General features: G+C 31.3%; 4 protein-coding genes and 1 long non-coding RNA gene across 10 annotated transcripts; 4 read left to right on the forward strand and 1 right to left on the reverse strand.

Annotated features, from left to right (window-relative positions):
• Positions 1 to 31974: 31974 nt before the first annotated feature.
• On the forward strand, positions 31975 to 35546 carry LOC108823294 (trehalose-phosphate phosphatase A). Of its 5 annotated transcripts, none has more exons than XM_056997532.1 (12): positions 31975 to 32132; positions 33088 to 33464; positions 33562 to 33705; positions 33799 to 33870; positions 33943 to 34068; positions 34149 to 34205; positions 34310 to 34411; positions 34491 to 34568; positions 34669 to 34738; positions 34826 to 34896; positions 34975 to 35070; positions 35158 to 35546. In XM_056997532.1, exons 2-12 carry the CDS (start codon positions 33165 to 33167, stop codon positions 35206 to 35208), a joined length of 1167 nt encoding a protein of 388 aa, XP_056853512.1. In that variant the 5' UTR covers positions 31975 to 32132; positions 33088 to 33164; the 3' UTR covers positions 35209 to 35546. The 5 variants fall into 5 exon arrangements, with proteins under 5 accessions (XP_056853512.1, XP_056853519.1, XP_056853514.1 ...); XM_056997539.1 differs by lacking the exon at positions 31975 to 32132 and adding an exon at positions 32216 to 32389; XM_056997534.1 differs by lacking the exon at positions 31975 to 32132 and adding an exon at positions 32602 to 32970.
• A 5400-nt stretch (positions 35547 to 40946) lies between these two features.
• Positions 40947 to 43970, forward strand: LOC108839028 (monocopper oxidase-like protein SKS2). The gene is made up of 9 exons (XM_056993402.1): positions 40947 to 41215; positions 41449 to 41558; positions 41648 to 41918; positions 42004 to 42139; positions 42234 to 42600; positions 42693 to 43061; positions 43156 to 43234; positions 43321 to 43520; positions 43619 to 43970. Exons 1-9 carry the CDS (start codon positions 41060 to 41062, stop codon positions 43719 to 43721), a joined length of 1791 nt encoding a protein of 596 aa, XP_056849382.1. The 5' UTR covers positions 40947 to 41059; the 3' UTR covers positions 43722 to 43970.
• Positions 43971 to 46690: 2720 nt separating this feature from the next.
• LOC108833270 (probable pectinesterase/pectinesterase inhibitor 59) lies at positions 46691 to 50440 on the reverse strand. Its single transcript, XM_057000880.1, has 2 exons — positions 49495 to 50440; positions 46691 to 47388 (listed from the first exon to the last, which is right to left on the reverse strand). The coding sequence occupies exons 1-2, from the start codon at positions 50438 to 50440 to the stop codon at positions 46691 to 46693; spliced, it is 1644 nt and encodes a 547-aa protein (XP_056856860.1).
• Positions 50441 to 52269: 1829 nt separating this feature from the next.
• LOC130499372 (uncharacterized) lies at positions 52270 to 54296 on the forward strand. Of its 2 annotated transcripts, XR_008938241.1 has the most exons (3): positions 52270 to 52493; positions 52763 to 53959; positions 54037 to 54296. It is a non-coding gene; the product is annotated as an uncharacterized LOC130499372 (long non-coding RNA). The 2 variants fall into 2 exon arrangements; XR_008938240.1 differs by having other exon boundaries at positions 52270 to 53959.
• A 16173-nt stretch (positions 54297 to 70469) lies between these two features.
• Positions 70470 to 71220, forward strand: LOC108841433 (pectinesterase inhibitor 4-like). The gene has a single exon (XM_018614191.2). It carries the CDS (start codon positions 70508 to 70510, stop codon positions 71120 to 71122), a length of 615 nt encoding a protein of 204 aa, XP_018469693.2. The 5' UTR covers positions 70470 to 70507; the 3' UTR covers positions 71123 to 71220.
• The last annotated feature ends 869 nt before the right edge of the window (positions 71221 to 72089 follow it).

A 72089-nucleotide genomic window follows, 5' to 3' on the forward strand; every position in this document is an offset into this window, starting at 1 on the left:
CCTGTTTGATAAAATCCAACATCATATCCAAACATTTTCATTTCATAGTTTTACTTTTTATATAAATGTAAATTATTATTTACAACGATTATTAGTAAAATCAAACTAGAATAACATTTAAAAATTGTTTTGTTTTTAGTTTTGTATTTTCAAATAATAGATCATAAGATTTTGAGTTTAGATGATTAGTGTCGAAATTAAATAAAACAAATTTTTATTTATAAAGGCTCTCAAGTTATGAATTTGGTATAAAAACAATCAATTAAAATTATAATTTTGATAAATAATTGATCACAAATAGTTTGGGTGGAAAAAAAATAGGGCAATTGTCCAAAATAGCACATTTTGAAGTTTTTATCACAAAAATGACACCAAGGAGAGAAAGTCACAAAATAGCATTCATTAAAGGATAAAATGTCTATAATACCCTCACTGAATAACACAATTAATAAAAAAAATCAAACTTTCTTCTCCATCCTTTCGTCTCCTCTGATCTCTCACTCACGATCTCTCACTACGGTCGGCGATCGACGAAATCTCCGGCGACCTTAGTCACCACCGTCCCTCTCTTTACATGCGGGAGTCCAATCGCGAGTTTAGCCAGAACCGCCTCTCTCTCTCACGCGACGCGATTCTTCTTCTCCATCTCTTAGACTTGGCGATTCTTCTTCTCCATCTCTTAGAGTCGACGCGACGGCGGTGATTCTCTCTCTCTCAAGGTGCTTGTGCTTGTGATGCATTTTTACATATTCATCTGTTGCTTTGTTTGCTTTGAAATTAGGGTTTTTGATTTTGATTTCTACTTTACATCTTCTTTTGCTTTGAAGAGAATCACTGTTAACACCTAGAAGCTTGCGTTTGTTTTAGACCAGAACAAATTTCCAGAAGAGATACAGAGCTGTTGTTGGACCTCAAATCTTCTCCGAAGGAAAGAATCTCCAGAGCTCTTTCTTGGATTGAACACACTCGGGTATGTTGCAGATTCAAGCATTTGATTTTGGGTCTGAGGTATTGATAGAGTTGCATTGATAATGGATAGGATTATGAAAGTGTGTGTGTGTTTGTTTTTCTCACTTCAGGAAGGGTTTGTATGAAGCCTTTCTCACTTTAGGAAGGGCTTGCATCTATTGAATGTGTGTTTGCATCTACATCTGTCGTTTTGTTTGCATATTCAAGTCTTTCTCATTTCAGGAAAGCCTTCCTGAAAATTTGATTTTGACAAAAAAACAAAAATAAAAGTTTGTCTCTTGCTACTTGTGCTTGTGATGCATTTTTAAATATTCATCTGTTGTATTGTTTGCATCTATTGAATGTGTTAACGTTGCTTATGAAATTGTTAGTCTCTTGTTGCTTGTGAAACTGTCTTGTTTTGCATTTATTGCCCGTGTTTAGGAAATGTTGCTGCTTATGAAATGTACGTCTCTGGTTGCTTGTCCTTTGTGAAACTGTGTCCTGTTTAGAAAGTATTCAGAAAGCATTTGTGTAGTTTCACGAAGGCCTTCAAGAAAACTCGGATGGTAACAAATTTTGATTTTTTTTTGCTTGGTGTCTTGTTTTGCTTAGGCATGTAGATATCTTTGACAGACTCTTGAATTTACTCATGAGTCTCTTGTTGCTTATGCTTGTGAAATTCTCTAGTGTTTAAAAAATTCAGGAAGCATTTGTCTAGTTTTAGGAAACCCTTCCAGAAACGTCTGAAAATATATTTTCCCCTGTCATAACTGTCTCTTGTTGCTTATCCTTTGTGAAAACTTGTCTTGTTGCTTGTGCTTGTGAAACTGTCTTGTGAAACTGTCTAGTGTTTATAAAAAATTCAGGAAGGATTTGTCTAGTTTCAGGAAAACATTCCAGAAAAGTCGGAAAATAATATTTTCCCTTGTTTTACACAGCATAGAACAACAAAAAAGATGGGAGATTCAGTACCTCTCAAACTGGCACTGCCTAAGCTGAAGTACCCTATTGGTCAACAGCCAAAGAAGAAATCATCAATAAACCAATATTCAAGCTCAACGTATATCTCAACTGTTCAGAGTATTCTTACAGTAGATGAGATGAGAAGAGTGCGAGAGTCGTCTATTGGACCTGTAATGAGGCTGATCGAGCGTGGAGTGAAATTATCAGCAAAGATTGTCTACTTTGTTCGCGCAAGAAGCATCGTTACTATCAAAGATAACGAAGCCTGGTTCCATTTCGGTGCGCAGCCAATGAGGTTCTCAATAAGAGAATTCCATATGGTTTCCGGTTTGAAATGTAGTGGTGAAGTAGAAGGACCACGAGAAGGAACCGAGAGATTCAAGTGGGATTTGCTAGAGGGGCCTACTCATAGGTTGACAGACATGGTGAACCAGTTGCAAAAGACAAAAGAAGATGCTTCTGATGAGAGAGTCTGTCTCGCCGTGCTACTTCTGGTGGAAAGCATATTGCTAGTGAAGCACAATAATACGAAATTTCCTTTGGAATATGTGCACAAAGCGCAAGATGTGACATATCCTTGGGGAAAAGAAGCTTACAACACTCCTGAAATCAGTTCAACATGCTGTGGCGAATCATTTGGAGAATCCTTCTAAGTTCGAGTTGCAAGGATGTCCTCTAGTATTCCATCTTTGGATACTAGAGTCGATATCTTTGCTACGAAGTACCTTCAGTAAGTGTGCATCGACTCTTGATGTTCCTGGACCGGTTTATCTCTGCGAGAAGTACACTGCGTTAGACAATCCATCGCTTGACCAGGTTTTACGTTTGGAAGCTCACCAAAAGGTAAGCTTTACCAGTTTCCTTGTTTTGTATATGTTTCCCTTCTTCTTTTAAAAAACGTGTTCTCATCCTACTGCTTTTTTCTTTTTCTTTTTGGCTGCTTTCAGCTGAAGGTCGCGTGCATCCTACCTCCCATTCCTCAAGATCCAGAGAATGATGCCTCCATGGAGGACAAACATTGTGACGAGTTGGAAACATTGAAAGATGTATCCAAGAAAGGGTATTGCTTCCAAGCAGCTGATTGGGTAAATGGGTATGTAGACACAGTTGACACATTGGATGCTCTTATTCAAATGATTGGAAATGTGGAGACTGCCGAAGCTTCTGCTCCGATTGAGGAAGAGACAGTGAATACCAAACTGAATAGGATCGTCGAGGTTATGGAAAAGTATGTTAAGAGCATGAAGGAACGGATGTCCTTACTGAAGGAAGAGAACATGGAGCTTAAAGCCCGTGTGTTAGAGTTGGAAGGAAACCAAAACGTTGCTTCTCGCACCCATACTCCAGTTGTTCCCACTAATGTTACACAACAGGTAAACTCTCAAAAAAATCTTGTTTTACATTTGGGCTTTTAAAGTAATTTTTGGAAAATCTTGTAAATATTCTTGAATGCCTTCCTAATTTGTGGGATACCTTTATCTCAAATGTCTCAACAACATGATGATACTCAAGATTTCCCTCCTAATTTGACACGGGAGGTATATGCTCAAGATACTGTTTTTAGATTTTGAGTTTTGCAAGTTATTTTTTCTGAAGCTTTTGTACTCATTTGGGATGACCTTCCTGATTTTTGCAGAGTGATAGAGAGCAATCAAATGAGCCACCTTCCCCTCAGACTCGTGATTTCTATTTTAATTTGACACAAGAGGTATATGATTAATGATATTGTTTTACTTTTTGAGTTCGGAAATAAAGATTTTTTTCTGAAATTATAGTTGATGGTATGTTGGTAGAGAAACTATTGGTACTTAAACCATTATGAACATGTTTTTCCCAGGGTGGTACAGAGCATGCGACTGTGATCATTTCGCCATATAATATCAAGGTAAACACAAAGTGATTTTTTTGGAAGCTCTTGTACGAGTTCATGTTCCCATCCATGACATTTATCTCTTTGCAGATGGGAACATGGGCAATGAATGAGACACATGCCTCTCTAATCGCTCAACAGAATACTGATTCTCCAGTTCTTACTCCAAATCCGACGCAGCAGGTACATGCTTAAAAAAACTTGGACTTTTTGATTAATATTTGGAAGCCTTTGTATGTGTTCGGGATCCCATTCCTGCCATTTTCTCTTTGCAGATGGGAACAGAGCAATCGAATGAGACAGCTGTCCCTCAGACTCAAGATTTCTCGCCTAGTCTGGCACAACAGGTATAAAAGCTCAGACATTGTATTACATTTTGACTTTTGAAGTAATATTTGGAAGCTTTTGAACGTACTTGGGATGACCTTCCTGAATTTTTGTGTAGATTGAGATAGAGCCATCAAATGAGACAATTGTCCCTCAGACTCAAGATTTCTCGGCTAATCTGGCACAAAAAGTATAAAGGCTCAGACATTGTATTACAGTTTGATTTTTGAAGTAATATTTGGAAGCTTTTGAACATAATTGGGATGGCCTTCCTGATTGTATATGTATATGTGATCTTCTATAAATATAAAGCCCCTTTTCTGTTTGTTGCAGAATGAATCAAAGCCGTCTCCTAATAAAGAAGAAGAAAACCTTGACGGTGTCGATGATACTCGAAATCAGAACCAGCAGGTACATTCTCAAAAATAACTTGGACTTTTCGATTAATTTTTGGAAGCTCTTGTAGGAGTTCATGTTCCCATCATGACATTTATCTCTTTGCAGATGGGAACAGGGGCAATGAATGAGACACATACCTCTCCAATCGCTCAACAGAATACTGATTCTCCAGTTCTTGCTCAAAATCCGACGCAGCAGGTACATGCTTAAAAAAACTTGGACTTTTTGATTAATATTTGGAAGCCTTTGTATGTGTTCGTGATCCCATTCCTACCATTTTATCTTTGCAGATGGGAACAGAGCAATCGAATGAGACAGCTGTCCCTCAGACTCAAGATTTCTCGCCTAGTCTGGCACAACAGGTATAAAAGCTCAGACATTGTATTACATTTTGACTTTTGAAGTAATATTTGGAAGCTTTTGAACGTACTTGGGATGACCTTCCTGAATTTTTGTGTAGATTGAGATAGAGCCATCGAATGAGACAACTGTCCCTCAGACTCAAGATTTCTCGGCTAATCTGGCACAAAAGGTATAAAGGCTCAGACATTGTATTACAATTTGATTTTTGAAGTAATATTTGGAAGCTTTTGGTCATACTTGGGATGACCTTCCTGATTGTATATGTATATGTGATCTTCTATAAATATAAAGCCCTTTTCTGTTTGTTGCAAAATGAATCAGAGCCGTCTCCTAATAAAGAAGAAGAAAACCTTGACGGTGTCGATGATACTCCAAATCAGAACCAGCAGGTACATTCTCAAAAATAACTTGGACTTTTCGATTAATTTTTGGAAGCTCTTGTACGAGTTCATGTTCCCATCCATGACATTTATCTCTTTGCAAATGGGAACAGGGGCAATGAATGAGACACATGCCTCTCCAATCGCTCAACAGAATACTGATTCTCCAGTTCTTACTCCAAATCCGACGCAGCAGGTACATGCTTAAAAAAACTTGGACTTTTTGATTAATATTTGGAAGCCTTTGTATGTGTTCGTGATCCCATTCCTGCCATTTTCTCTTTGCAGATGGGAACAGAGCAATCAAATGAGACATCTGTCCCTCAGACTCAAGATTTCTCGCCTAGTCTGGCACAACAGGTATAAAAGCTCAGACATTTTATTACATTTTGACTTTTGAAGTAATATTTGGAAGCTTTTGAACGTACTTGGGATGACCTTCCTGAATTTTTTGTAGATTGAGATAGAGCCATCGAATGAGACAACTGTCCCTCAGACTCAAGATTTCTCGGCTAATCTGGCACAAAAGGTATAAAGGCTCAGACATTGTATTACAATTTGATTTTTGAAGTAATATTTGGAAGCTTTTGAACATACTTGGGATGGCCTTCCTGATTGTATATGTATATGTGATCTTCTATAAATATAAAGCCCTTTTCTGTTTGTTGCAGAATGAATCAGAGCCGTCTCCTAATAAAGAAGAAGAAAACCTTGACGGTGTCGATGATACTCCAAATCAGAACCAGCAGGTACATTCTCAAAAATAACTTGGACTTTTCGATTAATTTTTGGAAGCTCTGTATGTGTTCATGATCCCATTCCTGACATTATCTCTTTGCAGATGGGAACAGAGGCACCAAATGAGGCACCTGCCTCTCCAATAGTTCCACAGAGTATTCAGACTCCAATTTTTACTCCAATTCAGACGCAGCAGGTACATGATCACAAGAATCTTGGAGATTTCAATTAATTTTAGGAAAAGCTTTTGTACGTGTTCATGATCACCTTCCTGACTTTTTGTTTTGTTTTGCAGATGGTAACAGAGGGGACGTATGAGGATACAGTGCCTTTGACTGAGATCATTTCAGCAAACAATAAAAGGGTAAGCATAGAAACTCTTTCATAACTACAACTTAAATTTTAAATCCTAGAAACTCCTTCATAACTACCTCCTGCATAGCACACCTCACTCTCCAATCTCTTCACTAATTTCATTAGTTCTTGAAGAAAATAAGAATGCTCTGGTAAGAAAAGATATTTAAAATGTTTTTGTAATATTTTTCTATCTTACAATTTCCTTTTGTTTTATAGACTCAGACAGAAACTGCGACCCAATTTTTTCGGCAAGTGATAGAAAATCATCGGATGAGACGCCGTCAGAGAAGAATCAAGCAGAAGAAAATCTCCAGGATACTACAGAACCTACAACTGAGATAATTTCCACAGATGTTTCCAAGGCACCGCCTCTTACTCAGCAAACACAATCGGAAAAAAAAGAAAAGGGGATTAGAGAGGATGTACCTGATTTCCTGTCTGCACAGTAAAACGAATCACTGGAGTGGCTTTCAAAAGAACAGTCAAAGCAAATGTATCAGAAGCTTGTTTGTTACAGCTAGTGTTAACCTGCAATAGTCAAAGCGTTCTGGAAAAGACTTAATAAGTGATTAGGAAAGGTATCCTGAATAATTTAGTTGAAAAAGTCATACAAACCTTAATACACAGCCGAGGCGTTCCATCAAATGATCTGATTTTCCCAAAGAAAATGTTGAGCTGACGAGCATTAACTATGGAGATGGGAGGAAAACTTTCAGCAACACTTCTCATGTCCAAAGAAATACCATACGACAAACTGATTTCTGCCTCTTTAACACAAAAGTCTTCCGAGACAATCTTGATCAAATCTTCGTAGTGAAGATCTTCCCCTATAGAAATGAAAGAAGCATTCCTGTTCGAATCAACTTGAAACTCCCACTTGACAGATTTTTTTGAAATCCATTGTCCACAGACGCAAAGAACTTCCTTAGTTCTACAAAACAACTTCAATCAAAATAGAACAACAAATAACTTGATTAGAAAGCCTATCCTGAACAATCAAAAGAAATCAAACAACACACAACACAAACCAAAAAACAAAAATAGAAACGATATACCTGTTCTCCTCTTTTCACAGTAGAACAAAGCACTGAATTGGTATTCAAAGGAACAAGCGAATCGAATGTATCAGAAGCTTCAGTATTAACCTGCAATAGGCAAGGCGTTCTGGAAGGCTTAATACGTTATTAGGAAAGGTATCCTGAATAAGTTAGATGAAAAACAACATCATATGCCTTTCAATGTAGCTAAATGCAAACAACACGGAACGTTATTACAGTCAATTTTAATGTTCTCTGTAAACGTAATACATCACTCGTTGATGATCAATAAATCCAAACTGGCATCGAAATCGAGAATCTGAGAATAGTTTGGATGCAATATCGATGGGATACGTACCACGCCGGAGGCACTGTAGGTGGACATGGTGAATTTCTGATCGGTGTTCTAATTTCTAGTCAACAGATCTAAACACCACGAACAGACGATGAACACCAGAATATGCAACGACGACTACGACGGAGAGAGACGACGACGACGACGACGGCAGAGAGGAGACGAGGACGACGGCAGAGAGGAGACGACAACGACACAGATATTTGAAATCGGGAATCTCAATTTTTTTTTATTTAATCAATCGAAGAGAATTAAGGGAGAGGACATAAGGGTAAATTACACACTTAATGAAACCTATTTTGTGATTTTTGATCCTGAGTACTTTTTTGGGGATAAAAACTTGGACTAGTGCTATTTGGGTCATTTTCTCAAAAAAATACTAACAAACTCTGTGACCAATACATATTTAACACATGTCTCTATATTATATATTAATAAAAATTATTTATTTTCTTTTTGCCCATTCGATACCCTATATTTCCTAAATCCACATTATATTTATGTTTTATTCAACTTGTCACTATTAAGGTTTCAACAGTTTAATGCTTTTATTCAACATGCCATTGTAAATGGTCCAAGAAAAAACGAAAATATCTACATTTGAAAATGTTTCAGAAGTTTCTTTGTTTTGGTTGTTAATAACATTACAGATTTTATGCAACCTTCTCCACATTTTCTACAATGTAGGAGTCAATGACTCCACTTTTTTGATATTTACTTAATGTATTTTTTTTGTTTAATACACTTTCTCTATTAAAAGAAATGAAAAATGGTTTAGCAAAAAAAAAAAAAAAAATTAATAAGGTAACTACAACTATCCAAAAAGATTCCGTATCTTTAATTTTTTTTTGACATCAAGTATCTTTAATTTTTGTTTGGTTTCAAAACTTTTTTATATAAAATCTCCAATGGTTATCTTTATTTTCTTTTTCCAGAATTTGATTTTCATTAAGAAAACTAAAGCAACATATTCTCTAATTATTTGCTTCATCTTTTATAAAATGTATTAAAATTTAGCATATCTCTATTTTATCATTAATTATCAATAACACCTTTCTTTTTTCTAGTTTACTAATTTTACGCAATAACTTTTTAACAATAATTCAATAAAATTGCTAACTAATATAAATTAAAAATATTAGTACACATAAATAACAAAAAAACATCACTAAATTTTTAAAGAAGCATGAGACATATTTTTCAACAAGTAATAAATTAAATTGTTTCGAATTGATAAATAAGATTATTTATCTTTAATTCTTCTGAATGGAGCCAACAATTCTTGAAAGTGAATATTATCATGCTCTTCGAGATTAACCTTGATCTCACTCAAATTATCCTAATGAGTGAATTATTCTCTCAAATAAAAATATCAGTTGTAATATTTAGAGATTGAATCCACAGAGATCTTGGGCACACAATAAATCCTAAAATCAGTGATTAAGCTAGGTCGAATATTATAAATAAATAAAAAGTAGTGGTGAACAAGTAATTGTTTAGATGAATTAATTGGAGGGGTTTAGACAATAATAATAAAGAATTTAAGCTTAGGGATTCTATTTAGGATTTCAGGATTATAGAGGTATGGATACTAAGATGCATGCATGATATATAAGAACTCAACAAAAGCAATAGTTGATCAACTTCCGTATTTTTAGACTATCTATTGTTTAGATCTTCAAAGCTTCCGCTTGTTGATAAGAAGAAAGTGTCGATCGATTACTTTATAGGAGTATCGATCAATACACCTTGCGTCACGTCGATCGATTATTCTATATGACTATCGATCGTGCTTCTAGAGAAGTTTTAAGATCGGGTTGAACTATGTTCACTAGTCTTCCTAGACCAACTTCCGTATGTATCTAGCAATCTAGCTCAGAGAATCAATTCAGGGAGAAAACCAGGCTTCCGCTTGCGCCTCTTATCCTAAGATCAAGGTTCTAGTTAGCTACTCTAGAAACAAGCATTAAACACAATTTTCCTAATGAATATCTCTAGCAACTTAGCAATTCCATATTTTGGGCTAATCCCTCATGTTTTATTTGAACCCTAAATCTAACAAGTGATTTACTCAGACATAACATAGTAAAGCATATCAATAGAATAAGAAAACTTCATAAATAGATATATAGAAAGCAATGGAGTTCCAAGACAAATCTCTTAAGGAGTTATGCTCTTCTTTCCAACTCTAAACTTTAAAACCTTTTACTGTGGATGATATAAAATAAGAAAGCGTGTGTTGCCGAATACAATGGCAGTGCACATAAATATTAGGTTAAAACTCGTCAGGGATATTCTTGTAATTTGGTATGATCTTGGGTTTCAAGTCGGTTGTGACCAAAGTGGGTTTCTGCGTACTCGCTGTCGAACGATACCACAGGGTGTGTATCGGTCGATTGTACTGTCTCTCTGTCGACCACTTGTGCTGGTCGACGGTCAGCTCGGGTGAAATTTCTAAACTACTCTGAAATGCTTCAAAATCTCCACTCTACTCCAAATGACTCCTGGATCTGTAAACATACTAAATAAACTCCAAACACACATAATAATTTGGGTAAATTCTATAGTATATTAAACCTCTAGAGGTGGAACTTCTCTACCAATTTTAATTGGAGCATCAAGATCACGCTCAACCTCAGTTATCATGTTATTAAATTATACATGTAGTCATTACTTCATGAATCACATTTTTTTCCCAAAAACAAACTAGCTCTTTCAGAATTGCTTAATGTGGAGAAAAGGGCATTTTTCAACCCGAACAATTACGATCGTGTCAAATACTACCTGAACAATTGATCAGTGCCAAATACGACCTCAACTCAATTATAATTCAAAAATACTACCCAAACTTTTTAAAACGTGCCAAAATCTACATTAACCGTAATATAAGTTAGTCAACCGTTAAAAAAACAAAACGACGACTTTTTGGTTTAATCCTTTACTAAAAAAAACATATTCATTCTAGGATTTTGTATTTGTGCATTGATACACTTTAAAATAGATACTAACCACTGAACTAGAGTAAATGTTTGTTGTTATATTACGAATTCGAAAGTATATATACTACTATATTTCTTCATCTTCTCCAAATAAAATTTTGGTGATAATTTTTTCTCATTTCTATAAATATATTAAAATGTTTTATAATTATCATATCTTTAATACACTTATATTATACTAAAATATAAATAATAAAATATTTGAAATGATACAAAATTAAATATACTTAAAATTTTGAAACTATTTATAAAGTTTTCTTATATAAATTATTGTAATTTCAAAAATTATTGTAATTTTCTATTTAAAATTACAATAATTTATATAAGAAATTTTTATAAATAGTTTCAAAATTTTAATTATATTTAATTTGTGCAATTTAAAATATTTTATTATATTTATATTTTAGTATAATATAAGTATATTAAATATAACGTAGTTAAAAGAATATGTTACATAATGTATTCATAAAAATGAGAAACAATTATCACCAAAGTTTTATTCAGAGAATATGAAAAAGTATATATCAAAAATTTACTTTAGTTCAGTGCTTAGAGTGTCTCCCCTCTTTTAAAGTGTATCAATGCACGGATTCGAATCTCATAATGAACATATTTTTATGAAAAAAAGATTAAACCAAAACAAAGTTGTTTTGTTTTTTTAACGGTTGACTAACTTATTTTACGATCAATTTAGATTTTGGCACGTTTTATGAAGTTAGGCAGTATTTTTGAATTATAATTGAGTTGGGGTCGTATTTAGCACTGATCAGTTGTTCAGGTAGATTTTGGCACATTTTCAGAAGTCTAGGTAGTATTTTTGAATTATAATTGAGTTGGGGTCGTATTTAGCACTGATCAATAGTTCAGGTAGTATTTGGCACGACTAAAATTGTTCGGGTTGAAAAAGACCCTTTTCCCGCTTAATGTGACTGGAGAACTCCAAAGATAAGTTCTACATCTTTCTGACATGCTTTATTTTGCATAGCAAAATATTTTATTTTTGAGTGGCTTGTGAATAATTTCCACTATGGTAAATCATTTTATTTTATTTTAAACTAAGTTAGCATAGTTTCATGAACCAGTTTCATAGAAATATCCAAATATTAATTTCATTAGAAATAAACCGGATTTTTCAAGGTCTATTCAGCACTGCAAAATATTATTTAAATATTTATATCACTTTCTCATTAAAAAGATTTCTCATAAAATTTTCCTTTTTTCTATATATATTCATACTCTATTAATAATATTAAACCCAAACAGATTTAAGAGATTGCATCTTTTTATAATAACTTTATATATTTCTATAATTTTAAAATAATTTTAAACTATTTTGAAAATTTTATATTTTCATTTTTAAGTATATTAATTATAGAAATATTTTAAATGTCAAATTATATTTATTATTAATTTTGGCTCTAACAATTTTATATATAATTGTTAATATAGTCTTTTCATGTGATGTACTAATATAGCGAACTCAATTAATTCCTACCGTTGCATCAATACTATTAATTCAGGAACTCTTTTGTGAAATTACCCTTACTTTTCCATGGTATATTACTTTTTGTGTCATTAGATTTGCTTTAAAAACCAGATTTCATTAAAGGTAATTTAGGTAATGAAAAAGTGACCAACATATTAACTTCATCGACTAATAAAAATACATATTATCTATTATTTTTATTTCTAATAATCTAAACAGTTAAGCTATTAACGTTATTTTATCTCTTTCTCCTCTTTCTTTTCTCTGAATTTTTTTTTCTATCGTTGCTTTACTCCAATCACAGCCAGATATTTTTTTCCCAGAATAATCGATCAAGCATCATGTGGTGTTTCTGGTTGTCATTTGGATGAGGATGTTGGCTCTCCCTTCCTGTCGTGTTGAGGTAGATCTGAGATGGTTGAAACGGGAGAGTTCAAGATGGATGTCGACATTGTTGGACAGAGGTGGCTGGAAAATTGTGGCGCAGATGGTTAGAAGTGACCAAGGAATCCGGTTAACTAGGGTTTTTCTTTTGTTTCGGTTTTGTTTGGTTTAGCTTTGTTTTAAATTAATTGTGTAATCAATCATTAGCCAATTCCTGGTTTGGGTTAAAATAAATATATTAATTAAAAAAGGTATTACGTTTGTTTTGATTAACTTTATCATGACAATGCATTAAAGTTATTTTTGCATAGCTAAAACATTTCTTTTTAAGACTTGTTTTTTCTAATCGTTCATTAGTTAAATAATACATTTTTTTAACAGGGATGTTCCGCAACCCGTAGACCCGTAGACACTTCCGTAACTTTCCGCAACCCATAGGCCCGTAGTCACTTCCGTAGCTTTCCGCAATCCTTAAGCCCGTAGTCACCTCTGGCCCGAAACCAGCCGTTACTAATACCCATTACCCAAGAGCCCAGCACCAACGCCGCGCTTAAATTTAAACTTGGGGAGGGCATAAAGCATTTCGTGGCCACAAGGGGTATTCGAACATGGGTCCTTATCGGCGTTGGAACTGCCTCAAGACCACTAGCCCACCACCTTGTGGTTGTTAAATAATACATTATACCATTTTATTATTTTAACATTAATTTGAAAAAGATTTTTAATATCTACCAGTGTAATATTAGTTATCACCTATATATGTTTTTAATGTATAAAAATATTGGTACAGTTAAAAATATAATAGTCTTGGTTTTGTTATGGATTTTGTTTTAAAAAATAATAATTACAAACTCAATACTAACCAGCAAAGTGAGATAGTAGTTTAATAAATCGAATCATAACAATAAAATCTACATCAACCAGTTTTCAATATATTGTTGATAACCACTAAAACTTGGTAACAAACTTGCCTATAAATTTTTGTAGCCTCTGAATCATATTTAGTGTTGTTCCTTCCGAGGCCGACCGGATCAGCCGATAGGGTTTATCAAAAAAAAAAATTTTATTGTAAAGTATAGTTTGGACACGCAAATATGCCTTCTATATGTATATATAAAACCGTATACCATTTGTCTCACATAATTTCTATATAGCTTTATTTATATTTAATACATTTGTTCACATGCCTCCACTTAATATTTAATGTTTTAAAAACATTCTGTATATTATTCTTCCACAACAATTTTCAGTTCAGATTTAAATGTTTGAAAATATGAAACTAGGAATTTATAATATATTATTTATTTTTATATTAATAATTATTAGATACCATATTTATTAAAAACAAAAATAATCAATACTATTTGAAAAAACCAGAAAAGTATTAAAACTCAAATGTTAATAAAATAAAAATAAAAATATATCAAACCAGCGGGTCAAAATCACTTTCAAAAGATTTAGTCCCATTGTATAAAAACGGTGGTTTATAGTATGAAAATATTTATTGACAAAATTAAAAACTGTGATTTACCGAGAATACTTTAAAATGTTTTATCCACATCAATTTTTAGTTCAGATTTAAATGTTGGAAAAATTAGAAACTAGAAATTTATAATATATAATTTATTTTTATGTTTATAACTATTAGATAACATATTTATTAAAAACAAAAATAATCAATACTATGAGAAGGAAGATAGAGGAAAGCGGGAGAAACACAAACTGACCGAGCTATCAAAAACCAAAAAAGTATTAAGACTCAAAATGTTCAAAAGTAAAAATAAAAATATATTAAACCAATGGGTTAAAATCGCTTTCAAAATATTTTCTCCCTTTGTAGAAAATCGGTGGTTTATAGTATGAAAATATTTTATTCACAAAATTCAAAAATGTGACTTTACGAGAATACTTCAAAATTATCAGAAAAACATGAACGAAGCAAAAGAATAATTTGGAATTTTATTAGGTTTCTAAAATTATTATCTAAAACAAAATGAAAACAAAATTATTCAATCGTCCTAACCAAACTTAATTTTATAAATAATCGAACGGTTTCTATACTTAAAACTGAAAGAAACTGAAAACTTCAAAACGAACTGAAACTGAAAACCAACAAATAAAACAAATTGGAATCAATCCGAACGATACATGTTTAAATATAATAGTGAACATACGGACAAACTAATAAATTTGTTAACAAAAATAATTCCGCGCTTTAAAAGCGCGGATCAAAATCTAGTGTACTCTATTAAAATAGAGTCCTAAAAATTATATACCATTGAAATTATCATTTAAATTTTGGACTGTTTCAAATTTGTTAGTATGTTGCTTAATTTATGGACCATCTCCAATTAGTTACAATCTATTTACTAGATGATAATCCGCGCCATGCGCGGAGTGAGTTTTTTAAAATATGTTGTATTGAAATATTACAATTAGAATGCATCTTGTTATCAAGATTTTTTTTTACATTTTGATTTGGGGTGGACATTCGGATACCATTTAGTTCAGTTTGGTTTGGCTCGGTCCAGTTATGTTTCGATTTTTTGTGAGTTTGATCCGGTTCGGATCTGCGGGTTTGGTTTGGATTTGGACTCAGATAACTCATTTTATTTTTAAAAAATAAAATTTGTATATACTTTAAATTTCTCAAAATATAAAAATAAAAAATTATTTATAACATATAAATGTGTATAATGCAAGCTAAAATACTTAAACTTAACATAAAATTTGGTTAGCTTCAATATTCGGATAAGAAATCAATAGATATTTGAAGTATTGGTATTTTGAATATCATTTAACTATTTTAATCATGTATTTTTAACTATTTGTAAATATTTTCAAGTATTTTGGACAACTTAATAACATTTTATATATTTTTTATATTCTTTTAGATATTAAATTCTAAAAATAATTAATATATTTAAGTATATAAATCTGGTTTCGATATATTCGATATCCAAAATATTTCGTTTCGGATCAGGTTCCGTTCTAAAAATATCATCTTAATAACATCTTACAATTTTTGGTAGTTTATAGACGTTTTAAAAAATTCAAAATATAACATATATGAAAAATCTATTTTTTAAATATGTTTAAGTGATTTTTTATAATATTAATTAAAATAAAATGTAGAGGATACAAATTTTTTTATCAAATTTTTTTGATTTGTAATCATTAATTATCATATATACGTTAATCATATTAGGTAATTTTGTAGCTTTTATTTAAGGAAATAAACTTATGTAGCTTTTATTTAAGGAAAGAATTTAAGACTACTAATTAATATGATAATTAGTTTAATAAAAAGTATAATATATATGTATATGGACCAACATATTTTTCTAAGGATTTCTGAGAATCATCCTAGTGATGACAAGTGGCTACAAAACATGTTGTAATGTTCCAGGATTAATATATAGGGGATATTACAATCTATATTATTAAAACAGAAACATTACAACTTCTTTTAGGTGGATTTTAAAGTTGGTCCTCTTATTATTTTACCTATCTTAACCAATTTTAATATATTTCCTTAAATGATGTTCACTAATAACTATAAACATTCTCTTCCGCATCCTACCTATAATTATAATATAGATGCGTACACAGTACACTTCGTATGTTTCCAAATTAAAAACGAAAACTAACATTCACTTTTTTTTTGGTAGGTCGAAAACTAACATTCACTAATGACCATACATTTCGTATGTCTCACCAAATGTCATCTATAAACATTAACTTTTTAATTGCCCAATTATATATTTTATATTTGATATTTTATAGTTTATATAAACAATGTTCTGGGTTTATATAAAATCATCGTTTACTTTTCATTTACTTTTCATTCATAAATAAACCGATATAAGTATACTATGCATAGATATCGGGTCAATATCCAAAATATAAACTATTTTAAAGTTGTCTAAAATATTTAAAAATATTTAAAATAGTCAAAAGTAAACGTCTAAAGTAGGTAAACAATAATCAAAACACCAAAAATACTTAAAATATATACTTATTTTCTATCCAAATATTCAAGCTAAACCTGTTTTAATTTAAAATTTAGGTATTTTGGCTTACACTACTTAAATTTATATATTTCGAAAAATTTAAAGTATATATAAATTTTGAAAATTTTAAAATAATTTAAACGGGTTATCCGAGGCCGAACCGAACCCAAAAATATCTAAATCGAACCAGAACCAATATTTATAAATACTTGAATAGAGCTGAAATTTTTAAACTCGAAAATCTCAAACTCGAATAGATTTTAATCGAATCCGAGTGGATATCCAAGTACCCATCCCTAACTTAGTAATGTAAAACGATCAAATATTAAAAATACATAATTTAGTATAAATAAATAAAAAGTAAAATAGAAAATTAATATCCGTGCGGTCGCACGGGTCATGATCTAGTCTACTATTACAATAAAACTGGAATACTTAAAGTAAACCAACAATTAATCTATTATCTTAATTTATGTATTTCTATTTCTAATGATTTCATTAATGTTAGTTTAGATTTTAACGTATAACCTATTACTGTAGTTTATCTTATGTGTTTCTCCGATCTCTGATTTTGTGAATCTTATGAGTACTGAATTGAATTGGAACGTATTATGATGGTTGACTTCTACGAATAGGTTGTGAGAGTAATGAAAGTGCGGTGGGTTAAACCATAACTTTTTAAGTGTATGGATGTTCTGGGAGCTGCTGGTAAGGTATGGAAAATATATGCCTTTCTGTTTCTCAATCTGTTAACAAGTTTCTATTTAAAAGATGCAGTGAGAACTTTTTTATGTTTTGTGCATCTGTAGGCAATAAGAGTTGAGTCTTATGAGAGAGTTCATTTGATTGCAGTAACCAAACGAATCTGCATCGCCAATGTGTGTTGTTTTGGGAGTCAATTAACGACCTTTTAGTGTCGGTGACAACCACAAACTACCAGTGAAGCGTCTCTGAGATTGGGGGTTTAATATTCAAGTTTGAAATTAGTAGTGAGACCACAGTTTTCTAAAGCTTTAGTTAGGTTATATCTTTTGTGCTGAAAGCCTGTTAGACTCATGTCATGTTAACTGTTCATGGTGTTTGGACAATTGAACTGATAGAACTCGGGTATATTTCTATCAAGAACAGAGGGTTACAAAGGAAAGTACAAGAGAAAGCTATCTTGCTCTCCAAGAGAAGCAAGCCCAAGCCACTAGGGCATCAACCAACTAACTCTCAATTACAATCTTCTCTTCTATTTATACTCTCCACTTGAATGTAACTGCTTTCTCTTCTTCTTTTTGTGCAGGTGACAGGTCATCAGCTTCTCACGTGACATTTCCTTTGCTTCTGATCATATCACGAACATGCTCATAGATTCACTTATTCAGTTTAGTTTAGTGCAAACATCTTCTGATGTGTTGTTTATATAACTGCTGACATTGTTTGACTCTGATCTGTTTCAGGACACATGACTGAGGTATGTATTGTGCCAACTATCAAAAAATGAAATTAATCTGTGGCACTTAAAGAGAGTATTTTTACTATTTTCTGTTAGTGTTGAGTTAAGTTAAAAGTGTGTAGAAGAAGAGGTTTCACTATGAAGATGGTCAGGAAGAACCTTTTGAACTATGCTTCGTGGTTTGATTACGTTAGGCTACCGGAGACTGTTGGGAACAAAGATACAGTTCCAAAACATAAGAGAGTGATATTGCTAACGTTCCACTTGCCGAGCAGAAACGATATTGACAAAGATACATCTACATGTGGTCAAAAATATTTTACTGAGGAAGTGAAACAGAGCTTGGGTAATCAGAAGTATCTTACTGAGGCAGCCAAGACAAAAAAAAAGGAACCTCCTCTTAAGCATATATACATCACGTTCCGGGCACTTCTGTTACAATGCTTAATACACTTTGTTCACTTCTCTTCCATTAAGACAAGTAGCCACAATTGTAAGGATGCAGTGATGATTGGTTTTTGGATTACCCAAGCTTTAATCTATTTCATTTTAGATTATTTAGCATATATAAAACCTTGAAATAATGTGAATGTGAATTGTAATTTTTTCTACCTTTGCTTAATATTTTTTACTGAATCAAAATAAAATAAATAATAAGTTCATACTGCTCATTGACATGTCTTTATCTTTGAAAGATACACAATTTAACTAATACTAAATAGTGAATCCTTATTTAAAAGTGCAAAAATTAAAAAATTTCATTTTCTAATTTTTAATCATAGATAATATATATTTGTCGATGTAAAATTTTAATATATATCAACCATTTTAGTTTTTCTAGAAATGTATCATATAGTTTTATAATTTTAGTTCATTGTCATGGTGGATTATAGTTGTTTTTTTTTGTAGTTCCACGGAAAATATTACAAACCTTTTCATAGAATAATATTTTTAATTTTTAAAACTAAAAAAATTATTTAGAATATTTTAATAATAATTCTAAAATTAATTTTTAAATCATAATAATTAAAAATATATAATACTTTAGAGAAGTACCATTTTTATTTATCATTAAAAATCTTATTAAGTCAATTTCACTAATTACATAATATGAAATAATAATCAATAAAATATTAATATTAATCAATTTTATTTTTATTTATAACAAATCTGTTGAGAAAATATCTAACAAAATTACAATAAAATTTTTAAATATTTTCTTATTAAATAATACATCAGTTAATTTTGTAATTAAGTAATATAATATTAATATATATTTATATAATTTAAGTTTTATTATAAACCAAAAAAATAAAAATATTTTTTATTTTTATAAATTTATAAGTATAACCTACTCCCTTTGTTTTTATTTGTAAGTAGTTTTAGTTAAAAGTGTGAATATTAAGAAAACTTTTACTTTTGAAAAACTAGCATTTAATACATAAATTCAACCAATAATAAATAGGTATGAATTATTTGATTGGTCACACAAAATGTCATAAATGTAAAAGGTGTTTTGGATTATGTAAACATCTTACATTGTGAAACAAACATCTTTTGCTAAAACTACTTACATATCAAAACAGAGGGAGTATATTATATTAAATAGAATTATTATATAAATTAAATATGATTAAATTATATTAAATTGGTAAATTAATCTATTTATTTTAAAGTGCTTTCATTTTATAAATTATTATCTCCGACTAAAACGGTTCAAATTTGTTAAACATGTCATATTTTTATACACATAAAGTTGTTAACATTTTATTTCAACAGCTTTTCAAAAATCATATATTGAAGAATTTTTTTATTTGATTATTTTAAATTATGAGAAGTCGAAAATGTAATAATAGTTAATTAAAAGGTAAAATGTATAAAACTAAAAATAATTGGATGTAAATAATTGGATGTAACTAAACTAAAATAACAGTTAAAATATCTTATATTTTTATTGGATTTAATTAATACTAGATCATGACCCGCTCGACCGAGCGGGAGTAAATTTTTTTTTATCTTTGTTTTTACTAAATGCTATACATGATCGCAATGTGTATTAATATAAATTTTTGATAAATAACAATGTGTACTAATGTGTTTAAATAAGCAATGTGTTTAATTACTAAATTTGATTTTTAAAATTTATGATAACGTAAAGTAATTTTTTCTATACTATTTTAAATATATAGTGCTATATATTTTGTATTTCCAACATTTATCATATAAAACTTACATGGGGATATTATTTATATGAAAATATGTATAACATAATATATTTATATATTATATAAACATATGCACACCCGCACGGGTTTTATTTTTTAAATGTATTCTATATTATTTAGTTTTATGTAGTATCGAGTTTGTATATTCAATTTTGTGTTTAAAGAACAATATCAAAACTGTCTTTCGTATGTAAAAATAACATTTTACAATCGCGAGTTGTGTCTTTTTATTGTAACACAAAATTTTATATAAAATTTATGTTTTTTTGTACATTACGAATTTTTTTTTTTAAATAATTATTACGTAATTTCAAAATGAATTTGATCTCTAAGGTCTAATATATTTTGCGTGTAATGGTTCAAAGCATTTTTGATATATATTATATTTCAGTTTGGTTTGTTTTTAGTATTACTGTATAAATATAATACTATACAATATTACTATATTCTATACAATATATGAAACTATGTGTTATTTGTTTTAGAAAGTAGATTAGTCTCAACATAGTTATAAGAATAGTCATATCTTTATGTATGTGTCTATGACTTATCTACCTAATGTTATTCGTACTAATAAAATTAATATGACCAATGAAAATATACTGATCAATTTAAAATGAATTGTATAGGGTAATTATAGAACGATTAATATTTTTGGTATTTTAGTATATATCTTATTTAAATCGACATGTAATAAATGTAAAAATCATATATGGAATATGGACAAAAAGAAGAACTGTATTTAATGAAATACATCAATACAAAGTTAGAGTATGGTACGTATTATATATAAAGAATGAGACATTTAATTTAAATATATGAGGTCCATCTTTAAAAATCCACCTAGAAGAAGTTGTAATGTTCCTGTTTTAATAAGATAGATATGTAGGTATATAAATCTATTTCAGATATAGTTAGATACCTGAAATACTTCGATTCGGATCGTGTTCGGTTCTTTAAATATCAAAATTTTGAATTTAACAGATATTTAATCAATTTTTGATTCGGATTTAATATTACTTTTTTAGATCGGGTTAAGTTCGGTTCTTCAGATCCAGAATTTTTGTTCATCCCTAATTTTTATCATAAAAAGATAAAAATTTGAACTATGAATATAATGAAAACTTATTAACAAATATATATAATTGAAATTATAGAATAATTCTGTCCTGACGGATCAAAATCTAGTCCTTTAGTTTTCTTTTTTTTTTCTTTTTTTTTTTGCTAAATTATTCCTTTAGTTAAAAAGATATCAATATCTGTTTATTGTATTTTATCGCTTAACCGTTTACGGTAACTATGTATCTTTTAGTATAAAGTTGCATATTTTCCCTCTTCATGTCTTTCGAATTCTATATAGACTGTGTGTTTTCACACTTTTTTGCACCATCAAATAATCATTAATTCTTCAAAGCTCTAAATTATTACAAAAGTAAAAAGTGTCTTTTTCTTAGTCTTGGTGAGCAAATTTATAACAAAACGGATGGTTCATTTTCATACATCGTATAAAAATAACTTATTTTGTCTCATTTAGTGATTAGATCATTCCTTTAGAAAGGTATGACAATGTCTCTTTAGACAACATTTCTTATGGATTATTGCTCTGATTTTCTTGGTACTACATAAGGGTTTAGATTGTTGTATTTATAATGGAAGGGGATGTAGGCCTTGCTAGTGGTTACATTGTTGAAGCATAGTAGGTGGAAAGATTTGATATTTTAGTATACTTTTTGGAATATACAAATTTAATGCTCTGAATATATTTTGTTTCTTGTTGGTTCCTAACTTTCCGCTGCAAAACATTAATATAGTTAGTAACTGTGTTAAACAGATATATGGTTGTTTAGATCATACTAACAAATACGTGTTTGTGAAGCGAGATCAACCACTTCAATATCTAAGAAATACTTCCAAAATTAATTGTTTTGTTTACTGTTATGTTAAAGCATTAGATACTTTGAATATTAGCTTGCATATTCTTCCATAATCTTCCCTGTGTAAATAGGACCAGCTTGTTGATTTCTATAAAAGCTTTGAAATTGCTACCATCTTTAAAGTTTTTGAACTTGCGTATATGAAGTAAATGGAAAGATCGTAGTATTGAAAAAATATATAGTATCATGTTTTATGTGTTACAATTAATTATGTAATCTTTAGTTGGTGTATATAGGCACGAAAAATTCTTGGGTTCACCTCTAGAGTACCAATAGAATTTCGTTATTTCATATTCGGTATCTTTAAAAAAGGAAATAAAATATTGTCAAATTATATTATTTTTTTAAACTAATAATAAAATAAATATAAAATAATATTAATTTCAAACAATAACACATTTTAAAAAAAATTAATGCCGTAAGCCAAACACTAAACCCTAAACTCTAAATTCTAAACCCTAAACTCTTGGGTAAATCCCAAACACTTGAATAAATTCTCAATCCTAGAGTTTAAGATTTATCCACCGGTTTAGGATTTACCCAAAGGTTTAAGGTTTAATATTTAGGGTTTAGGGTTTAGTGTTTTGCTGACTGTGTTAAAAAATATTTTTTAAGAAATCAAAAGATTTAAGATTTATCCAAGGGTTTAGGGTTTACCAAGGATTTAGGGTTTATGATTTAAGGTTTAGGGTTTAGTGTTATGTTGACGGTATTTTAAATATAAAACTTTTTTTGCGACTAATATTATTTTTTATTTATTTTTATTTTAAAAACATAATAAAACTTAACAATATTTTATTTCTTTTTTAAAAGATACTAAATATGAAATAACGAAATCTTATTAGTTGGGTGAATTTAAAGGTTCACTCTAGGGGTGAACCAAGTATTTCTCTATAGGCAATATGTAAGGTGACGACCAGCATTATCAAAGTCATTCTGACACAAAAAGGATGAATATATATTGTTGAGTTAATATGTAGCTTGATTAATTAAATGTAGTCATAATAGGATCAATATATTGTCTAGTTGGTCTATATAAAAAGATTTTTTGCACTAAAAAAAATAAATTCTCTAGCTTCTCTCTAGAGCTTCTCCCTGAAAAAATGTTTGCTGGCCGACGGTGTGGACTCCCACAACCAATGTGAGGAATGGATCTAGTTTTTTTTAATATGGGGCACACTATACATATATATATAACAATTATATATAGAGATAATTTAGAAAACTAAATTTTAATATAATTTTTAATTTACTAAAATTTACATCTTATTTTTTTTTAAAAAAATTATCAAATAAACTAATTTTTTTAAAAATCAGATATTCGTTTTAGTACTAATATTAAATTATATACTGAACATGATAATTTCCTTAAAATATTTATTTTGTTATTTATTTCCAGCTAATTATTGAAAATAAACTCAATAAAAAAATTTGTTAGAGTAATATTTAAATAATTTATAATTCTTATTTGGCAAATAACTAATATTAAAGTAAAATAGAAAAGAAAACTACTATGTAGCAAAAACAAAATTAAAGAAGCGATTAATAATGTTTAAAAAGTCAAAGAACAAATATACAATTCATTCTTTTTTTTTTTTGATCGAAAAATATACAATTCATTCAAGCACTCGAACTAGAATGGGTGGGGCACAGTTAATTAAGCTTATTAAACCAGAGAGCTAAACCTTTACGTATGTTTATGATTTTACTCAAAGAATTTACATTATTTGTACGTGGCACTTGCGACACCCCAACCTTAGCTGGGTTCGCCCCTGGCCACTGTCGTTCTGGCCTACTGTCTAATTTTATTTTTTCGCCGTGCATGTCTTCTCGGAAGTTGAAGAATCTTCGTGATACTTCCCAGCTTTGGTTTTTGTTCTTTTTCTGACTCCAGGAGATGGAGTTCCCATAGCTCTTTCGTCGCCAGCATATGACTCTGGGGAGTAGAGGCTTTCTCAGCCTTGCGCCGCCGGCTCACGAAAGTCGACCCGTCTCATTAAGATGTGACTTATCTAGTTATGTGTTTCCTCACTTGCCGACTTGGTATCTGTGGATGAGATCCCGAAAAGATCGGCGAAGCTCTACTATGATGAAGCTAAGGCGACGAAGATAATTGAGATGGAGGTTTGGGATTTCTCAATCCCGTGATGGACGGCATGATAGCTCTGGATGAGATCTTGACGAGTGATCAATGGAAGTTCTCCGCGATTGCAGCTCAGCCGTGAATGGAGGTTGTGATGTAACCGAAGTGTCCCCGGTGAAACGCCGCTTGATTTGCCGAGGGTGGGAGAATGTGAAGGGAACTAGGACACATGTACCTCGCTGTTCAGATTTAAACATGTGTGTCCATCGTGTCTGATTTGGGTCGGTGCCCGTATTGTTTGTTTTTTGTTCGGGCTTTGTTAGTGGGCTTTCGTCCCAATACCCGTCGTGTCTTGTAGGTTTGGGCTTCTATGGACCTGGTTTGTAACGGATTTTGGGATTGGTGCAATTGGACTTTGTCCCTTTAATATAATATAGTTTAGATGGCAAAGAAAAATATACTCTCTCCGTTTGTAAATGTAGGATGTTTTAAAAAAATTTGATGTTCCAATATATAAGATGTTTTTCATTTTTCTAGATAACTTTTACTTTATTAAAAACTGTGTGACCAATCATATTTAGCAATCTATTTTATAATTGGTTGAATACCATTAATTTATAGTTTTAGCTCTATTTTCTAGACAAAAAGTGATTTTATCTTAATATATGTGTTTTTACCTAAACATCTTATATTTAGGTAACAGAGGGAGTATTGTTTAGTTGATCTTGTATTGATATTTGTGTTTATGATATTTTTCTTTGTGAGAAAAGAGTTCTTGAGGCGGTGCATGATAAAGAGAAATCGACGAGAAGAGAGAGAAGAGAGAGAAAGAGAGAGAAAGTAAAGTGAATCGTCGTTTGGATCCGGCGGTCGGTCGGCGCGTTTGCGTCCGTGCCGCCGCCGGCGTCCGTTTTTCTTTCAGCCACAACTTCAGTCTTGTGTCCTTCCCCTGTCTCTTCCGGCCTCCGCCTTGTCCGAGCTCTGACCAGCCATCAAAGCGGTGGAACTGTTCTTGGAGTAACGACGCGGCGGCGGGTTTATGATGGTGCGGTGGTGATACGTCAAGCTCGGGTTTTCTTCCGGGAGGCGGAGGCTCCCTTAGTTCCGTTGACGCCGGCCTCTGTTTCCGCGACGGAGAAGCTTCTTCAGTTCCGCCATCGTCGGCTCTTGTCTCCGGGGTGTGAAGGTCTCCTCTGTCTTGCGCCGCCGGCTCTCGGTTCCTAGTTTTTTAGGGTTTAGATCCTTGCTTTAATTTTTTTTTCTTTCGATCCTTTTGGTTTGGGTGTCTGTGGCCTCGATGGAGGCGGATGAAGGGTTCCGATAGTGAGATCAGGCTTGCATACGACGCTTTCTCCCGAGTGTGTACGGTCAACATGGGTGGATGAGGCCTCGTAGCGGCGATGGTTGCTCTCCGATCATGGTCATTCGGAAAAGGAAAAGTGTTTGTGGTGGTGATGTTTGGAGTTGGTGAGCTCCGGTTTGGTTCCGGTGAGCCGAGAAGTGGTTCTCCGGTGATAGCGAGAAGCGGTGGTGATGTGACGCCTGTGTGACGCGTATCCCTCGCAGTTGGGATGCGAACACGTGTCCTGCTTTTTTCAGACTTGATCTTCGCGCGGCTGCACCTCGAGTTTTCTTTTCGCTAGGGTTTGGTGGGTTGTTGGGCTTTAGGCCCAGTTTGATTTTAAGTTTGGGTCCTCTGTTTAACGGGCTTTGTTTTATGTATTTTGTAATCGTTTGAGCTTGGCCCTTTTTTATATAATATTTTCGACGGAAGAAAAAAAAAAAGAGTTCTTGAGGCCTGACGGATGGTCAAAGGGAGAAGCAGAAACAGCGGCGTCAAACGAGAAGATTCTGACTGGTAAATTTCAATTTCCAAAAGATCTTCCAATTTTAAAACAATTATTTTCTACATGTGGTGATTAAAAAGGGTAATTAGAAATTAAGGATCCAAGGATCCATCTGTGACGTGGTCCCGCAATCTTCCCTCATTGGTACCTAGTCGAACCTACACCTCCTCGAAAAGCCAAATCTCTTCTTCTTCTTTCTTTTACAGTTTCATTTTCCACTTCCAAAATGGTTCTTCTACTTTGTCGTCTTCTTGTTAGAATCTTTGACTGTCATTTAGTTAAACTACACTAGCTATCGTCAAAACTAAGTTTGACCCGACTTTTCTCTTTGACTTAAGCTCCAAATGGTAACTGCGATTTGAACGTGCGGGATAAACAGTTCAACTACGTTGCGGTTCTAACAGTTATAAAAACGTATATAGATATATAATATATGTAGAAATTTTTGTTACTGTGGTGCGAGGTAGGCCGGTTGTAAACATTCAAAGTCTTACTACTTTAGATTTTTAGTTATACATCTTACGTTGGATATGAAATAATGTTCCAACGAAAGTATTAGTTCCACATGTATATAAATTTTACATACACCGTAATCCAATTTGGTCAACTGAAGGATATACAGTAACAATAGCCGTTTTTTTCTCGTTAAACTTATTATGCTTAAGCTGAATTACATCAGATAATTTATGTATGACCAAATTATACAATTTTTTTCTAACATCGACCAATCCTCTATATATTAATCATGGAGCATTACAACATTGTCTCGTAGCTACGTGTTATCATGAGAATTATTCTCAGAATTGCTAGAGAAATATGTTGGTTCACCTATACATATATTATAATTTATATTAAATAATTATTAAATTAGTTAGTAGTGTACAAAAGAATATTCTCTATTCTTTTTAAAATAAAAGCTATAGAATTACATGATATGATTACATATCACAATTAATAATTATGAATAAAAAAATTTGATAACAATTTTTTTTATCCACTATACTTTTCGTTCTATTTATTGGTGAAAAGAAATTAAACAATCACATTAAACATATAATAAAAAAATTAGATTATTTCTTATATGTTATATTTCGAATTTTTAAAATGACTATAAATTACTAAAAATGGTAAAAGTCTCGCACTGAAAATTTTGTTATCAATGGTAACGTTTTTTAGTTCAATCCATCAATTTCTAATGGGCCTTGAACAATTTTTAATGATTAACTAAATATGTCATGTGCATAGTAGAAAGTATTTCTATTTAACAATTGTTGCATATCCAAAACCAGTATGAACCATCATCACTTTCGTTTAAAATTTGGTTACAATAAAAAATATATGGTTGAGCAAAAAAATCCAAATCCAAATAACTGAACCATATCCTATTAAAAAAGTAGTACAGAACTTTAATCAAATTGGTTAGATATCCGAACATGTTCAATATTTTGGTATCTAAAGAACCATAACCGAACCCGATCCAGACCGGAATATTTAGAGTATCCGAGTATATTTGAACAATATTTATATACTTAAATATATTAATTATTTTTAAATTTAATATCTAATAGAAATATACAAAATACTTAAGATGTTTTTAAATTGTCCAAACTACTTAGAAACATATTGATAACAAAATATGAATTATTTAAAATATTTAGATACAACATATTTTAAAAAAATCTTACTCCGCATAAGACGCGGATTATCATCTAGTTATAAAATTACTTGATTTGGACTAGCTGTTTATATTTGACATTGACATAGAGTACGGATTTCCCCTACTAAAAAGTTGATAACAAAACATGTTATACATCATTACTTAGGACTGGGACAGATCTGGATATCCGAGAAATTTTAGGTATCCGGATATCCGTCTATATATCATACTATCCGCAGATATCCGGATCCAGATTCGTAAAAATAATTAATAAAATAAAAATAAGAATAAGAATTTTTAAAATATGAAAATTCTAAAATAATACATCAATTAAATATTTATACAAGATTTATAAATATGAATAATATTTTAAAAATCAAAATATATTATTATAAAACTATTTTTATGAATAAATATTAATATATCAAATATAATTATTAATAAATTAAAAAGTTTTAATATTTTTATAAATATGGATCCAAATCCGGATATCTGGACCTAAAAATTATGATATCCGGATCCAAATTCGATTTTGATGGTTCTTCGATTTTACTATCCAGATTTGGATCTGGACTCCCCGGATATCCTGATTTCAGAGCGGATCTGGAGTAGATCTCAGATCGAATCCGGATCGCAGATAATAAGTGCCATGCCTAATAGTATTACTTAGCTAGAAATTGGTGGAAACCCTTTATTAAATAGGCTTGGAAAATAAAAAAAAATAAAGAAGCTTTTATTCTTAGCTGTCCTACTAAGAATCAAATCTGGAATTTATTAACAGTAAAAATCACAAGAACAAGAAAAAACGAAGTAAAATCATGGGATAATATGTATACTTTACAATTAAACCACAAAACACAAGGAAATACGAATATAGCTCCGACTTCTCTCTAGAAAGAACGCCACCGTGAACTGTGCTTTCCGGCCGGCGGAGTGGGCTCGTCAGCCACCGCCGGTCCGACTTTTCAGCGTCTCACCATCTCGGTGGACGGTTGTTTTTGACTCTTGCATTGCACCATCCTCTCGGTGGACGGCTAGCTTTGCTTCCGGCGGGGCACCTAGTATATTCAGGTGTACGTTCGGCTTTTGTTTTCTAAGTTGACGGTGGTTATGTTTTTTCTGGATTCAGATTCTCTGAATCGCGAACATGCATGTGTGGTGGTTGCGCTTCGGGAGGAGATCCCGATTGTTCTCGGTGATGCTCTCTGGCGAAGGACACCACAGTGATGAAGATGGTGACTCTCGGCGGCTCTTCTGGATGCAATCTCGGAACTGTTTCGAGGAAGCTCTCCGATTAGATAGCGCGCCGGGGCTCGAGGACGAGTATGGTGGTTGTGAAGGTCTTCCCAGGGATCGTCGTTTGTTGACTCCGGAGACGAATCGTGGCGGTGCAGACGTGGTGGTTGTGCGACGTGTTGGTCCTCGCTGTTGAGGTTGCTACACGTGTCCCGCATTAGCTGCAGTCTAGACGCGTGGTGCGCACTGCGTTTCGGGTTAGGGTTTTAGTTTGGTGGGCTTATTGTGTGTGGCCCAGTTGACTTGTTTGTAAAAATTTAACCTGTGTTTGGGTTTTCTGTATGTTTTTCTTTGGGCTTCGGCCTATGGATTTAGACCCTTAATAATATTACTCTAGATGGCAAAAAAAAAAAAAAAGTCATGGGATAATATGTAGACAAGACAACTTGTGCAACAATGGCTATATTAGTTTAATATTGGTCACGTGGAGCCCATGTCGACTCCACGAGAGGTCCCTCCTGTTTTTTGGAACTAAGCCGGGAAAACGACTTTATTAGTAAGAATTTAAGATTATTAAAAGAGATATTGAAAAACCGTCACCGACCTCATCACTCATTACTCACCAGCTGCGTACGAGAGCGACCGCACCAAGCAACCATCTCATGTTTGTGGGATCCACCATCCGACTTATCCACGTCAGACCTGACTCGACTAATCGACTCGTCAAGTTTAAAAACCAGCTGCCACCTGTCTAGCGCCGTAGTTTTGGATTCACAATGTGGGCCGTCAAACTGATCGGCGGTTTTTTTGGAGCTATAAATAGCCAACACTAAACTAATCAATTTTGATCAAAAAAAAAAACTAATCAATTAATTAAATAGTAGTTCCTCATACAAAATTATTGACTCTAGAGATACAACAATGGCGTTGTATCAAAAACCCACTGTGAAACTCTTCAATCACGGCGTTTCTACACGCGCTACAAATGCTCCTTTCATCGATCTAGTATCATTTGATGTGTAGAGAACACGTGTACCTTCACTTAGTTGTTAAACAAACCGTCGGGAGAGGGCTTTTGATTACGATAAAGTTATTTATGAAAAATGTAATTTTAAAAGGGAAAATTCTTTAAAAATACACAGACTGAATATCATTTGCTGAAAAAATACACGAACTTTTTAGGCTTCCCAAAAAATACACAGATTAATTTTGGTTGTCCATAAAATACATGAACTATTGAATTTTGGAGGTTTTACACCTCGATTTTAACGACGTTAACTCTGATTAACAGAACGTTAAGACGCTGTTAGATGACGTTAACTCTGATTCAAAGGTTTATGTATTTTATGGACAACCAAAATTAGTCTGTGTATTTTTTGGAAAGCCTAAAAAGTTCGTGTATTTTCTCAGCAAAGAAAATTTAGTCTGTGTACTTTTTAGAAAATTTCCCTATTTTTTTTTGTACAACATCATATTTCTTTTATTCAAGATTTATTATAATCAGGTTTAGCAGTTTAGGTTTAGGCATTTTAGTCGGATTCAAAAATTTAAACCGGAATTGACCCGAACATATTCGGTCCAAAACCAAACCAAAAGTGTACAAGTATTTGTTAGGTCGAAAATTCTTCTACTCGAAAGAATCGAAACTGATCCGAATAGACCCAGATCCAATAAAATCGATCCGAATCCAATAAAATCGACCTGAATCCAATAAGATTTTACAGATAGTTTATATTGGATTTGGGTCGATTTTATTGGATTCGGGTCAATTTTATTGGATTCGGGTCGATTTTATTGCATCTGGATCTATTTAGATCAGTTCTTTTTGGTTTCGATTCTTTCGAGTAGAAGAATTTTCGACCCAACAAATACTTGTACACACTTTCGGTTTGGTTTTGGACCGAATATTTTCAGGTCAGTTCCGGTTCAAGTTTTTGAATCCGGCTAAAATGCCTAGACCTAAACTGTTAAACCTGATTATAATAAATCTTGAATAAAAGAAATATAATGTTGCACAAAAATAGGAAAAATTCATTTAAAATACACAGACTAAATTTTATTTGCTGAAAAATACACGAACTTTTTAGGTTTTCCAAAAAATACACAGACTAATTTTGGTTGTCTATAAAATACATAAACTTTTGAATCAGAGTTAACGTCTTCTAACGGCGTCTTAACGTTCCGTTAATCAGAGTTAACATCGTTAAAATCGAAGTGTGAAATCTCCAAAATTCAAAAGTTGATGTATTTTATGGACAACCAAAATTAATCTGTATATTTTTTAGGAAGCCTAAAAAGTTCGTGTATTTTTTCAGCAAATGAATTTAGTCTGTGTATTTTTAAGAAATTTTCCCATTTTAAAATGTAATTCCTTTTTCTTTTCTGAAAAATGCAATTTCTTTCCTTCTTTTTTCTGCCTACAGATTTTTATAGTACTAATATCTTTATTTAAAATTTTTAATAGTTTTCAAGAAAAAATTATGTTACATTACTTTCCTATCAGAACTGCATTATCTTTTTAATCAAAACGACTATGGCTCTAGATGTTGACTGTGGTTTGAGCGGAACAAGCAGTTTAACTACGATGCGGTTCTAACAGTTATAAAACATATAGATATATGTATATGTAGAGATTTTTGATATTGTTAACTACGGTGCGGAGTGAGGCGGTTGCAAACATTCGGAGCCTATAATTTTTCCATGAAAACATCACTTATCTCAGATAAACCTTATTCATAATTGAATTTTACAATTTTATTTTGCATCGTTTATATTAGCAAACCCTTATATTTGCTAAATCAAACAAAGTTAAAATATGGACTATTGGACTTTTTGTTGGATAGTATCTGCGATTTTCTCGGGAGCTTATAAAAGACCATTCACAGTTCTTTGTTCTTTGGCAAATCTTAAAAATTATTTTTCTGTCCTCCCCCCCCCCCCATTTATTTTCTGTGTCCCCTATTTGATTGCTGAGAAACCGTCAGGAAATAAAAAAAAACCATCTTTCTAAAAGATATTTTTTCTTCTTACCGCTGTTTCTGCTTTCAGTTTCAAAGCATTTTTCTGAGGAATTTGCTTAGCTTAAAGGTTCGTGTTATCACTTTGTAAAGATTACACATTTGACAATTTATTCCCTCTTTGTTCTTCGTTATGCGCTTGGAATCGTTTATATGAAGTTAGGGAGAAGTTCGGTATATGATAAAATGCCTGACCCAGTTTAAAAAACTTGATTTTTTTAAAAAGAATTTCTTCTGGGTGTTTTATGGAATGGATACTTTGTTCTGTGGGTGGATTTGGGTTGAGAATGACAACGATTTGTCAAAGCTTCACGTGCAATAGTGATGGTGGGTCTTAACATGTTTTCTTAATTGTCTACATCCTTGCAAGTGTGTAAATGTTTCCTTCGAAACAATACAAATATGAAATATGTATATTAGTGGCCATACTTTTTTCAATTTTTTAAAATTATTATGTATCTGTCTTCTTTCAATGTGTGTTTTACCTCTTTCTGGAATGTAATTTCACACCACTAGCTCCTCTCCAAGCGTGTGTGTGTATTTGTAGAACCATTATGTCTGATTCTTGTTATGTGTGAGGTTTTGAATTTCTTGGCTCTGTCCTTGAGCTTCATATAATGGTCAAATGGTGAAAGATGTGAATTTTTTTTTTTTTTTTGTACCTCAGCACTCAAGAAATTCTAGGACAAATATTCCCAAATTCTAGCAATCATAGAAGAAATTCTATTACAAATCTCTCTCTTTCCCTCTCTGGTGTTAACTCCTTGCAAAATTCTGTTACAAAGTCAAGTTCATGAATCTGTTTTCTTGGTTAACCTTTTCATAACAACTGTCTGTCAGCAAAATACAAAAAACAGGAATCTTTTGTTTGTTTCTCATTTTTTGATTAATAGCCTGAGGCCAATATGGTAACACTTTTGTATCCAATGTTCTAGCTTTCAAAATATTTAATTTCTGGATTCAAGAGGATAATTTCTCTAAGTCTAAACTGGTTCTATTTCTTCTTGGTATCTACATTATTTCAGGGTCCTTGAGGAAGAGGATTCTTAACTGAGTTGAAAATCGACTAGAGCTTCTTTTATATCCACTGTCTGGTCTTGTTATGGACATAAAATCTGGTCACTCGTCTCCTGTAATGACTGATTCTCCACCAATAAGCAACTCAATATTAACCATTCGTCAGAATAGACTACCATACTCATCATCAGCAGCAGCAGCCACGGCGCTCTCACAGAACAACAATCTTTTTCTAACTGTTCCCAGAAAGAAAACTGGGATTCTTGATGATGTTAAGTCTAGTGGTTGGCTCGATGCAATGAAATCTTCTTCTCCTCCCCCAGCAATAGTTAACAAAGACAACATTAGCAGCGATGCTACTGACATGAGTTATCGCGAATGGACGGTCTGTAGTACCTTATGGTTTCACTTTTTACTGTCTTTTATAATTGCTGAACACTGCATCCTTGTTCTGTGATCTTATTTTCTGGTCTTTAATTTAGCAGCTCAAGTATCCATCAGCTCTTACTACTTTTGAGAAAATCATGAGTTTTGCAAAAGGGAAAAGAATAGCATTGTTTCTTGATTATGACGGCACACTTTCGCCTATAGTTGAGGAACCTGATTGCGCTTACATGTCAAGTGCTGTAAGTTGTGTTTCAATTTCTCTTTTGTTTCAATTTAAATGCTAAGAAAAAAAAATACTCAAAATCTGTGCCATCATCAATCATCCTGTTTAGATGCGCGCTGCAGTGCAAAACGTTGCCAAGTACTTCCCAACCGCTATCATTAGTGGAAGAAGCCGTGATAAGGTAATGTTTCTACTTCATCAAGAATGTTTTCTTGTGTAGTGTAATGTAATAACTAGATACTGTTTGCGTCAGGTGTATGAGTTTGTTGGACTGAGTGAACTTTACTACGCCGGAAGCCATGGAATGGACATCATGAGTCCTGCAGGAGAATCTTTAAACCATGAACATCTCAGCCGTACTGTATCAGTGAACGAACAGGTTTTTTATTTTTGTTATCTGCATTATGATGGGTTTATACATCAGATTCTTTTTAAAATGTGATTTTGGCAAAATTTAAGGGGAAAGATGTGAATCTATTCCAGCCTGCTAGCGAGTTTCTACCGATGATTGATAAGGTACCATTCACAATGATGTATAGCTTTTAAGTAATAACCACAGTCAGTTACAAAAAAAAAAAGTAATAACCACAGTCATCATACTTGATTGTTTATGCTCTCAGGTGCTTTGTTCGCTTGTGGAGAGTACAAAAGGCATCGATGGGGTAAAAGTAGAAGACAACAAGTTCTGCATCTCTGTGCATTACCGCAATGTAGAAGAAAAGGTTTGTTTCTTCAATAGCCGGATTTAGTTCCCTTAAACGTATATACTTTTCTTTATATATATATCTCTTCTGTTTCCAGAACTGGACATTGGTTGCACAACGCGTCGATTATGTCATTAGAACATATCCAAACCTACGTCTAACACATGGCCGGAAGGTAAAAAAACAGAAAAAAACAACATCTGCACCTCTAGTACAAAACAAGTTTGAATTATATTTTCATATTTTATGATTTTGTATCTTATGGGTTATAAAAGGTTTTAGAGATCCGTCCTGTTATTGACTGGGACAAAGGGAAAGCTGTGACATTTCTACTCGAATCTCTCGGTATGTTAAAACATACTGATATATACTTCCTCCTCTGCTTCTGATCTGGAAACTTGGTTTAGCCATTGACATGAAAACATTCTTCAGGCCTAAACAATTGTGATGATGTTCTTCCAATCTATGTTGGGGATGATCGAACAGATGAAGATGCATTTAAGGTTTTATTTCTTACTTTTAGTTATAAAAAAATTCCATTAAAAGAAATAGTTTTGACTTAAAGGTGCAAGTAATGTTAGGTGTTACGAGATGGACCAAACCACGGTTATGGTGTATTAGTCTCTGCTGTCCCTAAAGACAGCAATGCCGTTTACTCGCTTCGCGATCCATCCGAGGTAAACTTATAAAGCTCTTAACTAAATACTTGAGCCTAAGGTTTTGAGTTTGATTTTACTGCATAATTAGTTTATATTATCTATCAGGTGATGGAGTTTCTGAAATCATTAGTGACATGGAAGAGATCATTGGAGTAGAAGAAAATGGCTGACTATATAATATATTTATATATTTAGGTCCAGAAAAGTATTTATATGTATGGAAGTTAGAAGATTATTGTTGTATAGAGGATTCGGGGATAGAGAGAGATGATGCAAAAGTAAAGATTTAGTTTTCTTTCTTTAGTTGTTTAAATACAGTTTGAGATAGGTGACGTTGGAGAGAGATCATATGAAGGCTTAAAACATGGCGGAGATCCTTTTTACGATTAATCTCTCATCCTCATTTTCTTCTTGCAACTGTAAATTCTTCATTCAGTTTTGGACAACAGTTATCATATTACTGAATTCCGGATTGATTCAAATCATTTGTTTCATTCTGTTTTATCATTTTATTCATGTGAAACAGTGTATTTAATGTACAATTCGCTGATCTAATTCGTGTTAACCTTATGAGTAAAAAAAAAAGAAAAAAAGTATCAAAACTCTCTCTCACTCTCTCTCCTTTCTCTCTTGCGGCTTTCATCTCTCTTCTGGTTGTTCCCGTAGCGGATCGTCACCGCATGTTTTCTTTTTCTTCTTTTTCTTTCCTCTTTTGATTTCGGCGTCGGGTTAGTTTTATATTTTTGGGTGGAAGTTGCTCTGTCTTACTCAAGCTAAGGTTTGACTTCCGAGGTAGTTTCCGGAGGCGCAAGCGTGGTGCTGCTGGTGGCTATGTGGTTTCTGGTGCTTCGGCCGTCTCTGTGACGTGTCTATAGGGCTCTAATTGAAGCTGGCCTTTAACATGTCATTTTGTCTTTGCATCAGTTTCTCTTCTTTTGCCACCCGTCTTACTCTTAGCCACTTTTGGTGTCGTTGGTGCTTCATTTGTCGTGGGTGTTGCCTCCTCCTCTCTGTCTCTTTGGCTTTCTCTGCGGTTTTCCTTTGTGGATGTGGCTCACTTTGCATCATGTCTTTCTTCTTCGGCCTGGTTGTTTACGAAGCCAAGCCTAATTATTAGTTGCTAACCGATCTTGTGGCTCTGTTGTTCTACATATTCCTATCTAGTTGGCGTTCTCAAGATTCTCTTTCTAAATATAAGTGTGAATTTGAGGTTAAGAAAAATTTTCTGAATAAATATAAAATCTTTCTAAAATATATGAAGGTATTGATAAATATGGACAACGTTTTCATAAAATATAGGAAACCCTAAAACTTAGCTGTATCTAGAAACAAATCTATACTATATAAAATAGTATTTTAGTTTATTATTTTTTAAAAATTTAATATTCCGAAAATTGTTTATTTAAAAATAAAATATAAATCAATATCAAATAAGGTAAATTTATAAAGATATAAAAACTATAAATAAGTTAACCTAATGTATAATAATTTTTAGAAAAATTAACAAAAAAATAAAAAAGTAATAATTAATTTAAAGATGTAAGACTTTCAAACAATTATAGTTATATATATATCTAAATTTAAACTCATGATTTTTGAAGTTTAGGTTATGTAATATTGAAAATATTCACAAATAACATATATATATAACTTGATATTATAAACTATTGAGAATGTCCACATAATATTTTAAGGCACCAAAAATATGGCAAATCGTTTTTTAATTTTCTATCTCTAAAATATTAATATTATGATTCTTTTATTTCAAAATAAAATATAAATAAATAGCAAATAATTTAAACTTACATGAGTAAAAACACCATGTATACAACTTAGTATACAATAAAGTTTCGAAAATAAACATAAAGTAACAAAAAATAATAATTAACTTTAAAAAGCAATAATTTCAAACAATTATAACTATATAAATCTAAAGCACGATGATTTTCAAAGTTATGTTATATGCTACTTAAAATATTCAACAAAATCTACATTATATATATAATTTGATGCAATAAATCATTGAGAATGTTCACATGTTATTTTAAGCACCAAAAATATGCCAAATTTCTATTTTAATTATTATTTAAAAAATTCAAGATTTTCAAAAATGCTTCTTTCAAAATAAAAAGGAAATCAATATTAAATTTATAAAAATGGAAAATGATTAAAGGAATCAATTTTGATATATAAACTAAATATTTGGAAGATCAACATAAAAATGATTAACAAAAATAACTTTAAAACACAAGAATTTCAAATAAAAATAATAATATGAATCTAAAGAACTTTTCATTGCATATGAATCTAAAGAACATATGATTTCAAAGTTGAGCTATTTCTTTCAAAAAAGGAAATCAATGATAAATTTAGTAAACAAAAATGCAAATAATAAAAGGAATCAGTTTATTATATAATTTAAATATTTAAAGAAAATATGATTTCAAAATTAAGTATATATATTATTTATATTGTTCACATAGAATTTTAAAAGTATCAGTGTAATAATATACCAAATCAGCATTATAATTTGATATTCAAAGATTAAATATCAGAAATTATTGATCTCAAAATAAAAGGAAAATCAAATAAGGTAAACAAAGAAAAGTTTTTTATTAAAAATAAATAACTTGATATATTCAATAAATAACTGAAATAAAAAATTAACTAAAGAGAACAATTTTTAAAAGAAATCAAGTTTTTTCAAAAAGAATAAATTTTTTACATAATCTTGTATGTAAAAATAAAATAAAATAAAATCAATACAAAACTATAAAAATATAAATTATAAAATTATAAAAATTATCTTAAAGTTGATTAAGATTTGTAGGTAATTATTTAAAATTTAACATAATAAGAGTTTGACAAGAAAAAATCTAATCATGCTCATAAGCTTTTTTACAATAAGGACTATATGCTACTAAAAATCAGATATAATTGAAAATACCAATAAAAATATTTAAAATCAGCTTTATATTAATATTTTCATAAATATTAACTTTTCTAAAAATAAATGTATCAAATAAACTTACAAATATCAACAAGCAAAACAAATAAACTTACTTGATATATATTTTCTAACTATTCAAAAGTTCAAGTTAAACTTTTGATTAAAAAATATGTCATAAAGTATGTCAAAACATACAAATAGCATATAAATAAAAGTAATAATTAATATAATACTTAAACTAATCAAATAAATAAAATGGTAAACTAAACTTTAGTATTTAAATTTTTATTTATATTCATATCGTCTATAAAATTAGCTAAATTTATAATATGTTATATCAGTTTCTTCAATATATAATGGTTGATTGTGATTTTTTTTACCTAGCCAAATTATTTTAGTTTACAACAAGTTACAAAACTCTATACGAAATAAATGATGATAAGAATAATTTATCTATGTAAGACATATATTGTTAAATAGATAGTTTATCCATGTGTTTTCTAATCGTTTATCTATGTGTTTTCAAACTGACTTTTATCAATCAAATGAGTTAACATAGTTATTTACTTATCAACAACTAAAAAATTTAGTAAATTTCGACATATTTTTTTTTAATAAAATCATAATCAAAATATTCACAAGAATAATCAAATACGGTTTTGTGAAACAACCCTAAATAGTTTATAATCTACAATATTTTAAAAATTAGGCAAAGTACATAGTGAATTTTCATAAGTCTTTTGTGTAATTCATGGATGGTAGTTATAGGAGCTAAGCTTAAAAAATTATCAAAGAAATAAAAATAACATATAAAATTAAAAATGATCGAGTTCTATCAATGAAAGATACTTGAACAAAATATTACTGAAATATACGGAAACATAAAAATTAAAAGTGGCTAACCAAAAAAATAGTACATATAATATTGAAATTAGAGTATAGTCTTATGGACAACAGAAAAATAAAGATATGAAAATATTCATATAAATTCATCAATTGGAAACTATATTATCTAAGTTTTGAATGATGTGAACTAATAATACATCATAATCCGGCCATTAATTAATATTGTAACTAGATCAAATAGAAGATATATCTAATATTTTTTACTTTTATATGTTTATTTTATTAATTAAAATATTACTGAACATTAGTTCAAAGTTGTATATATTTATTTCCTTTTTTCTTATATCTAAACTAATATTACTGTTATTTAAATTTCATCAAAATACTTTGTTATGATTAAAACATAGTTCTAAATATAATACTATCAATGACGTTATTTCATAAATTCTTCAAAACCCTAGCCGTCAAAAGAGAAAAAGAGAGATTTTTCATAGTTTCAAGCCGATGATCGGAGGCTTTTCCAACTCCGACATCGGCTTGTTTAATTCGTTTTGCATCTTTTTCTTGGATTTGTTTTGTTTTCAGTCGCTGTTTTTTTGCCAATTTATTTTGAATCTGGCAAGGTTTTTTATTGTTCTTTTGTATGCTTCTTCCAATTATTTTGGAAAGACAAAACTTTCGGTTCAGTTGAACTGTTTAGAAAAGTTAATTAACAGATCTACTGCGGATGGTGGCGACGGGTCTTACCGGCTTCAATCGTTGATGGTTCTTCATTCGATAGTGATGGAGTTCTTGCTGCAAACTATGGTTACTTCGAAAGGCAGCATGAAGTTCTATGGAACAGTAATCTCTTTGACTCTGATAATAGAGCAAAATAGAGAGTTGTCTTATCTCGGTGTCTCCTACTGGAGTAATAAAAAAAGAATGACAATCGTTTTCAACTCACTCTGAAGCGTGGTGCTTTCGGATTAATATGAAGATTATCTCCTTTGAGATTCGTCTATTCCAGAAGGAAGCTTTTATATGAAAAATCTTTAGTCATCCATACGCAAAATAGATGTGTTAGTTTATTTTGGATCCCTACTGGTGTATCCCTTTTCTATGTTGTTTTGCTGGTTCTCATTGTTTAGAACTATTTGCCTTAAAGGCTTAATAATACAATTCAGCGGCAAAAAAAAAATATAATACTATCAGATATGAATTTAAAAGAATTAAATATGAGTAATTCAAATACATATATGCACACAATATATAATAATTATTCTTTCACCGTAAAGATTTGGTAAATAAAAAGTAAATTTAGATATTGTGCATATACAATAATTTTTTATGTCATTCAATTAGAAAGATAGATAAAAATTATAATTAAAATATTTATAATAATGAAATATAAATTAATATGAATAGAACAATCAATATAATTATTTTAAATAAGATTAATAAACAATAAAAACACGTTTATAAATAGACTTACACATTTACATACACAAAAAGAAGATATTTAAACATTGATTCTTTAAAGAGTATAATTGTATAAAAATCTAAATAGGAAAAATAATAAAACATACTTTGATTAAAACTTCATATAAAATGCATATAAACCAATTATACTTTACTATTTTAACGTTAGTATAAAATGATACTAATTATTAATATATATGGACTTGTATATAGCGCTTGTTGAAAATCTAGTATATAATTTTGAAAATCAGGTTGTTCAAAAAAAAAAATTTGAAAATCTCATATATTTTTCCTAACACGAATATATCAAAGGAAGTAATAAATCACACTGTCAGAGAAATGAAAGCTTACTCAACCAATAACAATTCACAAACATGGTAACACATATGGTATGTAATCAAAAGAAAGAAAGAAAAGGTAAATCAAAATCAAAGAGAATCATTCGTTTTGAGTAAGTTATCCCATCACTTCTATACAGACACATATCAAAAATTAACAAGTTATACGTACCGGTTAACCAGTAAAATTTAAACGCGTTTTTTCTTTGATCAATTTAAACGCGTTTATGGTTTAGTTAATAAAGAAGAGAATAAAATCATCATTTGAGAGAGAAGCAGTTTCGAAAACCAACAAAGTACACACACTCTTCATCTTCTTTTTATTCTCTGTAATGTTGTTGTCTTCGTAGTGGAAGAAAATCAAAACGAAGCATAAGCGACACATCCTACTTACCTAAGCAACAACATTGAAATGGCGGCTGCTTATTTCTTCTCGCGGTTTACTACATTCCTTTTCGTTTCTTCCTTGGCTCTTCTCTGTGGATTTTCTCTAGCCGAGGATCCTTCAGTCTCCTACGTGTTTGAAGTCTCCTACATCACTGCTTCTCCTCTCGGCGTTCCTCAACAGGTATATAGGGGGTTTTAGTTATCTCTAGTGCAACTTTTTTTCACTGTAATCTCATAGGGAAAGATGATATGCTTCGTTTTCAATTTATTGTATCAGATTTATGTTACAGAATCACACTATTTTTATCTTGATATTCGATAAAAAGGCAACGATCATTGAATGTCGATTGAGTTTTATGATGAATATGTAAAGAATTGGCTCTAGTGTTGATAGATATTGTTCCTTGTGCGCAGGTTATAGCAGTTAACGGGACATTTCCAGGACCGGTGATTAATGCTACCACAAACTACAATGTTGATGTTAATGTTTTCAATCGTTTGGATGAGCCTCTTCTACTCACCTGGTGATCATCCTTTTCTCTTCTTCTCTGATTCAGTGCTTCTTGTGATTACTTACATTGTGTCGTCTTGTTTGAAACATTCTGTTATTTAGGAATGGTATTCAGACCCAAGGGGACTCATGGCAAGACGGTGTTCTTGGCACAAACTGTCCCATCCCTCCCAACTGGAACTTCACTTACAACTTTCAAGTGAAAGACCAAATCGGAAGTTTTTTCTATTTCCCCTCACTTAACTTTCAGAGAGCTTCCGGTGGTTTTGGACCGATCATTATCAACAACCGGGATCGTATTCCTCTCCCGTTCAATAAGCCTGATGGAGAAATCAGCTTTATGATTGGTGATTGGTATACTCAGAACTATACAGTAAGTGCACTTGTGTGGTGTTTATTCACTTTTTGATTAATATATGTTCCAATGTTTTTTTTATTAAATCGGTGAAACTCTGTAGGCATTAAGGGGCGTACTTGACTCTGGTAGCGAGCTTGGGATGCCTGATGGAGTCCTCATCAATGGGAAAGGTCCTTACAAGTACAACAACAGTGTACCTGATGGAATCCAATATGAAACCATTAATGTTGATCCAGGTTAATATTTTTGACAGTTCTCTATTATTGTAACTTTGCTTTCTTTTAGTTTTTTTTTATGCTCTGAGATTTATTTATCCACTCTTTGCTACAGGGAAAACATACAGGATCCGTGTTCACAACGTTGGTACCTCGACAAGCTTGAACTTCAGGATTCAGAACCACAAACTGCTCTTAGTTGAAACCGAGGGTAACTACAACTTGCAAACAAACTTCACCGATTTCGATATCCATGTGGGACAGTCTTACTCTTTCTTGGTCACTATGGACCAAAACGCCTCAAGTGACTACTACATTGTGGCGAGTGCTAGATTTGTGAATGAAACAGCCTGGCAAAGAGTCACAGGTGTTGGCATTCTCCATTATTCTAATTCCAAAGGAAAGGCTTCTGGTCCTCTGCCAGTTCCAGCAACTGATGTTTCTAAGCCTTGGTCTGTAATGAACCAACAAAGAGCCATAAAGTATGTAGTCTACAAAAACCCTTCAAGCAAATGTCTATTTAAATGGTGCTCGTCCTTCAACCTTGGTCTAACCAGACTCTTTTAATGTGCAGGCAAAACACATCTGCAAGTGGTGCTCGTCCTAATCCGCAGGGATCATATCATTACGGACAGATAAACATCACAGGGACATACATTTTGAGGAGTATGCCTCCAACCAAAATAAACGGGTCATTTCGTGCTACACTTAATGGGATTTCATTTCTGAACCCAAACACTCCCATGAGGCTTGCGGATAAGCATAAAGTGAAAGGAGTTTATAAGTTGGATTTCCCAAACACACCTACTAACAATAGACCTCCACGCTTGGAGACTTCCATCATCAACGCAACATACAAAGGCTTTATTCAAGTTATCTTCCAGAACAATGACACCAAAGTCCAGACCTTCCATATTGATGGATACTCATTTTACGTTGTTGCGTAAGCAAAAACATTCTTACTTTCTTTATTTTACGTTGTTTATCAGTTTTAATTGCTCTGACATGGAATTTTTCAAAAATTTGGTATATTCCAGGATGGACTTTGGTAACTGGACTGAAGACAAGAAAGGCTCTTATAACAATTGGGATGCAGTATCAAGAAGCACGGTCGAGGTTGTAATCTGTCTCTCTGTATGGTAAATTTGTCAGCAGGTTTACTTACTTACATGGTTTGTTTCTGTTTTGATGTTTGCTTTCAGGTTTACCCAGGGGCATGGACTGCTGTACTTATTTCCCTTGATAATGTCGGAGTTTGGAACATCAGAGTTGAGAATCTTGACAGATGGTATCTTGGCCAAGAAACATACATGAGAATCATAAACCCGGAGGAAAACGGTAGCACAGAAATGGATCAGCCTGGAAATGCTCTTTACTGTGGTGCTCTCAAGAGCTTGCAGAAGTAAGCACACTGATCCATATCTTTTCCTCTCATATCACCTTAGATGATGATCTGAGTATCCTGAATTTTCTTTTCTTTATTTTGTTTATTTCCTGCAGGGACCAACCCCATAGCTCTGCAACACCATTATTAAATGGAAAGTTGAATCTAATTTTCAGCTTGGTGATGGTTCTACTCGCCTTGGTTTCAGTATTGTGCTGAGTCTCTTCCATTGTTCAAGTGTCTTCCATCGTTCTAGCCTGTTAAATCTGATCTCTCATTGGTGAAATTGTATTGTTGGGCTTCTTTTTTCTTCTTCTTTGATTTCATTGATTGTTTGTTTATGTACTCAGGTCTATTACTTCTCATGATCCGAAATAACTTTAGATCGTGGGCTTGGTTTATGTCTAAAGAATTGTAGTTTGAGTCTTCTACATTATTTCTACAATTATTAAGCAATGCATAAAAGTAGAGATGGACAAAAGTCTCGTCCTGTTCGTATGAGTAGAGTATACAGTTTTGTTAAACTTTTGCTTGGTCTTCACTCTCTTTGTGACCAGCTTCCTCATGTTCTCTTATTCATACATTTACTCTGTTTTTATTCACTCACTCTGTGTTTTTATTCAGACACTCACTCTTGGTTTTCACTTGTGTTTTACCATAACACAAGCAGACTCACTCTCTTGACTCTCTCACTCAGGTTTTGTTTATGGGGTTAGAGAGAAGAGAGAACACACTTTGTATGTCTACATTGTTAACTGTTTTTCTTATTGATCTGGGTACATTCTTACAATACTACATGCACAAATATTTATAGTAGTTTTCTCTAACTACTACACACACATATTTAGACTTTTACATGATCATTCTCACTTGTCTATACCTAAACTAAGTTTACAAGAAAAGTCTAAACACTCCAAAAACTTTTAGGGGGATGTATTCAATTTAACATTTGATGTGATTTGATTTTTAATGGAGTTTTAGATGATTTTAATAAGTTGCAGAGATTTATGTGATTTTTGTTAAACTATTCTAGAATATCACCTACAACAATGAGAGTAGAGTTTTAATTTTTTTAACTAAGAAACTTCACCCAAACACCTTTAAATCACCGCAAAACTTTAAAACTCCACAATTTAAAATATTTTCAATAACAGTGGATTTCAGAGTACTTTACGAAATGTCAAGTTCAATAATAGTGGATTTTAAATGAATTTTTAAAATTTATGTTTGAATAACAGTGAATTTGTCATTTTAATACAAATCACCTGAAACTCTCGGTTGAATACACCCCCCTTAGACTTCTCCTTTGATTTTGTTGGCTCTTGTCTCTTTCACACTTTTCTTGTTCTCTTTTTTTTTGTCATCTGATGTTTTAATTTAAGAAGAACACAACATTACAGACTCATGGCAATGGAGTTTACAACTCCAAACAAAAGAAGTAGAACCTAAGACATGATACACAAGCCGGCGGTTGTAATATAATCAACCCCAGAGCCAAAATTAACATAAACCAAGTTCTTAACTACACTAAATGAGAATCAAAAACAGTCCTGAAGAATCGACACCAGCTCGTTTGCTTTAGGACAACCGTTGATGTAGGCTTCACCTTCTTCTAGCTTCTGCTCCACTGAAGCCTTCTCTTCTCGCTTCTTCTCTCTTCTGCTTTGATTTTGTTGGCTCTTGTCTCTTTCACACTTTTCTTGTTCTTCTTTTTTTTTGTCATCTGATGTTTTAATTTAAGAAGAACACAACATTACAGACTCATGGCAATGGAGTTTACAACTCCAAACAAAAGAAGTAGAACCTAAGACATGATACACAAGCCGGCGGTTGTAATATAATCAACCCCAGAGCCAAAATTAACATAAACCAAGTTCCTAACTACACTAAATGAGAATCAAAACCAGTCCTGAAGAATCGACACCAGCTCGTTTGCTTTAGGACAACCGTTGATGTAGGCTTCACCTTCTTCTAGCTTCTGCTCCACTGAAGCCTTCTTCTCTCTTCTGCTCACCAAACGCTTTTAAGTGTTTCATCTCCATTTATTCCTCTAGCTCCAACTAAAAACTGGCCATTGGACTCTGAAAGTTTCACCATGCGCCTTCTACGCATCTCCGATCAAAAGACTCCCTCTAGATCCAACTAAGACTCGCCATCGGACTCTACGAGGGTTCACCACGCGCCATCTATGCGTCTCCACACCACAACAAGACCAAACCTGCAATACTAGACACGGTAAAGCTCACTACAGCCGGTAACCATAAACTAACCAAACAACTCATAGATCTAACAAGATCGAGTATGTGGAGTCCTGTTAAGTTTCTTGGGCTTCCAACTTAAAACCAATTGGTAATTAGTAGAGTGACCCAAGTCTCTTATATATTAATAATGTCCCTTTCATATTTTCGATGTGGGATCTTCTCTCCAATACCCTCCTTCGAGATAATGGTGCGTATAACCATTAATCTCGCAGAATCCATCATACCCTTCCGAGATAATGCTCCTTTCTAGCTATCTCGAAGAACTGAGCCTTCTCTGGGCCATCAGCTAATGGGTTGATCGGACCACTGTCCGGACCGCTCTGATACCATGTTAAGTTTCTTGGGCTTCCAACTTAAAACCAATTGGCAATTAGTAGACTGGCCCAAGTCCCTTATATATTACTAATGTTCCTTTCATATTTTCGATGTGGGATCTTCTCTCCAATAAATCTGGATTCGAATCTCTCCACTTCAGTCCAAAAACTGCAGCTTTTGCCCAGATCTAAACTCATCTAGCCTAAGAAAGAAGACTGAAACAAGTACTAAAAGGACTCTACCTTCTCCCGTAACCAACGGCACGAGGCCGTGGCCGGAGAAGATAGAAGAATGACGACGGTGCTTTTTTTTCCCTGGCTCTCTGTTTTTTTTTTTTGTTGATGTGAGGCTCTATGTTTCTTGTTCTTCTTTTGGTTTTGTTTTATTTTCCTTGTTTAATCAAATGATACAATTCCAACAAGTTTTGATTCACATTTTTGTTCGTTCACCAAGTACCCGTTTTTCCATCCATAGTACTTCAAACTTTTTGTTTTTTTTTTAGTACTTCAAACTTTATTTTCATAATAAGCATAATAATATTCTTAGTCGTAAAAAAATATATCATTGTATTTTAAGCACAAAAAATATAGAAAAAGAAAACAAGAGATAGCCTTAGAGCCCGGAAGTGTAGGGTACGCCTGTGTGCGGCAGCCATGCTGTACCTGCAATGAATCTTCCAACAGTGAAAGCGGATGCATCAGAATCTGTATTCAACACATGAAACCCTTTCCAACGAACACGCCACGTAGTGGATGAAGCTGGTCCGGTATTCTTATATTCAGCATAGAAAAGCGTGTCTAAACCGAAAACCGAACCTTCATTCCACGGTGACCAACCCAACGGACTCACGAAACTATCTAAATGCGTCTTAAGAACCACGGTGCGTGAGTACTTCATCCAAGGCCGCCCCATGTACGTCTTAACAGTACGGATCACCGGTTTTAGATCGGGGGCGGGTTGGATTCTTGAGTTATGTATAGAGATCCCTGTGTTCTGAAATGGATCAGCACGACCTTGTGCGGTTATTACATTGGCCTGACCCTTGAGCGGGCGGCGAGGGAGGATGAGACAGTTTTGGAAAACAACGGCTGCGTTTCCAAATATGAAATCTATGGTTCCATAAATGTAGCAGCCACGGTAAAATTGCCGTTGGGAATGTACCATTAATGTGTCTTGGTATCCTTCAATTGAGCATTTGTAGAAGATTGAGAGGTCTGAGGATGACCGGAGTGCCACGGCCTGGCCTTTGTCTGGACCAGCCGTGTTCCGGAATGTTAGGCCTTTGGCTATGAAGTGAAGTCCTTCTATACCTGGATATCACGCAATTGATCTAATTATTACATACTGGAAAAAATGTAATAACTTTCAAACGGTATAAATTTCAAATGGTGCTTACTCAGTTCGCGGGAAATAAAGCAAAAGCACCTGTTACGTTTTAATTTCTTTTTTCTTTTCCTAAAAACTTTACTTTGTTTATATTAGGTGATTTTCTCGTGCTTATGCACGGAAAACATTTATAAAATAATTAAATTATAAAAACTATTAAATATTTTCTTTTGCTTGTTTATAAGTATTAGATTATTTTGTAATTTATATGTATGATAAATAAAAAATTGTATTAAATATAATTATGTTACCGTCTTAGTTAGATATATGTGTTCTCAATATAATATGTCATATTAAATCAAATATATATTTTTGGTATATTGAGTTATTTTATTCTTTTTAATTAAGCAGCAATTTTTGTTTATTTTCTTAATTATGTTAAAGTTGAATTATTATTTTTTTAACTTCAAGTATTTCAGTTCATTCCATTTTTTAAATCAGTTTTCAGTTCACCCTCTTATATTTGCACATATATTTGTAAATTTTGTATATCTGATATATGTTGTTTCAAAAAATAATAGAAAAAGTATATTAAATCAAAGTTGCATTAATACACATAACTTGTAATATTTTGAAACTTCGTATTTTGATTAGTTTGGTAATTCATATTTTGGTATATTAGGTTGTATATTTTTTGAAATAAATCAAAATATTTAATTGAAATTAGACTAAAATAAGAATAACATTGTTAGTTATATTTTGCTTGGATTGAATAATATATTTTGTAAGATTGTGTATAATTTGATATATGTTGTTTTGATAAAATTAAAAAAAAATTGAAGTGTTGAGAAATTCATATGATAGTTACACCAAAAAACTCATAATTTTTCCCCATCAATTTGCTTATATTCAGTTCAGATCAAATAATATTAAGTTTAATTTCCATTCTAACATTATTTGAATTGTTTATTTAATTTTCAGTTAATAATTATAAAATAAAAGTGATAGTATATGAACAATTTTTGTGATTCTACGTTTTATATATATAAATCTTATATATTTTCCTTTTTTATTTATATTGTTTTAGAAAGAAATTTTTAAAATAATTAAAAAAAAAATTATTAAAATATTATATGTTAATATTTTATAAATATTTTCTTGTTTTATTTATGTGTGTTTTCAAAAGGGAAAATTAAATTAAAAAATTAACTAAAATCTTATTATGAAAAAAGGAAATACATTATCAATGCCAGTCATATATAATATTTTTAAGGGTAATTCTCTCAAAGAACATTTTTTAAGTTTTTGTCATAAAATAGCACTCAAAAAATAAAATGATTAAAATAGTACCCTTTTGTTTTGAAAAAAATAATATTTATTTTTTTATTTTTAAATATTTGAACACATTCCTAAAATCTCATTCTTTAACTCTAAACCTTAAGTATTAAATTAATTAATCCAAGGATTATAAATCATTTTCTTTCTTGTGATGTTATTTTTGTAACAAAAAAATTGGTTTGTGCTATTTTGGTATTTTCTATATTTTTAATTTTTTAAGGGTATCTATATAATGAACATCGTGAGAGTTAATATGGATGCGCCACGTAATAAACTCACTTATCAAATAATATTATAGAGATGTATTTTAAGCCAGGGTTAATAATTGATGACGATCTATGATTTAAACTTGACGTCCCCGCCATAATCTTATCGACTCGAAAACTCAATTTGTACGGAAATTTTCGAATATTACTCCCTCTGTTTTTTAAAGATGTATGTTTTGGTGTTTTCACACATATTAAGATAACACATTAACTATACATCATTTTTAGAAATTATCAAATTCCAATGTATTTTAACCAATAGTCTTTCAATAAATTCAATCAATTTTATTGAAATTTGCAATTTTTGTATAGGAAACATAAAAAATACATCTTTGTGAAACAATTTATTTTTCTAAAACATCTATCTTTAAAAAACAGAGGGAGTATTATTTTATTAGTGCCATAATAGAAGCTTGTTTTAGATCTAATCCATGCATTAACTAAACATTAATTAAATAAATAAAGACAGGAGAATTAAATATTTACCGGCAGTGGCGGAATTGTAAGTGGTGTAACCACCTTTGACACTACGACCACCGGTGATAATGGTGGATCTCATTCCATCTCCGACCAACATTACATTATCGTTATTGAGACGTACGTTTATGTTTTCTTGATATATTCCTCTCTTCACGTATATCACATACCTTCCTGACGTCACCTTTCTCCGTCCAGCCAGGTCTATAGCCGCTTGCACCGTTGTGACATGTCCCGATCCGTCTTTGGCCACTACGAGATTAGCTGGTACAGCCCGCGCGGATTTTAATTGTAGAAGCCTCCTTTCTTTACCGGAAACCCACGTTGGAAAACCCTTCCCACCAGCAGTGGTGGTGCTATTGCTTCCGGTTGGTAAGAGGCCTCCGTTGACCGCTAAGCAGTTGCTTATAAGGTTGGAGATTTTTGTGTTTGATACGATTGGTGTGATGAAATCTGAGACGTTGAAATCGGAAGAGCCGGGTCGACAAGTCTCGGTATTAGTAAGTGCGGTGCTCAGCCAAGTCTGAGCGTCAAAGTCGGTACACCTTTTCTTCGTACCGGCTTTTGGAGATACTCCCTCCAGCGTCCGGGTTAGCTGCACAATCGTGTCTCCATATAGGTCAATGCAATCAGCTAAAACGGCTTGCTTCCGGCAATCTGTGCAGTTGCGGCTGGACTGAGTCAGCTCGTCCCGGGCGGATATAGCCCGATCTATGGTTGCTTCCACCAGCATTATTCGGAACTCGGATAGCTGTGTCGGAAGCCGGAAACCATTGTGGTTTCTGAAGTAGCATTTGCATGGATCAGGGTAAGGAGTTTGGTCGCACCACCCGTCAATGCCTCCGGTGGTGAAATTGTCGTCGGCAGCTACAGTGGTGAGAGGATGGAAGCAGAGCAATAACAATACTAGACGAAATGATAAAAGATATATTTTGTGCATCAACAACATATTCATCATGCTTCTTTTGACAGTGTGAGAATTCTAACTTCGAAGTATATTGTTAGGGACTAGAGAGTGGACACATGACTCTAACCTCTATTATATACTGTGGTGGTATTAGCATTAAAGCAAAACAAACAAACAAAATTTATATTGAAAGTCATGAATGAGATATTGTTCAGCGTCTAAACTTTTTAGCTGTACGGCTGTTTTGCCATTGCTTGAACTAGGGGTGGGCGTTCGGGTATCCATTCGGGTTTCGGTTCAGTCCATTCCGGTTTCGGATTTTCGGGATCAAAAATTTCAGTCCCATTCGGGTATTTATAAATGTTGGTTCGGGTTCGGTTCAGATCTTTGCGGGTTCGGTTCGGGTTCAGATAACCCATTCAAATTATTTTAAAATTTTAAAATTCATTATATACTTTAAATTTTCAAAATCTATAAGAAAGATAATATATTACATATAAATTTTAATAACAAATATGTCAAAATACCTAAATTTAACATATATTGGTTTTCTTTGAATATTTGGATAGAGAATCAATATATATTTAACTATTTTTGATGTTTTTAGTATACTTTAGCTATTTTAAACATTTACTTTTTACTATTTTCATATATTTTTCGAGTATTTTAGAAAACTTAAAGGTATCTTATATATTTTAAATGTTTTTAATATACATTATATCTAAAAATAATTTATATATTTAAGTATATAAGTCTATTTCGGATATATTTGGGCACCCAAAATACTTCGGTTCGGATCAGTTTCGGTTTTTTAAATACCAAAATTTTGAACCCGTTCGGATATTTAATCAATTTTGGTTCGGGTTCGGTGCTACTTTTTCGGATTAGGTTCGGTTCGGTTTTTCGGATTCGGATTTTTTGCCCAGCTCTAGCTTGAACGCTTCTATCACTATTAACTGTAAATCTATATTATTAAAACTAAAGTATTTTTTGGTACTATTTGAAAACATGTATAGCATAATAAATGAGATTGTTTAGAAACATAGATATCATATTAAATACTTCTTGTTATTTACATATTTAGCCATTAAATTTACAATAAATTAAGTATTTTCTTTAATGTTTCTTTTAATTTATTGATTCTACCAATGTATTTAAAATAAATTTCAATTAATTAATTACAATGATTGTTGTTTTTTTGTGGTGAAATTAAAAACACAAACTAAAATATATAGTATATATTATATAAAATAAATTTTAAATTCAGTACTACTTTATTTATTTTAGTCAAATATAAAAATTTTGAAAATTCAATTTTCAAGAAAACGAAATATCTTAAAATTAATAATAATTCATAGAAAACTAATGCAAACAATTAAAAATTTTAGTATGTTGCTTCGTTTTAAAATAAATTAATAAAAAAACAACATGTTAATATATGAATAGTACAATTACATCAAAATGCATCAAATTACAAAACTTTAAATGTAATATTATGTACAATGAAAAAATATATTATTAAACATTATAATATAAAATAATAATATTATCCTATATGTAAATTACAAAACATATATATATATATATATATATATATATATATATAAAACCAACAGTTTAATGAGTTCACGTTGAAGATAAATTAAATCAAACATCCGCACGGATGTGCGGGTCAAGTTCTAGTAAATTATTATAGGAGGAAATTTTAGGAGATGTGGATTAATAACTAACAATGTGATATCACAAAACCCAAACCCAAAATTCTTTAAAAACCCATAACACTGCGATCCGTTAGGGTTAAACTTGGGGTTTACATGCGATTTTCTTATAAATAGTAGTTTTTTTTCTTCTCTTTTTTTTTATCAGGAACTTAAGGCGTAGGTCTGCAGTAATTTCCAGAGACCGGAAACCATATATCTCTATCTCCTCTCGCGCCCGTCTATATCTCCTCTCTCCCCTCCTCGCGATCGTCTCTCTCTACCCAGCTGCATCTCTCTCTCCTCACTGTGAGCTCAAGCCGCTGGCTGAGTTGGTGTGGTGTTGTTGTCGTACTCGATCGATTGTTCCCTTGTTCTCCAGATCTATCTTTAGATCTACTCAGGTGAGGTGTTTAACTCAGATCTCTTCTCATGTTCTTGTATCATGTTGAATGAAGATTAGGATTGGTTAGTCCTGATTTCTGTTAGGTTTTCAGATCATAAAGGATGCTAAGATGTTAGATGCTAAGATGTTAGATGCGTAAATCATATTGCATAAGAACGATCATTCTGCTAAAGGACCCTAATGGTTTAACTTGTGTTGATGTGGATGTTTGAATGAATAATTCCTTGATTCTTTTATATGATTGTTGGAACCTCATCTGGGATTTAGATGTTGAGCATACCGGGCGGGTGATCACGTAGGAGCACATGATGGGGGCCGGAAAGAGATTCATTGAACGTGCATAGGTCCTAGAGTTCTAGGTTGATTGGAGTCATAATTTTGTGTTTTTAATGACTTAGTTCATTGTACTGTTTGATTGTGTGAAATGTTGTTTGTTAGTGGCTAGTTGGTTCTCGTTTCGTATTGAACATTATAGAAGTTCATGTGGGGAGGCTGGACTAGAAATTTCCTTATGGGCAAACTGTAAGAAGAAGTGTCGGAAATGGTCGGAGTGCAAAATTTGTTAGACAATAAAAAATAGAAAAATTTACTAGAATAACATAGAAAAGTTGTGATATTACTAGAGTGTCATAAAAAAATTTAAATTACTAAAATGTCTTTAACCCCTAGTAAATTAAATTAAAGATCCTTGCTTAACTTTTCTATTGAAATTAATTTTAATTAACAAATCCACATCAATAAATATGTAATCCACGTCATAGAAAATGTAATCAAAAGAGAGGGGAGAGGGAAAGACAAGCAATCGGTGTTCTCCTTAATTTAAACATCCAATGTTAAAAGAAAAAAGCCCAGATTTTCCTTTCACCCTAACCGTGCGATATTGTTGTTTATCGTTATTTGTCCAAAATTGTCTGCTTGAACATGTATTATCCAATATCATCTTCGTCGAAATCGTATTCTCTACAAGCTTCTTCTCCGATATCTTCTTCTCCAGTATGTTTCGACCCTTTACTTTTAATTTTTCGAGTTTGTGGTTGAGTTTTATTTATGTTGTGGCTCAGTTAGTTTTATGTTGCGGCTTATTTATATATGAAATTGTGGCTGGTTTATTTCCTATCAATCTTGAAAACCTAACTATAAGCAATTTGCGTTCCGAGGAGAAAAAGGAAAATACATTCCAAAAAACACCCAAGTTGGTAATTGTGAGGTGTATTCATTGAAAGAAACAAGATTTTCGATTTGATTAGTGAACATCTCCATCTCAATCTCACCCGTACCGAAGAGGTATGTGATTATATTGTTAAAAGCTTGATTTTTTGTTGCTGCATGTGGTAGATTTGGTTTCACTGTGTGCATATTTAAAAAAAGTGTGACTTTGGATTTTGTTTTGATGTTGTTGGTGGTGGTTATGATGAGTATTGGTTATTTGATAAGAGCCACATGAGAGGAAAAAAAGATGATTAGGTATGTCTCTCACTCTCTTTCAGATTTTGTATTGTTTGTGATTTGATACCCAGATTTGGATAATCTATTTTTTTCAGATCTGAGTGATAAAGAAACTTAAATGAGAAGAGAATGGAGGAGACGAAGAGAATTGACGGATTCAACAAAGATGATGCGGATGAGTTCAATGAAGCTTGGAGACATGGAAGAGTCATCACCGGAGTGGTGCATCAAACCTGTATTTTGTGTTTTCTCTGTGAGAAACATAACTCAGCCGTGTACTTTGTATTTAACTTATACTATGTTTTACACAACTCAGCCGTATCGTTTATATATCTCAGCCATGTTGTTTATATAACTCAGTCATACCTCAGTCATACTCTAAAATCAGAAAATGTTTATATAACTCAGTTGTGTCGTTTAAATAACTCAACTGTGTCGTTTATATAACTCAGTCATACCTCAAACATACCCTAAAATCAGAAAATGAAATTAAATTACTTATAAAATTTATAATGAAGCTCATCTTATCAATATCAAGTGAATATAAATCAACTGAATGTGTACTTTCTTGAATTTCCAAGTTGACACTATAATTTGATCTTGAGATATATGTTCTCTCACAACTACTTAAAACCTTATATTTGTATACTTTCTTGAATTTTCAAGTTGAAACTCCAACTTGATCATGAGATACTTTTTTGACTTACAATGTGTGTACTCTTTTATATTTTCTAGTGGACACACTTAAGAACCATAAACCCTTAATCTTATACCTTAAATCCTAAATCGTATATGAATGGTATACGTTAGTCGTAACGTTCCTATAAGTCAGCCATCAAATGTAATTTTATCACTATAAGTCAGCCATCAAATGTAATTTTATCACTACCTTTCGTATTTTAGGCGGGAACAAAATCATTCCTTCAACTCTGAACTCATGACCATTGATTGATTTTACTCTAAGGCTTCAAAATTGTCTTTTTGTCAATCCTAACACTTTTTCGCATTGGTTAATTGTTTTTGAAGATCACAATTTATGGAAATTGATTAAATGAAATCTAAAGTGCAAAAATCATTCTCTCTTTTTCTTACCTTTTCAACCTTTTTTTCTTACAATTTGCAAGACTTAACCTCTTCATCTCTATCTCTTTGACTCTTTCCTCTTCTGCAACACAAGGAATTCGATGAGAGGGAGGGAGCAGGATGTCGGACCACCATACAAGACACTGGAGGAGAAGACGACGACCACTGCAGTAGGTCTATCTCAGATTTTCGATTGTTTAGATCTATGTTTTTATGTGACTGATATGTCTTTTGATATCTTATCTCTAGAATCGTCATTTTAATTTTTTCGGTTTATGGATTTAATTTAAGTTTGGATGATGAATCTTGAGCATGTTAGAAACTTTTTTATCGTACGCATAACTCAATCGTATTGTAACATAACTCAATTGTACTAAAAATCATAACTCAGTCATAACGTATGCGTAACTCAACCATAACATATGCATAACTCAGCTGTAACTCAGGAGTATTGTAATCATAACTCTGTCGTAAAGTATGCATAACTCATCCGTAAACTATACATAACTCAGTCATAAAAATCAATTCATGTTCGCCATATCTCTTCTTAGGAGGTAGCGTCGGTGAATATTCGTCTTGTGTTGGAGACTCACCATATTAACTAAAGTTATCATCTTCATATGATGCACCATCCGAGTCGTCGAACATATCAAATCGCTTTAAAATTCATCATCTTCTTCGTCTTCTTCGCTTACTTCATCTTCTCATCCTACTTTTTCCTTTTCACCTTCCATTACTAGAATAGTCAATGTTTTTGTCTTTTTAGTTTCTTGATTCCTAATCTCTCGACTTGTCTTTTTAGTTTCTCTTTCGGTTTCTGAATTCAATTTAAGTTTGGATAATGAATCTTGAGCATGTTAGAAATTTTTTTTTGTCGACTTGGTCCTTTTGATTTGTATGCATGTATTGTAATGATAGCTCATCCATAACATATGTATAATTCAGCCATAAAATATGTGTAACTCAGCCGTAAAGTATATATAAGTCAATCTTAAAAATTTATTCACGTTCACCATATCTCTTCTTAGCGTCGGTGAATCTTCGTCTTGTGTTAATCGTCTTAATCGTTGCGTTTCTCTTCCAAATTGAAACCATCATAAATCCTCACTGTAACCTTTGAGTACCGACTTTCCGAGTTCGTCATGTGTTATTTCCTCAGCTATATGCAGAACTCTACACCCTTTACTATCGGTGTTGAATATATATATATATGATTTTCTTAACCCAGTTACCGGAAACAATAATTACCATATCCAAAAGATCTCACAGAAAGATGAATGAAAATAACATTAGTGAAGAAGATTGATGAAGAACAAGACACGCCGTCTGTAACATAAATCCTAATTTAATTTTTGTAGCGTTGATAGTGACATGGCAAATAAGAACTGTTAACATGGAAAATAGGACCTGATGACCTGGAAAATCGGACCTGATGACCTGGAATCAATAAGTCAGCTGCCAAACGAACAAATAACCCAACCTAAATAAACCAGCCTTCAAATAAAACGTAGATCAGCGGCAACGTAAATACTAGTTTAGTAATTAATCTTTGGTAATTAGCTGTAGTAAGACTGGAAAATATTAAGTCAGCCATATTGTCAAATAAATCAACCGTCAAATGAATGTTATTCTAGTAATTAATCTTTCGCTAATAAGTCAACCATAATTAGGCTGATTTTACTGTTAATCTAGTCAATTATAGCTGATTAAATGTAACACAGTCGTTAATCCTCCCATAAGTCAGCTAACCAATGATCATTAACTCAGTCGGAGAAACATAACTCAGATGTATCTAAATTACAACCCAGCCAGATTTTCAATAAAATAGTCCACCGATGTAAAGATCAACCGTAACTTATGTTTGAAAATCAGTCGTTATCTTATAAATCATCCTGATTTCTGTAAATCAGTTGTCACTAACGACTGACTTATATTATTAAGTCAGCCAATGTTTTAAAAATCAGCCGCGTTGTTATACTCAACCGCAACACACCTATAACTTAGTCGTCAATATTGTTGTATCGCTTTACGGCTGAGTTCATTAATACACATCAATGATTTTTTACGTGGCGTTGGTTTTTTTGCTTATGTGCTATAAAAATAATAATGACATTCTTGTAAATACGTTTTTGTCACAACGTAATAAAAAGATATTCTGGGTATTTAAAAAATGACAATAATAAAAAAAAATTATTTGGTTCTGATAGTAAATCCTAAAATATATTAAATATTTAAGTCCTAAAGATTAATTAAAGATTCGCTTCCAAAAAATGTATTATTTTCATCGGTCAAAATCTCTATAATATTATTTGAGAAGTCAATTTTCTATGTGTCACGCTCACGTTAATTTTTACGATGGTTGATTACACGGATACTCTTAATGAATTTCAACTACTTTGAATATTCATGTGTTCATGAATTTCCAAAAATGTATTAGTTACTTATGTATGTAACTTCCTATTGCTTTTCTCTTCATTTTCTAATATATTTTTAAATCAACATATAATTTGACAATATTATGAAAATATATGCATATTTAAACGATAAGTAAAAATAATTTTATTTTACTTAATTGTAATAAAAATAATTTTAGTTCAGTTTGAATTTGAAAAAAAATGTATGTAACTTAGTATACTCACAATTATCTTGATCACTTTACACGGATATGAGCCTATGCTTTAGGGCCCATTTGAATACTCGGAGAGAGGGTCTATCCGTGGGCTGCACCTTCCCTTGGGAATTAGTCTGGGCTTCTCTATGGGTCTGGGATACCCCCGGTTAATAAAAAAAGAAGCTAGTGATGGTGTTGTTGGTGCTGTTGGTTATGCTATATGTCTGACATAATGCACATCTACTGGCAGTGCCGGGTCTGAGCACATACTTGTGATACATTTGAGTAGGGCCCACAAATTAAAAGAAAAACTTTTATAAAATAATTATTTTTACATATTTAATTTAAAATAAAATTACAAAATATATAAAACTAAAAACTTCATATAAATGCAAATATTTTTAGAAATTATTTCCGTTAATATTTTAATTTTTATAAAATATATACTTATTATAATAAATAAATTTTAACATAAATTATTTAATATATTTTGGTGATATTAAAATTATTATTTTTAGTTTTGTATACGGCCTCGGAAAACTCAGGACTGGCACTGTCCACTGGCTTGATCCTACATTTTTTTGCAATATGATCTGCCCGCTCACAAGAGTAAAACTTAATATGGGAACCAAAATTCACACTAACAATTTTTGTGATGGAAAAAAGTGTATCTTTTTTGAGGATTTGGATTCTCTACATAATCTCACAAACACGAAAAGAAAAGTATAGAAAAGATTGTAAAGTTTGCACAGTGATGATTTACTAATTAAGATAAGAATAATTCAGTTTGAAATTACACACAGGAAAATGTACGGAAATCCGTTAACACTGAAGAACCATAGAACAAAGCGAAAGAGTTTAAGCTTACTAGTCTAGCCACCTAAATCCTACGTTTTCTAAACCTAACATGAATTTCTCAGCATTTTTCTCTCTCCCGCTTCTTGAATCATAGAGCATCAGATACCCACGAAACGATAACCTCATGCTATTCTTTCATGAATACAAAGTTACAAATCTACTTCTCTCCGAATCGATAATTCAATTATCCAGAAACCATGGATTAATTGGTTTATAGTTAACCAACTGATTTTGAATCAGCTAAACCAACCGAAATTCCAATTCTTTTTTTTTATTTTTAACACCTTCCAATTAATATTTCAAAATATTTGTTCATAAAAAGTATCATCAACAAAAGTTTACAGAGGAGGGTCTTCTCACTATCGGGGCCATTAAAGCTTCCCATCTCTCCCAATTGTCTTCTTCTTCGACCGTACGGCTTGCAAACTCCGGGCATGGACACAAGAATCCATATCAAATCAAAAATCAGATATGTCGTAAATTGCAGTTTCCTCTTGTCTCGACTTATGTGTATTGTCCCTCCGCAGCAACCGGTGAGCAATAGCCTCAACCATGTTGCAACTCCCCACTCCTCCACGGTTCCACCGCATTCAAACTCCACTTTTCCACATATCTCCCTTCTGACACTAGATCAAATCAACCTCGTAACGGTTTATGTGAGAGAGAGAGAGAGAGAGAGAGAGAGAGAGAGAGAGAGAGAGAGAGGACAAGAATGCTAGTAAGAGATGGGTTGAAGTCGGAACTGAGATTTGAGAGGGTGGCGGGACCGGTATAAAGCTCGTCGAGTTTTGTTATTATGAGTCACCATCTGAAGTTGAAGGATTTGATTGAGCTTGAAAGTGAAATCAATCTTTGATTGCATTAATGGGTTCGGCGAGAGAGAGAAAGAGTTTGTCTAGGAATCAGTTTTGATGAATCAAATTATATGGTTTCGTAAAATATCTAAGATTGAAGGAGAATGTTGATGATTTTTTTGTTCTGGGAAATTAATTTATGGTTGATTAAACATTTTTATTGAATATTCTTTTTTTTTTAATTAGAATTTTGATTGGTTTAGCTGGTTTAACAATAAACTAATTAGAACCATTGTCTATGGGTTTATAAGTTTCAAATTTATTTATTTGGAGAGAAATGCATTTACAAATAATAATTCGAGGGAAAATAATTTTACAACTTTAAATTTTGGGAAAATAGCACGAGATCATAGTTTGGTGAAGATCTGATGTTATACAGTAATTTTTATAGGAAAATAGATCGTTTACCCATAAAATATTATCGTTTAAAGCGAATTCTAGCTTTACTGATTTACTTTTTGTTTCTGTGGTATCACGAAGAACATTTCTTTATTTTACACTAATACATTTATAATCAAAATTTATTATAGTTTAATACGTGTGAAGGTTCCAAACATATACAATTTTGAAATGAAGACATTACTAGCTTTTTTGGTAACACAAGAGTTTCAAACCCCGAACTTGTTATAAATCATAAATTACTTTTAATACACATTACATGAAATTATAATGAATATCTATATCAAGTTACTGCACCTATATTTAGTTAAATATTTTAAAATTGAAATGTAATGACATGTAATGTATTATATTAGATACATGTATCATATTAGAAGAGCCATGATATGTTTCTAATAGGGATTTATAATAATATCTTTTGAGAATATTGTTTTGATAATGGATAATATAATTAAATAACTAACTTTATGATCACAAATAAAAATGAAATAAGTGGATAAAAATATTTATATTTCTTATACTCTCTTGGTACATTAATGCGAAAATGAATAATCTTAACTCATATGAAATATACAAAAGTAGCTCAAAAGTTACTACTAGTGATTTAAGCAAACAAGTAAAGTTACTACTAGTGAAGTTGCTTATAAAAATTAGAACACTCTCTTTCATTTATCATGGTAATTGCTTCACCAAAAATTGAAATCTTATCACAATTATTAAAAATTATAAACTTTTACACATATATGTATTCTTATTATTTTCACCAAATATTTAACGCAGCATCTAATAGTCAATATATATTTTTATAACCATTAATAACTCAAATTAATTGTAACTTAAACTCATAAAAAAATTATTTTTAAAAAGTTCAAGAAAATAATTAATTAATATATTAATAAATTAGGTTGTGTTAATATATTTTATTTAAAATATTCAACACTAACATTTCATTAAAAATTGCAAATAAATATCACCTTTATTTAAAGGAATATGAAACATCATTTATTATTTTAATCATAAAAAGTTCTTATACTAAAATATTAGAATTAATAAGTTTAGTTATACTAATATATTATTAAATTAAATTTTTATTTTCAAAGAAAAAAGTGTAAGGTCTTTTTCAAAACTAACATATAATAATTCTTAGTTAAAAATAAAACTAATCTCGCTTTTAATATTTGGTGTTCCATATTCTCCATCACTTTTTTTCTTTTTCTAAATAGGTGGTAATATCCAAAATATTCTCATCTTCATCAATTAATTATGAAAATTTCACTATCATAAATATCACCTACAACCATGAATAACCAAACTTTAAGCTCTAAATGCCAGCTGATTCAATTCTACTTCTATACTACATTTCATTTCTCGTTTCATCTCTTATTTTCTATTTCAAAATTACATTTTCACTGAATTTACTCGCATTTATGATTCTTGGTTACTAAAGAGTGCATAGATTCCATCTAATCTATTAAAACTGAAGTACAATTGGAAAATAACCCTTATTTCAATCTAATATTTACCAACTTATGCCACTGAATTTAAATCTATTATTTCTTTCTTCATTAAATGTATTTTTGTAATTTTTTAGTATACTTCGGAAAAAGTGTTTCGTTTGTTATGTAATTAATACTGGAACTTTTAATGGAAAAATAAATTGCTTTGTACAGACAAATTCAAATTCAAAACCGAAATTAAGTTATGTATGCATTTGAATATAGTAAGACACTTCAATCTTAACAAGATTTTCCTTAAAAGTAGTCAATCGATTAAGAAAAAGATCCAGTAATTAACTACATTTAATAGTTTTAACCATATTTGAACTACCATAATTTACAGGAGATATCATCGATGTAGGCATAGTTCTTTTTAAAAGAAATCTCCCTTTCTGATTCTTTGAAAAAAAAATCGAACGGTCACTGTGTGGTGTACAATTTTATAGATAATTAATATGTTTTGGACCATATTGTGTGTTGGAATCTCAAATGAAATTTTATCAGATTTCTAATATTTTTATTTAAACCAAACCAAAAACTAAAATAGCTAAACTGAAACAAACTCAAATCCAAAAATAATAACATTATACTGAACTAAAACACAAAAATTAAATCCAAACTGTAATTAAACCAAAAAAATACAATATGAAACCGAATAGTTGATAAAAGAAATATGAAATCGAGCCGAGACCAAACACCAATGATTAAAAATATAGTGAACATACAAATATATTAATAACTTTGTCAACAAAAAATAATTCCGCCTTTCAAAGCGACATTTTATAGCTAACATATCAATTTTTAATACCACACTAACTCATATTTATCTATTTTTCTTACTTTTAATTCAGAAAATTATTTTCTATATATTTTATACATAAGTCTAATTATACAAAATTTGGACTTTTTTATATGATGTCCAATAAATATGGGTAGTATAATTTACTTTTGAACGGAAAAAATATTCAATATAACTAAACACATTGTTATTTCTCAAAATGTTGTATTAGTACACACACTGGAAATAATGTATAATATTTAATACAAATAAAAAAATACAAAAATGGCACCCGCTCGGTCGAGCGGGTCAAAATCTAGTTCATATTAAGTAAGAAGTTATGGGTGCCTTTGAGAAGTTAAGTACAAATTCTCAATGTATATAGGTGATTTTGCACCAGACATTTGAAATTTCAAATTTATTTCGCGTAAAAGACTTCTCTAGACGTGTGCTCCAACAAGAAGACTTCTAGAGAAGTCTTATGGTTCATACATATGTTAATTTTGCTTTTGACTATTTTGTGAGATTCTCTTAGATATATTTGCGAGAAATCTTAGTAAAATTGAAGTTATTTAAGAATTTGAGCGAATTATATAAGAATTTAAATTTTATAGAAGACTTATGTAGAAATTATGTTGTGAGAAAAGTTCTCCCCTTAGATGTCATGAGAAGTTTCTAAGATATCACAACAAGTCAGTTTTGTAATTTAAAGAAATAATGTTTAATTTAAAATTAATTAATTATCACATTTTTACAGAAGTTTCCCCGTGAGAAAATTCTGTTTGATCATTATTCCGAAATTTTGGTTAAACCTCTAGTTCTGAGAGCAGACTTATGGGAAGACTTCGCACCAAAGACTTTCACAGAAATCTACCCGTATAAAGTCAAGCATAGTTAGTTGAAAAATAACATAAGCATTCTTACGACACTTCAAAGATTTTTTACATCAATCATTTTTACATCAATCGCCAGAAGTATTGGACACTTAGATTTTTCAAAGTTTTGGGCAATTGCAAAATGAATATTATCATAGTAGATTTCTGAAGAAGTCTGCTATGAGAAATTCAGAATTTTGTCCAAATTAAACAATAACCAATAATTTATAAAAGAATACTTCTCCATTAATTATTTTGTAATTTTTAAGAGAATCCTAAAAGAGACTTCTCAAGAAACCTGCACAAGAATACTTCATTTGATGTCTTCTCGCGCATACTTCTTGGGTCATAAAGGGGTTATTATAATTTTACTATTTCTTAGGTTAGTTTTACATTTGATTGAATGTGGAATATAAATTTGCATTTCGAATCAAAGTTCAGGTTGTTTTTCTTATGATTAAATGTTATTCAATCCAAACTTATAGTAATAATATTTTTAATTATATATAAATTATAATATTTGATAAAGAAAAATAAAACTATTAAAATTTGATGATAAAATATAGTAACTTGTTAACTAATAATAAATATATTACATATAGTGAGTCAATGTAAAATACTGAAATTGATCAATATCATTTATATTAAAATTGTAATTAGTTATTTGAATAATATAGCTTAGTTGATGTTCAATTATAATAACATATACAATATGTAAAAAAATATTTCTAAATTGTAATGATATGTAATAGGTTTTCATCCTTCCTACCTAACTTAAGAAAATTTGTTGTTGTAATGAATAGGATATTACTTTTTTGCATAGTCTAAAGCAATAGTGTTAAGAGAATGTATAAAGAAAAGTATCAAAAAAAGAAAAGTATCACTGAATTCAAAGAACAAACATTGAAAAAGAAAATATTTCATATTTTCCGTGTTGAACTCAATCGATCACAACATGTAAAATAAAATAATTACATTTTCATAAAAATAATGTTAAAATAAATAAAATGATTTGCAAACACTTGCTACTGCTAAAAATATATGAAAATTTTGTTTTCATAATATAAAAAGAGATACAAGGTTACTACATCCAAATAAATATGAAAAACTAAAAATAAGTAATGAATTAAAAACAATCGATCATATTCAAATATTAATATGGAAATAAAAATATATACTTTCACAGTTTTCTGAATGAAATATAAATAATTCTATAAGGATCATATAAGAATATACGTTAAATTAAATAATATAAAATAAAATAAATACATTAACAGATCTACATCTCTAAAATAAAAATAAATATAGTATAACTCAAATTATCTCAACAATTGTATTAGAAAATTCAATCAATTACAACAAGATTAAGGTTGAAAGTCCTTACAACAAACAAATTCAATATAATTGGATGAAAGAATAAAGAATAATAATTACATAAATAAAGATTCGCACATAATATAACATCAAATCCCTAAAGCTGAAAACAAATTAAAAAATAAAAACTTAATGACAATGAACTCTGCGGCAAATTGCGAACCAGACTCTATCTTCAAATATAAGTATTACAAATAAATTGGCTATGAAATGGTTTTATTGAAACATATCTCTATTTTTAGCGCATCTACAATAGTACTCTATAATTTTCTCTATATTTCGGTATAAAATAAAATAACTCTATAATAAAATTAATTTTGTTTCAATTGTTTAATTTATAATAGAGTTACTCTATTATTAAGTGAAATACATAGGAATTTTGCTTTTACTCTAAATATAAAATAAAATGATAGCATTTCTCTATATTTTACTATATAATATATTAATTCTAATATAAAGTAAATTATTGGAGCAAATTTAATTCTATAATATAATTATTTTATTTTAGAGTGAAATATAGATGAAATTATAGAATACCGTTTGAGATGGTTTTAAGGACACCATTTTAAAACAGATTTTCATTAGAAAAGTCAACACTACAGAGTTTTTGTTTTAGTTTTTTTGAGAAAAGGCAACATTGGTGTTATTAATCGTATCCCTCATCGAGTTTAATTTCTTAACTGTGACGAGCTCTTAGGTAATTATCAAATACTAGTGGTGTAGTTACGTTCATGCTTTACAATTTAATTCTCAGAGAATAAATATTTCGTCGGCCGGTACCTGCGCGAAGCAAGAAAAATTAGTCTAAGAACAATTATTATTAAATAATCAGGCAAAATAATAGCCGAGTCTTGTATACAACTCATGGTCATGCTGTATACAAGAACACCCAAAAAACCCATGTTAATGTTCTCTTACCAATTCCCACATATTCATACTATCGATAATCGAGGTTTCTATGTGGAAGCCGTACTATATCACATGTTCTCCCGTTACAATGTGAGTGTGACAGTCTATAATTGATTAATCAAATGATAGAAGATTAATTTATATATTTCTGATAATTAGAGCTGTCGCATTGTATTATAGACCATATCAACTCGATGGTTGAAATCTGCTTGTGAATTTTGGTAGCATTCTTGTAATTGGATTTTCGTGTAAATAGTAAATCCTTATCAAATTTTGTCAAATTTATTTATAATATACATATATTTTATACTGAGTTTCTTTTTATTATTATGTAGTACCGATAAATAAACTATGACAGAATAGAGTATATAATTCTTTTAGCAAACGTAGTATATAATTCTTAGTAAGTAAATGAATATATTGCATCCCAAATTAACAGAGAACATTAATATAGACCGTTAAAACTTAGTATATAATTAGGGGACACTCAATTCATGTTCAGTAGAGCTGCGTCACCCGCCAGACATAGATATAAAGTTGTATTTTGACATTTTCATTTTTTCTAATTCTTGAATTTAGGATCACATTAAAAAAATCCATGATACAGTATTGAACTTATTAAGAGTAGAGTTTTTAAAGGCAACTCCATTGAGAAGATCTAAGGGAATATCTCCCTATTTAAAAATGAAAAGTAGAATTGAAAAAGTAATTAAAGAGCTAGAGACAAATGAATGGTTCTAGTTTTAGAACCCCAAAAAATGAAAAAATTCAATATACTCTTTGATTTTTTTTGTCAACCAATATACTCTTTGATCATGTGTTGCTTTATGATTAACCTACAATATTATTTGCAACTTAAATTAATTATTAATTAGACTATATCAAAATATTATTATTATCATCTGTTAAAACCCCATGTGCACATACTAAATGATGGAGATGCTCTCTAGAAAATTGTTTCATTCTCTTTTTGTTATCATGTATCCGTTTCCATATTTCAGTTGAGAAACATCTATCTCAAAATTCGCTCTCCCAAGTAGGTTTATCAATGACTAGTGATATTACAATATGGCTTATTATAGCCTAGGTTGCAGGGAAGCTTCATCGTACGTCCGCTTTCCGATTCAGAATCAAAATCGTAATCTCGTAGAAGCTTACGGAATCTCGCTTCCAAACCGATTCCAAAATATTCTCTTTAAATCACGTTGAAAGCTTACGATTCTACTTTAGAATCACGTTTCCATTTTTTTTTTGAAAAAAACACACAAATATAAAATCATAGTTTAGTTTATATAAAATCCAAATTTTAATGGTAATGAAACAAAAGAATAGAAATATACAAATATAAAAACTAATACTATAAATTATCTTTATGCATTGAAATTTTATTAAAAGATATATCATATATTCAAAATTGTATCATAAAAATAATTAATATAATAATTTAATTTAAACTTTAATTTATGTGTATCTTCATTTTTTAACATTAAATCATTTCAAAATTATCATAAATGAATAAATGTTTTATTTTAAATTTAATCATATAATTTATAGTCCTAAATTTTATAAAATTATCTTATATTTTGATATATATATATATATATATATATATATATATATATATTATATAGATATACGCTTCCAACACGTACCCGCTTCTTAAATTTTTTAAGAATCTCGCTTCTATGTTTCCATACATTTCCGTTTTCACGTACCCGCTTCTGTTTTTATGTAATATAGATTATAGCTTCCAAGAATAAACTATTTGTAAAATGCCCACTAATACAAAGATAATGTATAGGTTATGCAAATGATCAATTCTTTGAATAATTAAGAGGATCGATTGGAAGCAAGTAAATTATTCCTCCGAAAGAGGAGATCTAATCCATGTTCATCATATAACGTGCCACGTACCTCACATTCCTTAGGCTTGAATACCGGAGTAAACTTGTAAAAATATTCAAGTTTTATTTTGCAGACAATTTAAGACTTCTTCAATCAAATTCTACCTGTATTTTCTCTTTTTCCACCCTAAGAAATGTTTTCGCCGAACAAATAGAACAATCACAATGATGATGGGAACAATTGGCAACAAAATGTGAAGATTTGTAGATGTAAAAAATTTGGATGCTGTCATCATTCAACGTTGTGAATGCTAGTTGAAATATTGATAAAAAATCAGTTAAGTAAAATATATAATATGGGCTTTAAAATTAGTAAAAGTTTGATATTCACAATATAACTTGACAATTAGGTGATAATGAGAGGAGTTAATGAGATCGTTAGCCTCTAGCATACTCAAAATGGTTCAGTCAAATATAACCAATTAATGAATGCCGTTGCGGATTTATATAAATAACAATTGACCGGTTGAGTACAAACTACTTTTTTTGAGAAAAGGCTTGCAAAGTACAAACTACTTACACCAGTGATAATAACCATAGCTAGAGAAGAAGAAAAATATGATCATACGGAATCATATTTACTGTTTTATGAAGAAAACAATTAAAAATTGAAAGAACCATTCAACAAGTATTAGAACTATTTAAAAGGTTGAGAGTTGACCATGATATATTATACGATTTCTTGCCATCTTTCAAGAAATAAGTTACGTACAGAGTTATGTACATACATTGATACATAATACAGTTTTGTTGTTGTATTAAGAAACCATACAGTAATATATCTACATGATACACATATTCTTACGTTTAGAAAAGAAAGAGATCTATTTAAAAAAAAGATCTATTTAGTTCCTTCCTTCAATATAAAAACCTAAGGTGCCTGTGTGGCTGTGTTTTGTTGTATACTAGATTCTGACCCGCACATTCGTGCGGATATTTTTTATTTTATAAATATATAATTTTGCTATTATTATAAATGTTTAAAATGTATAGTTTCTATATTAGTGGTATATATTGTGTGACACGGTTTTCTTTAAATTATATAGCTTTATTATTTTAATATTGTATACATGGTAGCATATATCCTATTATTTTTGTAAATTTTATGATATATGATATTTTGGATGTTATGATATTAAGTTTTTTAAATTAAATTAAGGCATCAAAATATTAGATTATTTTAATTTTTACAACATAGCTTGTTTTTCATTTTCTGTTGTGCGGGATGATTTATATTTATAGTTGATGTTGTTAAATTATGATTTTATGATTCTATGATATTTTATAAAATTTGGTTCGCGTCAGATTTTTTTTTTTTCAATTTGGTTCCAGTTCAATTGTAGGTTTTGGTTTTTGGTTCAAGAAATATAGTATAATTGGTTATTTATGAATTTGAGTTTGGTTTAAGTTTTGTTATTTTGGTATTTAGTTTGATTCAAATAATAATATTAGGAACCCGATAAAATCTCGAGTTCGAGCACGTGAATCTGGATAGGATATGATTTTTTTATTTTAATTCTGATTTAGGTAGCTATATTTTCGATTAAATTTCTGACTTTTGTTTTGCGTTACTGAATGTCTTTCTATTTTAAATCCGTTTAGAAAATCGGTATATCTCAAAGTTATATATCATATCAAATATACCAATATCATTTTGAAATAATAAATATTTTTAGTCGAAATAAGGAATAGATATGTAACCTGCATTTCAGCATTTTGAATACAATTATAGTTTTCATATTTAGTTTATATTATAAGCAGTTCAAGTAGTGTTACCATTCCCTAAAGTTTTTCAAATGCATTTACCATCTCCAACACATTTGGTTCATTTTCATGTTCCTTGATTGTGTACCTCACAACCTGCCATAAGAGCTAAGTCAAATCTCTCACCTTATGTCCCCAAGTTTGTTAAATTTTGTGTGTGTTTGAGGTTTGAGAGACTTAAGAGTATGTATATCTATATTTAACTGAGTTTTGAAATTTCATTGTTGAATCAGTTTCCTCCCTAATACATACAACCTCCTTATCAATGATTTGAAAATCTTTTTTAGTTTGTGAACAAAAATGTTGTTTCTTTCTACTCATAAGTACATGTTCCTCCTCTCCGTTCAAACCATCAAATTGTTCTACCAGCCTGATCACATACATATATAATAAAATAATAATAAAGGAATATGTACATATAAATATAATATATATGCAGCAAGGATACTCTCTTTGCACACATACCCAGCAAATACATATATTCAAGCATGTGAAATTTTCACCAGCTACTTTTACATCAAATCCCTTTCAGGCACTTCCTCTAAGCTCCGTGTTAGAGAGATAGCAAAGACAGATCAACAAAGTTACACTACCCTGAGCCTTTCGTTTCTTTTGGAAATTCACGTAATGATCAAAACACCTCACACCAGTCTCATAATTTCAGTAGCTGTCTATGCTCATCAGTCTCCTTCGCATAGTAATTATATCCATCTGTTGATGTTACTGCTCAAAAACAGACTAATGCTGAATGCTCATTAGTTTCCTTTATTTTCATGAACATCTCTCAGTTTTAAAGTGGCGCTTTGAGGGACAAAAGAGTACACTTTTTTAGTTGTAGGCGAGTTGTTAAGTAAAGCAGCACAATTAGTAGGTTGGAACAGTATTGTATACTTCCTTGCAGTTCTATTGGCTTCTCCAAAAGACATATCAAGCATGAAAGCACGAACATACATATTAGCACATATATTATAGGATATAAAAACAGTTGGATTCCTGCAACAAATCAACTTTGAACATAAAAAGTTGAAGTCTTTAACTCTAATAATTATTGGATTTTCAACTACAATTCAGAATAGCATCCTCAGCACTCATAACGAAGCAACAAAACTCACAAACATAACAGATATAAACTTGACAACTAAAACTTTGTAATGACCCATTACTTGAAAACGTAAGCAACTTGATCCAAGTTAAATTCTAATTCCAATTTAGATCGAAAATAACATGAATCACATGAAAGGTTTGACGGATGAATCATCAATCAGGTTCTGACGTTACTTGAATCATCAATTAGGTTATTTTCACTGTTCTTCAAAGTTAGAAACGACGACAATTTTTTTGGAGAATCTTGTTTAATTTAATAGGTTTAGTTGTGAACTAATTGGTTTAATTTAATTAAATTGGTCAACATATATAAGATTGTAAACATGAAATTTATATTAAGTCACAACATGTTTAATAGGTCCAAATTTAAAACATGCCACAGTAATTTCAAATAGGACCCTAAATTAATAGATTAGATATAATACATAAGATACAACATAGTTGCACAATTCGCCCATATAAATTTGTTCACACTCAAAAGACGAAAGGAAAACTGTCAAGGAAAAAAAAAGCAAACTGTTAAGGAAAACTACGACAGAAAATTGGAAGCCATCAACATGTCGCAGTTCCTCTATTCTCTAACGCTTGTCTTCGTTTTCCTCACATCAACAAACATCCAAAAGACAGCAGCAACTCCATCATCCTACTCCGAAAACCACAAAATGTTCGTGAAAACGGCATGCAATTCGACAACATACCCTGACAAATGCTACAAGTCTTTATCCACATACTCCGCGGCCATCAAATCCGACCCGATCAAGCTATGCACCACAGCGCTTAAACTCAACGTGAAATCCGCAAAAGAAGCGACTTCTGTCGTCGCTAAGCTTCTCAAAAAGTCTCAGAAATCCGCCGCGGGGCGAAAGATTAAAATGGCACCAGAGACGCTGATCCTCAAGGACTGCCTTGAGGAGATGGAGGACACAATTGTTGAGCTCAAGCAAGCGATCACAGAGATGAAGACTATACGAGATGGTGAGTCTATATCTGAGCATATAACGAACGTTAGGACTTGGGTGAGCTCGGCGTTGACCGACGAAGGGACTTGTACTGATGGGTTCGAAGAGGTGAAAGTGAATAAAGAAACTAAGAAGACGGTGACGAAGGTTGTCCAGGAACTTGCAACGACAACTAGTAATACTTTGGCGCTTCTTACTAATCTAAGTTACTAGCGTAAAATTGGAATATATTAAGATTATTGTTAATGAATTATTAAGACCCCTTCCATGTGCATGTTGTTTTCTTGCTTTTCTTTGAATAATATGTAAAATTTAATCAACAAAAACGTTTTTACAGTGTAAGCTACATGAAAGCAAATGGTTTGTGTAAAACAGAGTACATCTACCAGATTCTCTTAGTATCTAGTAGCAAACCAAGACTGAAGAACACTATCATACTTTATATATTTGTTCGAGACAACGATGAGGCATTGGTTTCGAACTTGCCTATCAACCATTTTGATCATCTGGCCTGGCTTAAGAGATGACAAGCCATGTCTTGTATTATTCGTCTCCAACGAGATTGAATTGAGTGTAACCTGCAAAACATATCTAACGATGAAGAGTGTTCCTGTTGCTTGAGTTGTGTCTACAAGGAGAGTCATGAGGTCCTGCAATTTCCATGTGAACTGAGATTGGAGAAGATCTTGAACCAGACCCGACCACACCTCTTTCGCACACAGTCGAAAAAGGTAATCTTTAGATTCCAATTAAAACTGACGTAGGTGATATTCTTTGTTCATATGTCATCGCCCATTTATATGATACATTTAGATGATTCATATGGATGTCCAATGACAGTTCGTTTCTCCGTCTAAATAGTTCATCTAGATGGATCATCTAAATCAATTATGTTTGTTTGTTCATTTCTTTTTCTATCTAGACAATGTTTTTAAGTCTTGACCCGGACACTGAACCGGATGACGTTCTGGGTCACCGGGTCATCAGGTCATCAGGTTGACCACGGCTGAACCACGGGTTAAAAAATGAATTAGTTTTATTATATAATAAAGTAGCTATGAAAATAAATAAATAGACACTAACTTTAAGTACTTTCTAACTGTTTTATAAAAATAAATAAATAGTTTAGACATTTAAAAATACTTAATTTTAGTTTTTATATTTTATTTTCATTTGACAT

Source organism: Raphanus sativus, chromosome 2 (genome assembly GCF_000801105.2).
Source record: "Raphanus sativus cultivar WK10039 chromosome 2, ASM80110v3, whole genome shotgun sequence".
NCBI lineage: Eukaryota > Viridiplantae > Streptophyta > Magnoliopsida > Brassicales > Brassicaceae > Raphanus > Raphanus sativus.

Excerpts from the sequence above, each read along its gene's own strand:
- LOC108833270 (XM_057000880.1), bottom strand. The coding sequence starts at position 50,440 with ATGAATATGTTGTTGATGCACAAAATATATCTTTTATCATTTCGTCTA. Across the intron at positions 47,389-49,494 it reads TTACAATTCCGCCACTGCCG|GTATAGAAGGACTTCACTTC; the intron begins GTAAATATTTAA and ends CGTGATATCCAG.
- LOC108841433 (XM_018614191.2), top strand. The coding sequence starts at position 70,508 with ATGTCGCAGTTCCTCTATTCTCTAACGCTTGTCTTCGTTTTCCTCACA.
- LOC108839028 (XM_056993402.1), top strand. The coding sequence starts at position 41,060 with ATGGCGGCTGCTTATTTCTTCTCGCGGTTTACTACATTCCTTTTCGTT. Across the intron at positions 42,140-42,233 it reads AACCATTAATGTTGATCCAG|GGAAAACATACAGGATCCGT; the intron begins GTTAATATTTTT and ends TCTTTGCTACAG. Across the intron at positions 43,062-43,155 it reads TACTCATTTTACGTTGTTGC|GATGGACTTTGGTAACTGGA; the intron begins GTAAGCAAAAAC and ends GGTATATTCCAG.
- LOC108823294 (XM_056997532.1), top strand. The coding sequence starts at position 33,165 with ATGGACATAAAATCTGGTCACTCGTCTCCTGTAATGACTGATTCTCCA. Across the intron at positions 34,569-34,668 it reads GTCTAACACATGGCCGGAAG|GTTTTAGAGATCCGTCCTGT; the intron begins GTAAAAAAACAG and ends GGGTTATAAAAG. Across the intron at positions 34,739-34,825 it reads ATTTCTACTCGAATCTCTCG|GCCTAAACAATTGTGATGAT; the intron begins GTATGTTAAAAC and ends AACATTCTTCAG.